The sequence below is a fragment of the Abrus precatorius genome, unplaced genomic scaffold (assembly GCF_003935025.1).
Source record: "Abrus precatorius isolate BTA unplaced genomic scaffold, Abrus_2018 Scaffold5, whole genome shotgun sequence".
NCBI classification, from domain to species: Eukaryota; Viridiplantae; Streptophyta; class Magnoliopsida; order Fabales; family Fabaceae; genus Abrus; species Abrus precatorius.
In genome coordinates, this window is record NW_020874395.1 from 19,556,695 (window position 1) to 19,628,783 (window position 72,089).

Consider the following 72,089-nt stretch of genomic DNA (forward strand, 5'->3'; position numbering starts at 1 on the left):
GAAATTGAGATTACTCATGGTGAGTTGCTTCACAAGGTCTTCCAAAGATGACTCACTCTTTTGAGGTGCAGGAGCTAGTGAAGGGGATGTGTGATGGTGCTGTTGAGATGAAGATGATGGATGGTGATGTTGTTGGGCTGAATATGGCTTGCTTTGTCCAGCCTGATGCGGTTGGAAATGGTTGTTGGATGGTTGGCTAGAGCCTTAATGCTGTGCATTTCCTCCCCACCTTAAGTTAGGATGGTTCCTCCAACCGGGATTATATCTATTGGAAGATAAATCCTAGCTTTGTTGTTGCTGCGGCTATTGAAAAGGGAATTTATTAGCATAAATATTAGCTGCGTAAGCTTGAGGATTACCTTCCGAAGATTTAGTTTCTTGCAATGTGGGGCAACTATCAGTGAAGTGATCCGTAGATGAACAAATCCCACAAAGCATTGCTGGAATGGATGGAGCTGGAGGTGTATATGAAGCAGAATTCTTTTGGATGGATGTAACTATTTTACCATAGAAGCCAACTCATCTAGCCTATGCTCCAGCTTATGTGAATCTGAAGTTTGAATTTCATTGACACTCCTCGACATGAGAGAATTTTGCCTTGTAGCAAACTGTTGAGAGTTAGCTGTCATATTTTCAATGAGGTTTCTAGCGGCAGCGGGAGTCTTGTCAACTAGGACTCCCCCACTAGCTGCGTCGATCATTCTCTTATCCATTGGGTGTAAGCCCTCATAGAAGTATTGGATTAGGAGCTGGTCACTTATCTGATGATGGGGGCAGCTAGCACAAAGTCTCTTGAAACGCTCCCAATATTCATACAAACTTTTCCTTTCCAGCTGCCTAATACCACATATTTCCTTTCTTATTGAGGCAGCTCTTGAGGCAGGGAAAAAATTTTCCAAGAACAATCTCTTGAGGGTGTCCCAACTTGTAATAGAGCCAGGTGGAAGATAATACAACCAGTCTTTAGCTAAATCCATATGAGAGAATGGAAATGCCTTCAATTTGACATGCTCCTCTGGAACACCTTGAGGTCTCATGGTGGAACATACAATGTGAAACTCCTTCAAGTGTTTGTGAGGGTCTTCACCTGCAAAACCATGGAATTTAGGTAGAAGGTGAATTAATCCAGTTTTCAAAACAAAAGGGGCGTCCACATCTGGATTTTGGATGCACAATGTTTGGTATGTGACATCCGGTGTAGCTAGCTCCTTAAGAGTCTTCTCATCACCTGCCATTGCTCCAAAACTAGAGTCAAGTGAAAATGCAGAAGAGTAAACAGAAATTGGTGTCACTGATTGCAAAGATGCAGTAGGAGATAATGATGGTTCAGAGTGATCAGAGTGATCCCTATGTGTCCTAATGTTCCTATGAAAAGTCCTATCAATCTCCTGGTCTAATGGATACAAATCCCCAGGGTTTGATCGGATCATGCACTAGATATCAACTAACTAAATTTAAAGCAAATTGAGTAAATGAAATAATAAGAACAATTTGAAATCTCTTTGCAAAATTCTGTAGAATTATGTAGCAAAAGTACAGAAAAATAGAGTAATATGCAGCAAAATGAGTGCAGAAAATTAAAAGTGAGTAATTGAAAATTTGCAGCACTCGAATGAAGGAAATGATGTAGAAAATCTTGCACAAACAATGCAAAAACAGACTACAAAATTCGTATGGCTATCAACACAATACAAAAACGAAACAAACACACTAACATGCAAAACACAAAAATAGAGCACTAATCATGTTCAATATAAGTTCAGCACCAAAAATTCCCCGGCAACGACGCCAATTTGATGAAACGAATTTTGCTACTCGTTATGCACAAAGATTGTTGTTAATCCTCATCAAATATGCAAAGAAATGAATGCAGTACTAGGGTGTTGTCCTAGGTCGTCTCCAAGGAACTTTTGGTTGGCAACATACATCGAACAAGTGTAAACATAGATTTTAAAGCAAGTAAATTGGGGGGAGGTTTGTCAATTACCAGATTTTAATTAAGAGCAAAATGTAAACTAGTGAAATTCAATCAATTAAGGAGAGTAATCCCTAGTCAATCAATGAGTTCTATCCCTATTCTTTCAAATGATTCAATAATCCCCTATTTTTCCCTTGAATTAAGTTAATCTATCAAGCGTAAATTAACTTTAGCATCCTAATTAAAATTAAGCATCTTAATGGGCTCCAATCTCTATCCCTAAGATTAAGCAATCTCAAAGATTAATCAAAATTAAGCAATTTTGGATTAGAATTTCGTTTGGGTAATTTAGGGTTCATTAAGCAATGTTCCCCTCATGTAAATTTCATTTTATTCAGAAATTGGGGTTAATAAATCCAAGGAAAGAAAGAGTAATATTGCCATTAAACCCAAGAATTCAAGAACCATATGTGTTGACTAGGAATTATAAGAGAATTTAGCCCTCCATATGGATGGGCTTCACAAATAAAAGAAAGAAATGCAGAAACGTAAGCAACATTAATGTAACTTCAATAAGAATCAAAGAGAAATTGAAAATTAAAACCTATAATGGACCCATGGCTATCACCTAAGGCTCCAAAGCTCTGTCAAGAAAAATGTCCTAATTTGGCAAAGAGAATGAAAGAAAAATAAATGTTCGAGTCCCCGTACCCTAATTCCTAAAATCTATTTATAGTGGAAGACATGTCAGCAAAGTGTCCACTTTTGCCTTTGAAAGTGTCCACTTTGGGCCTTGAAAGTATCCATGCACATATTTACGTAAGTTTGCCAATTCTCTGGAGTTGCCACTTTTCATGCTGAAAGTGGCGGCTACTTTGGATGTGCGTAGCCCCTATGAAAGGCAATAGTGACCACGTGCAAATTGCTTCCAAAAGTGGCATCCTGGAGCTTTCTGGAGTTGTCACTTTTCATGCTGAAAGTGGCTACTTTGGCTGCGCGTAGCCACTTTGAAAGACAATAGTGACCACGTGCAAAATGCTTCTCAAATGGCGTCCCTAGAGCTCTCTGGAGTTGCTACTTTGAAGGTTGAAAGTAGCTACTTTGGAACCTTGAATGCCCAGACTTGCTGTAGTTGCCACTTTTGCTCCTAAAAGTGACTACTTTGGGGGCAACTTTCATCCAAGGGCCAAGATATCTCAAAATTAACTTGGGGACTCTGCAAAATTATAAAGACAATTAAAATTACAATCTATATCTATGTAATTAAATGCAAATTAACCAAAAATTAATAAACCTATGATATTTACTCAAAATGTGATTTCTATATTATTTGCACTATCTAAGTCCATTTTTTTCTATCAAGGAGCACCAAAAAGGCAAGTAAAAATATAATAAAAAGTGGATTCATCACGGAGGCACAACTGTAGGTATTGGAGGTTCAGTCCCGAGTAGACCTCCGGAGGGTGGCAAAAGGGGGGAAATCCGACCTAACTGGCACAGCCAGCTGAGCTCCTTGTAGCCGAGTCGTGACTCACTTGCAAGACCTTAGCCAAACCTGACAAGAGCTCCACATCCTGGGGTCGTAGAGGTCCATTCCTGAACATGCCGTTGGCACTTCACATCAAACTGATGTACTACTATATCTATTTATCTCTAATCTCACTGTGCAGAGTAGGAAATGGAGTCCTCCGATCGCCATACGACTTGAATCTATCTATCTATCTATCTCTATGCTAAAAGTTGGGCAAGTCGCCAGTCACAGAGGAATGAGATCCCCATGCATCATTTGCACGCTATTGAAACATGAGTGACTATATGGGTGAGGTTGAAACCTGCATTCATGGAATTTGGTTATGAATATGAACATTGTTTATCCCTCTATTATACTAATGAATACTTGATGATAATGAATGTTGATTGTTGGATTGGTTTGTGATTGTGACGCCGCCTTCCTTGGGGTATGGCAAATTGATTGTTGTTTGTGTATGGAGAACTTACCCCTTTTATTTGTGTTGCATTGTATTGCTTTTTCTTTTATTTATATAGATGGACAGGAACAAGCTGAAGGTATGGATCCTTCCTTTTGAGGAGGATATGTGGGTGTTTGACTCTGCGGCTCAGCAGAGTATCTTCTGTGGAGTGGCTCGAGTGATTCATGGATTTGAGAGTAGAGGCTCATGGATCACTCATAGATATTGTCTTTTTTGTTCCTCCTGGTGACACTCTGTTACCCTATCCTGCCTTATCTGCTACGCCATCTCCTATGTCAATTGATCCTTGTACTCTTGTTTCTAGGCTAATTTCCACACCTGTGCCTTTTCTTTCTCTGAACCTTGTTTCTCCCCTTATGCCACCTGAGAGAGATGTCCATGTGGTGGAATCCTCTATTAGGTACACCACTATGCCATCCTATATGCATCCTGCTTACCCATCTACCCTGTTACCCACTGCTGCTACTCGTTCACCTCCTTGTACTGCTGGATGGATGGAGGAGAACGGTGGAGACTTTATTATTGCTGCTTCTTCTAGTTCTGCTTCCTTTATTTCTTCTTAGGAGTATGATCCCATTGAGGATTACTCTCCTTATGACTGATGTTTTATTTGTTTATGTATTAGGGGAATTGCTCTTAGGAAGCATAGTCTTATTATGTTATGGTTGTTGTCTTTGGATAATGTTATTTCACTTTAAGCTATGACTACTTTGCTAAACTAATCAACTGATATATTTAATATATTGAGGTACTTTTAGACTATGAAACTGTGACTTATCTTGTTCTATTATGCTATTGGGATTGAGATATGGAATTATAATTATCTATGGAATGATGAAATGTGGAAATCATATGCATGTTAACTCTCTCTCAAAAAAAGGAATCTATACCTATATTTTTGTTAGTATAAATTTTTTTTTTACCAAATCTTGGTGTTTTCTGAGCTACTATGATATAAAAGTTGGTATTAGAGTTTTTGTAATTTAGGGTCGTTACATTAAAGTGGTATCAGAGTAGTTTGGTCTAATTGGCCTTGGGCATGGCCTATGATAAATCCACATTTTATCATAATTTTTAGTATCATTTTGTTAATAAATAAGTAGTAAAGTGCTAAGTAAACTTGGAAATATCATAAAAATTGCGTCAATATTCATAATTGTGTAAATAGTTTTGAATTTTAGATTTTTAGTCCAATTCTAAACAATTTGACTTAAAATGACTTAATCCTTGTGTAGAAGCTTGAGCTGAGAATTTGAGTTGAAGATTAAAGTGAAGAAAGTAGAGAAATTGAGCTTAAAAGATGAAGAATCAAGTGTTATATGTGGGGCGTAACCACTCTGAGTACATAGAGTTAACACTTTGAAGAAGAAAATCAAATAAGACCAAAAGAGTAGCAACTGCAAGCGTTTCGCGTAGCTATACCCAAGGCCAATTCACTTATGCACAGTGCGCGTAGCCACTTCAAGCGTTCAGAGTAGCTATGCAGTAAGTGTGTAGCCACTCTAAGTGCTAAGAGTAGCTACGCGTGAGGCTTTTCCCATATATAACACTTGCGCGTAGACACTTCAACCACTTAAAATGTCTTTGCAAAAGTAATAGAATTTTAAATATCACTTCTAAGTGTCAACTTTGGACGATTTGAGTTCCTAATTCAGTTATAGAAGCTTCTAGAAGACCTTTTATGCTATAATTCTCTGAGATTAATGTGTGAAAGGAAAAAGGCAAAAAAAATATTATAAATGGAAGTTAGAGGTTTAGAAAAGGGGATTTTAGTTCATTTTTGTGATTTTTCACTTTGTAATTGTTTTAACTTTCAAGGGAAGTCAGAGAGAGATTGGGAGTGACTTTCAAGCTTCATTGCTAGAGGAATCAGTGTGAAGATTGGGTCTTAGAAGATGTTCAGCTTCTTGTCTTCTTCTTCTCTTACTTCTCTTTCTTCTATTGTAATGTTGTTTTAAACCTTTTTGGTTAGGAACCTATGGATCCAGATTTGATGTTGTGATGTAATTGTGGATTTGGATCTTGAGATTTTAATTGAATTGAGTATATGATTCTATTCTTAATGCAGTTGTGAACTAATTCTTCATTCAATTGAATTTAGAAGAATCTTCATAAATGGAAATTGAGTTTATTTCTCAGATCTGAATCATATGCCTAGGTTATTGAGATCTTAAGAATAAGTATCATGATATAGTAATCCTATAATTTCAAGAACTTGACGAAATGTGTGTGCTTCACAGTAGTGGCACTTGGGACCTCGTTCTCCTTTTCCTTTACATAAATCTGTTGTTGGTTGTAGGTGGATATACACTGTCAAAGTGGGTTTTGATGGTCAAGTGGATTGCCTTAAGGCAAAATGATATACTTAGCTCTTTGGCTTGGATTATGGTGACACATTCTCTTTAGTCGCTAAAATGACCTATGTTTGGTTGATCTTGTCCATGGCCACCATTCGCCACTAGTGTAACACTCAAACTTTTATTGCATTTTGTTTCCAAAATGGAGAAGTTTTATATTTTTAAGATTGCATTATTTCTCGCTAAAGTGAGAAATGTCTCGTTCAAGAGAGATTGTTTAATCTGAGCAGAGACGCCTTTGGAGCATTCTTGCTCAGGTGAGATAGTTCTCACTCAGGCAAGAGTGGATATAGATTTCTCAAGTATGCTCTCACTCAAGCGAGAATGGGCCATAATAAGAGCTCTTTGGAGTGTTTTTGCTCAAACGAAAGTGTCTTGATTACGAAAAAAAACATCATCAAATGTATAGAAAATTTTTATCTAATTTTTCTGCTCAAGTGAGAATGACATCGCTCAAGTGAGAAAAGATTTCCCTCAAGTGAGAATAATCTCTCTCAAGTGAAAATCCTCAAGTGAGGGGTATTTGGGAACTTTGATGTTTTTAAAACTTAGATTATAAGGTAAGTAACCATTTTCATCTCACTCTCTTTCATAGCTATAAAACACCTTTGATCTCAAAACCTCTCTTGAATATGAGTTTGGACATCTTTTTCACTTGATTTCTAGTAAGTTTCATAGAGATTATACTTCCAATATCGCTTTTATTTCACCATTTTGTTCTCCAAAGTTATTCTACTATGTGATGCTTAGAAAGATTTTGGTCATTTGAATAACATCTTCCACCAAAACTCTTACGTGAATCATCTACTAAAGGTAAAGAGAGTTTTATCCATCAATAAAAACTATACCTACGTGATGAATATAATTTTTGCTGTTACAATTTCTAAACACTAGCAAGTGCACTAGGAATTACAGTAAGTAATGAGTAATTTTAAGATCAGAGTATCGTCTCCACAGGGAATTAGGAATTCAAGTATCACTTCACAGAACAATAACTAGCTGAGTCATACGAATTTTGGAAGAGTTGTATCATGTAGAAAGTAAGAAACAAGAACAATTAAAAGGTAAGAAACTTGCAGTAAAAATAGAGAGTACGAATTTGATGTTGAGATTAGAAATGAATGAATGATAGTTAGGAATTTATTTCACAAGAATATCAATATCAATTCAATTATGCCTACGAACATTCAAGTACTTGGTTAATTGACAATCAGTTCACATCTTAATAGCCAAAGGTTAATCCCTTAACTCATTGACCCTAACAATAAACTAAACCACCCTAATCCCTTAGGTGAAGTTCAATTTCAAGTTGCATTAAGAATGAGAACCATAGGACTGCAGAATTAAATTTGCTTATCCCTAAGAAATCCCCAATTCTGGTAGTTAATTCAGATATAAGAATCAATTCCAATTTCCATTGGTAAAAGTTCCTTTATTATTAATCAATTGAATTTCCATGCAAAGATCACATAGAAAGCAGAATTAACAACTCAATTAATCCAAGAACTCAAAGTTCAGAAGAAAAAATTGAATCAATACATCAATTCAAGGTCCATTAACTCCTAACTACGAAGAATTAAGAAAACATTGTAACAGAGAAAGAGAAAGAAGAAGAAGAAGAAGAAGAAGAAGAAGAACGCAGAAGATCCATCTTCAACAATACCCAATCTGATCCCTCTTCTTGGAGCTTGATGTTCGTCCCCAATCCTCTCTCTGACTCTCTCAACGAAGAAATGAAGTGAAAAATAGAAAATGAGCAAAAGACAGGTATTTATAGAAATTCCAATTCTGTGCGTTATCACTCTTGCTAATAAGAGTGGCCATGCAGAGGCTCATGTGGTTTCTAGAAACTAGAACTATCACTTTCGTTGCTAAGAATTGCAATGTAAGAGGTCGAGTGGTTACGCCTGATCACTTTCAAGAGCAAGAGTGACCACGTACAACTTGCCTTGATACACTCCTCTCTAGAACATCCACTTTCACTGGTAAAAGAGGTAACCCAGAGCTTGCTAAATTTTTGCCTTCTCTTGAACACTCACTTTCGTTGGTAAGAGTGGTAACGCAGAGCTCGCTAAGTCTGAGATTTCTGAGAAACTCTATGGAACACTCTCTTTCGCCAGCAAGAGTGTTAACGCACAACATGTTCTTCTAAGGAACTCTCTGAAACACTCACTTTCGCTGGTAAGAGTGACCAAGCCCAGACTCCCTTCTTCTTTTAAGCTCTGGAACGATCACTTTCACAAACAATAGTGATCACACCCAGCTTGCATTCCAGAATTCTTGTGTCTTGAGTCCAGAATTGCTACTCTTCTTCTTCCTTTCCATTGATCTTCCATTTCCATGAACCTTGCTCAGATTATTCCTACAAAACAAGATTAAATTCTTAATTTCTAAAAAAAAACTCACCAATGCTAAAATAACTACAAATTGAAGTAAAACTTTCAATCATTCTATTTTTTTAAATTTTTCTGCTTTTCTCATATATTTTCCTTATCAAATGGGTTAGAACTATGTTAAAATATTAGTAAAAATATGGATTCATCACTACCCAAACTTGAATTTTTGCTTGTCCTCAAGCAAATCAAACTAAACCAAGGGTAATTCCTCCATTCTTTAAAAATCAATTTGCTAACTACTTATTTCAGAAATTTGAAATTCTAATTCTGTGTTTTCTGCAAAATTTTCAATCAAATTGTTCATCCCAATACTCATCATGATCTTCATACTGCATAATCATCATTGAGTAAGAATTGCTATCAAAGTTCATATATTTCATCAAAATTCATGTGAGCACAATTAATAAACATGATCATAGCTCACTTGGAAGTGTTTCCCTCATCACTCAACAATGTTTAGGTACTGTTTTCTCTCTAAATCATCAATTTAACTACACTCTACCATATGGTTGCCCATATTCTCAATTTCCTCTGCTTAATACAGTCAATCACACATCCAGAGGACTTTTTTCAGGTTATAACAGGGCTAAGGTCAAGGTAGGCATTGAACAAATTGGAAACAATCCATGCACTTTCAAAAGATCAGAGACATTTTGAGTGAATGACTTTAAAACTAGCATGAGTCTGCATCATTTCTCACTAACTGCCTCAATAATGCAGCATATAATTTCACTCGTGTAGTAACATTCTAAATTTTTCTTCTTTCTTGCTTTTGCTTTCATACACTATTTTTCTTTTCATTCCTTTTCTGCAGCACTGTTTTCTACAACATTTTGCTGCAATTCTTTCTTTTGAACTCACATTTTTGCTCTTTTCACAACTTTGCTGTATATTTTTCATTTTTCTGCAACTTTTTGTTATTTCTTCTGTCTTTTTGAACTCAAAACCTAGATAGCTTGCTATTTCCCACCCTAAACTTAGAACATTGCTTGTCCTCAAGCAAATAAACTGTGGATGCCACCCCAAACTTAGTTTTAAACTCAATCTTGATTAGACTCAATATGCCTCTTTTCCTTTGAATGGTAAAATTGATTTTTCATCAAGGCTTATAATAAGGTAATTTCAAGAAAAGGGATATTAAGATCAAAGGGGTGAACTAAGACATTCAATTGCGAAGGAAGGCATTTAGGCTGACTAGGCATAATCAAACATGGCCTCCATCATATATGTGAAAATTGTAAATTGCATATTCAATCAAGAAACCAGGAAAGTTCTAGAGGGTGCAGCAAAATATGTTAATCACATATGAAAAAGAAGCATGCAGCTCAAGTCTCACTAGAGATTTGTAAGTGACATGTTAATCAATGAACTTACAATTCACTTTTCAGGATTATATGCACCTAGTGGCAAGACTGCCTCATTTTGAAAATACAAGTGTGATCTTATTTTGAGAATGGGAAAAACAACCTAAAAGGAAAATTAAATTAGAATTTATAGAAATATCAATTGAAATGCAATTGTTTCACAGAAAGCAGTTCAATATCTATTTTAATATTTTTGTATTTTTCAGAGAATTTTCAGTGTATTGTGAAGCAAACACATGAATAAGAGGTAGAGAATTAATCCCTTTCATGGCAGCTTGTGCAGTGTCAGCATCCATTGTGTGTGAGTACTGTGTGATTGTGACATTTTCTACACAAAACACCAAAAATTCCATCAATTATCAGAAAAGTAAGGTAATTAAAATTTCATAATCATAAAACTAAAAGAAACTGAACTTCATTACAACTGAAAAGTATTAAAATTGTTCTAAACAACTAGTACATTTACAGAAACAAAAATTCCTAACTGTTAAAATTTACATAAACTGAAATTAAAAACAACAAAAATTAAAAATCTTAATTCTATTCTTCTGCTTCATCCTCATCCTCTGAGGTTTCTTCTTCTTCAGATTCCTCATCTTCTTTCTCCTCTTCCTCCTCCACCACTTCTTCATAAGCTGGTTGTGGGAAATGGGTCTTGTATATTGGCAGATCCTTAAACACAGAAGAGCAAAGGCATTGGGCATTTTCTGCCAAATCTAGAGTATGGTACATTTCGTCTTTGGTCATTCCCATTTTCTGACCAATATTAAGCATAACGTATTCCAACAGCATAATTCTAGCCTTTACACTGCTGTGAAGTTCATTTTGCCTTTCTGCCAACTGATTTTGTCTCTCAGCCATCAGCTTCAAAGTGTCCTTCATCATAATTAGTTTTTCCTTTCTGTATTGAGAAGGAACGGGAGATGCTGAGGTGCAGGATGTGGTGCTATATATCTCTTTCACCATAGAGACAGAGATGGGAGGCACAAACCTAATCCTTTCTTGATAGTCTCCAAACTCCACCTCTGCATCTTCACAGAGTAGTGTGATTAATGAGCGAAAGGCCAGTGAATCCCTCTTTGTCTTCAGGATGTTCAGGATGCACTCACTGATAATTTCCCCCACATCGATGTACATATCTATGACTATGGCAAAAAGAAACTCAGCACTCTTCATTGCCAATGTTGAGCTGTGCTTTACTGGCATGAAAGAATTCAGTATAAACATGCTCCACACATTGGCAAAAGGCAGTAAATTCTTCGTGATTATGCATTTTGGCTTCTTGGCCTAGTTCAACTTCCAAGTTGTGCCTCGCCTTCCAATTTTCTCTAGGATTTGCACATAGCCTATATCAGGACTCTTTCTGAATGAGTTGAACTCCAGCTGTGCAGGTTGCTTTGTAGAGTTGATGTTCAGCACCCTATTTATGTTGGCAGGGTTGAAGTCTACTTTCATTCCCTTTACCATTGTATGAAATTTAGGGAATTGATCTCCCTTAAGCTTTATAGTGTTGCCATAGAATTCTTGAGTAATCTCCCTCCAGCCCATGCCAGCTAAAGAACATAAGTCATCCCACTCTTTCTTTTGGATCTCTTCCTTGTATTCAGGATAGTTGTCTCCAGCTATTTCAAAAGCTTTGTCTGGGACAATCTTTCTCCTCAGAATATTTTCCTTGAAGAAGTTCTCATGGGCAATACTTCTAAACCTTGGGTCACATATTTCAATTGGTGAGGAAGCTTGAGTCTTCCTAGAAGGTCCAACTGGTGTATTCATTAAAGTTCTGGCCATTTTTAGTTTCTGCAAAAAAAAATAATATGTTCAAGTTAACTTCTTGCAAAACTAATTGTCTAAGTATAGAGTTTGTACTGAAGAAATTTCAATCAAACAATTTACAGAAACTCCATTCTTCTAACAACATAACATGCATTATGCTATCATGATGAGTCAACATACTATACAAAAACACAACTGTACATTATTAAGAATTGACAACCAGAATATGTTAACTCCTAATATATAAGTTCAACGTGAACAATCTCAGAGCATTTCAGGTTTACGCAGAGGGATAATCACACGTCTTAATCAATTTTCAACAAAACTTTGTAATTTCAGCATAAAATTTATTTTAGCAGAACAGGGTATGTCAAATTACAGATATACAAGCACAGATGCATAGTCTTTAACTATCGCATTCAAATGAATTTTAATTTGATATCCCTAGTTTGTAAGTTCATAATGCACACTTTCATAGAAAAATATGGTCACGCAGAGAGTTAATTTCAAATTTCAACTAATTCTCAACACAGTTTTACATCCCAAATCCTTTCCAGCATGATGTTATTTTAACAAATTAATGCAGTTAGGTCAACTCAAATTCTGTATAGACTGGGTTCATATAGTGTGCAATGTAGGTGTGAATTTCTCAGAAATTAGAGATGACAAGGGAAATCTATTCAGCAAATTATCCTCTCTATTGCTGAACCACATAAATTCAAAACACTATCCCATTACCCCAAATTTGATTATATCCCTAACTAGCAATTTCAGTAGGCTTTTTCTATTAGAGAATTGTAGAGCAAGGCAGAGGGCTAAAGAAATTTCATCAACTAATTTCAAACATTCTCATTCAACAATTTTTATTTTGAACTTTTCCACTGAAGTCTTTTTAGGTCAATTCAATTTCTGCAGCAAATTTGTTTAGATGAATGGCATAATGCAGAGTTGAATCTCCCTAAAACTATCATGAATAACAGGAAAACCTATTCAGCGTAATACCACATCAATTATAATCAGAATATATCCCCATTACCCCAAATTGATTTTTTAACACATCAAACACAACACACAAATCAGAATATGAATTCAGACAATCAATTTCAATATTTTTCAATCGAAAACAAACTCAGACAATGCTACATTACTCCAAAATGACATTTTTTCCAAACATTAAACACAAAAAACTCTAATTATAGATTTAGAGAAATGAGGGTAAGCATACTTGGTAGGAAGATGCATAAATGTGGGGGAAAAGCTTGCTACTGCTAGGTCGACAAGCAGGAAGATTGGAATCGCAAAGAATGCTCAGAGAGAAGGGGAATTTTTAGGGTAAAGGTGTGTGTGCATGTTCACTCTCATCTATATTTATAGTCACGCGTGGGCACGTGACTACTTTAAACAAGCACAGTGAATGTTACAAAATACTAAGTATCCTGCGTGGTTACTTTATTTAATTAGAGTGAGTGTTCTAGATAGTTAAGTTTTCTGGTTGAGGGGCACGTTATCACTATTGCTGGGCAAAGTGATAACGCGCAAGCAATGTTGCAACTTTTTTCACAAAAAGGAGTATCGTACATAAGAAAACTCATACTTACCTGTGCGTAGCCACTTTTACTAGGGAAAGTGAGCATTCCAGAGAGTATGTTTTCCCATTTGCCTCTGCGTGATCACTCTTATTAGTAAGAGTGAGTGTTCCAGAGGAGCGTGTTTAACTTGATGCCTCTGCGTAATCACTTTTATCAGTAAAAGTGATTGTTCTAGAGGGGAACATCAAATTTCACTCTCTGCGTAGCTCCTTCCCTGCAACATAATGACTCATTTCATTAGTCAATTGCTTTTCAAAACTCAAATAACTCACTTGTTACACTCTAAACCTTCAAATACACATTCACAACATCAAACCTCTAATCAATTATCATATTCACTTTAGAAAACCAGATGCAGCAGAATTCTAATTGCAGAAATTGTAGAAATTGTAAAACATGAATATGCAAAATTCTAAAACAATACAAAAAGCTTAAAATGAGTTAGAAATGTGAGTTGCCTCTCACAAAGAGCTTCTTTAATGTCACTAGCTTGAAACCTATTGATCTTTAATTCTAAGAGATGATTTTGCAGATAACGGTTCTTGCTCTATCCTTACACGTTTCCCCTTTTTGTTACCAACTTGCAGCTCTTCATTTAATTCAGAACTTGGTTGAAATAACAATGGAGGAACTTCTAGCAGCTTGATATACTCATTAAGTTTCTTTCCCTCCTTTTCATTGTCTTGATATGTTACTACAGCAAGGATTTCTCTTGTAACAGAATCATCCTTCTATTTTTCCTGCTTGAAATTCTGCACTACTTGAAGAAATTGATGCTTTTTGTGTTTAGCTTCATCTATTGGCTTAGGTACATCTTCAAACAACTACTTTTTAGTTTTTTCTGGTTATGTCTTGCTGTTGTCCTTTGGTTCTTCTTTCTTTAAAATCGTTAACTCCTCTTCCTTGCAATCCTTTTGTTTCTTATCTTGAATCTTATTTCCTTCAGATTCATCTAATGCCTCCTTTTTCTCAATAGTTTTAGGACTTGAAATTTCCACTTCACTCTTTGTACAGACAACTTGGCTTTGCTCTATTGGATTTACAATGGTATTGTTAGGTAATTTTTCATCATTCCTGTTTAACAATTGCTCTGAAATTTGTCCTATGTGCTTCTCCATCTTCTTCATGGATTCATCTTGATTCTTAAAACTTGACTGAGTAAATTCCATGAATTAGAGCAAAGTTTCTTCAAGTTCATTCATTCTTTTTGGAAAAGTCTGTGAAGGTTGCAGTCGTCCTTGAGGTTGAGAATATGATATTTGAAAATAAGGTTGTGAAGATTGAGGACTAGAAAATGGTGTTGTTGCAGCAAGCATTTCTTGATTCCAATCATAATATGGCTGACTCATGTTAGCTTGATGTTGATATATATGATGAAAGGTAGATTCAGGTCTTTGAAAATTTTCTCCATAATTGATTTCTTCTTGAAAGTCTAGTGAATCCACATCATAGGTTTCATTCACATAGTTTTCATCGAAAGAATCACAAACTAAGGGGTTAGTTTGGACAACTTCAACTCAAAAATTAGTAATTAAAGCTTCAAAAGCATCTGCTTCACAAGCTTCTGCTCTTGCAACTTAGCTGTGGTGAAAATTCTGATACATGCTGGTTGCCATCAAACAATAGAGCAACTTATTTTTCTAGTTTTTCCTTGCATATATAAATCAAAATCAAAATGAAACAAAATTAGACTACAAATCAATATTCAGAAATGCACAACAAAGATTATGCAGAAAAATATCAGCAAAAGCATATAAAATTCAAGTCTAAACATTTGTAAATTTATGCAAAAATTCTCTGCTATTATTCTATACTTATCTAATTAAAGGCAAAACAGAGTAATTTCTATGTAACACTAAATTGAAGAGAAAAATTCATAAATCAAGAACTCAATCTAGCAATTTTTCTGTTACTAATGATATTGAAACTCAAAATTCTTCGGCAACGGCATCAAAAACTTGTTACAATTTCTAAACACTAGCAAGTGCACTAGGAATTGCAGCAAGTAATGAGTAATTTTAAGATCAGAGTATCGTCTCCACAAAAAATTAGGAATTCAAGTATTACTTCACAGAACAATAACTAGTTGAGTCATACGAATTTGGAAGAGTTGTAACATGTAGAAAGTAAGAAACAAGAACAATTAAAAGGTAAGAAAGTTGTAGTAAAAACAGAGTAAGATTTTGATGTTGAGATTAGAAATGAATGAATGATAGTTAGGAATTTATTTCACAAGAATATCAATATCAATTCAATTATGCCTTTGAACATTCAAGTACTTGGTTAATTGACAATCAGTTTCACATATTAATAGCCAAAGGTTAATCCCTTAACTCATTGACCCTAACAGTAAACTAAACCACCCTAATCCCTTAGATGAAGTTCAATTTCAAGTTGCATTAAGAATGAGAACCATAGGACTGCAGAATTAAGTTTGCTTATTGATCAATTGGATTTTTGTGACCTTATTTCCTCTCATTCCTAGCTCATTAATCCTCTTTTGTGCCTAATTGGTTTAAATTGGATAATTTTATGACGTTTGAATTTTATTTGGGCTTTATTTAATTTTTCCAATATTTGGCAAATTCTGATACTATTTTGGTTTCTGGACCATATCTTGAGTTGTAAAACTCATTTCATTGTGATTCTTTATTTGTAGGAAAGCTTAGAGAAAGGCGCATAATTCTTATGTAGAGGTCAGAAACCAATTCTGATGATAAGAAGCTGAAACTGAGTGTGGAAAAATTTGGAACGCTACAGTCGCCGTTTCTGACCTTGGTGCAATATTTGGGCCATATATCAGTCCACAGATGTCTGTTTAAGCCCATTCCAATTGCGTTTTGAAGCTAACATCTAGGGCTACAATTTATCTTCAGATCACAAATCGAAACAGACAGATCTTCATGGCCAAAAATTCCACACAATATCTTCTCAGATTCAGCATGGATGCTGAGCAGCAATTACAAGCATAACTTTCCCTCCAGAATTCGAATTTGAACAAACAAGGATTCCAAAGACAGCTATTGAGTAGAGGATTAATGTAATTGAATAATTATTAACTAGGTTTTATGTTTTGACCCTTAGGAATCCAGTGATAGAGTAGTCGTAGTTCTTCTAAATTCTTGGATTAGAGTTTTTAAATTCTTGTTAACTTTTTATTCTAATTAGCATTATTTTATAAATCAAACCCCATCTAAAATTATAATCGTATAACATTATCATCATTGGAAGACGACTCAGATTGCACCTCATACTACATAATTTTTATGCAATTCAATTTTTAATAATTTGTCCGAGCGTGACACTCGCGATCAAATTTTGGCGCCATTGCTGGGGATGATGATGTTATTTGATTATGTAATTTTGTGTTAGTGTGATTGCATTGCATATTCTGTGTTGTGTTTTATATCTAATTAGGATTATGCATAATTAGCATTTTTCATCGAATTAGGATTTTGCATAATTAGTGTTTTTCATCGAATTAGGATTCTACATAATTAGCATTTTTCATCGAATTAGGATTCTGCATAATTAGCATTTTTCATTTAGCGTAATTGTGTATATGCATTCTGTTTTAGTAGCCTTTGAATAGCATAGTAGGTAGTCATCTATCCTTGCTTAGTATTACATCATTCAATTCTCTACATTTTGTGTTGTGTTTTTGCACTTTTGCATTCTGCATTCATCGAAAAAAGTACACGGCCATGTACATCGCTGTCCAAAAATTCTGAAAAAAAAAAAAAAACTCACACAGAAATGTACATGGCATGTACACGGCCGTGTATCTAAACGTGTAGATCCCTGTCCAAACTTAAAAGTGGCATAACTTTTTGCATACAGCTCCGATTTCTTATTGTAATATATGCATTTCATCTAGCTCGAAGAGATCTATGCAATGGCAAAAGGTTGGAGACCGGTTGGTGGATTTTGAAAAGAAAAATAAATTATTTCTTTTCATTCGTATTTAGATATTATGGCTCAGAGAACTTTTTATATGGCTGATCATAGAAGACTAGAGAACAAGCTAGATGATTTAGTTTCTTTGATCGAGCAGTTGACATTGTCACAAATGGCTATAATGTTGTGTGAAATTTGTACTTCACGTGAACATCATACTGATTTCTTTCCTACATTGTATGAGCCTGCACGTTGGATGAGTCATCCAAACTTGGGATGGGAGAATTTTACGCAGCAACAATATCAACCCCCACCACAAAATGTTGCACCTTCCAAGAATGAGCCTTCCTTGGAAGAGTTGATAAGGGAGATGGCAATTAATGATCTGAATTTCCAAATAAAAACAGAAGCATTCATTCAAAACTTGAAAAATCAGATTGGGCAGCTGGCAACAATAGTAAACGAGCTGAAGTCTCAAGGTCCTCTGCACAACCAGTTGTTGAACCAGAGAATGTTACTTTGAGTTCAAGAAAGACCATTCAAGACTCGCAAGAGCAGCAACCAATAGATGAAGATCTTAATGCTACTGCTCCAGCAAGTGATTGCAGCCCAGCAAGTGTAGAATTTTCTCCTACTGCTAATGCCACTTCTACCGAGGCAGAAGAAAATTTTGAGCAATTTGTTCCTCTTACATTTCATTCGATTTTATATGATAATTTGTTGAATGATTTAGTTGATGATAATTTGGCTGAGTTTTCTGAATTTTCAGATTGTATTAATTATCCTAATCTAGCCAATTATCCTAATTCTTTTACTTGCAATGCATGTAATGATTCTGTAAAATGTAGCATCTGTGTTGAGATTGATACATATGTTTATGGTGATTTTGATGTAGCTATTACAGATTCTGAAAAAGTAAATCATGATGCATACACGACAGATTCAGCTCCAATTTTTACAATGCCTCCTTCTCTAAAGTTGCCCCCTGCATCTGAGTTAAAGCCATTTCCTGAGCAGTTGAAATATAAATATTACATCATTGTATATTCAAGGGAGCAGCCTAGGTACAGCAGCAAGACACGATGTTCTGCACATCAAGGAAAAGAAGAGCATGAAGAGAAGCTTATTAAGTTCATGAAGCAGCTGGAAATTCCTCCGCGGCTATTTCTTCCATGTTCCCAAATAAATGAAGTGCTGCAAATTTATGAGAAAAAGGAGGAATATCTAGGGATACAACTCACAATTTTATTTTATTTTTTCTTTTAGAAGTTTTCAATTTATTTTTTGCATTCAATAATGTTCTTGCATTTGAGTTTCTCGCCTCAAGTTCTTTTCTGGTAAGCTTCATTCTAGGTGGCTTGATCCTTATATCGTGACTAAGATTTTTTCCTATGGTGCTGTGCAGATTTTGGAGCCTGGAACGGATAAAGTACTCATAGTGAATGGCCACCGCTTGAAGCCATTTCATGAGGACGTACCCTTAGAGACCACTGAGGAGGTTCGCTTACTAGCGGCCACTTATGCTTGATTAGGGAGTTCCCCTCTTCCTTTCCTTACTATATTTTACTTACATTTCCATTATACATTACATTGAGGACAATGTAAAATTGAAGTGTGGGAGGGAGAATGATAGGTTATTGATAAAAAATAAATAAATAAATATTTTTTATTTTTTTAGCATTGTTTTTGTTTTGTTTTCCTTTGTTGAATTGGAAGTTGTTTAGTTAAGACATTAGTCATTAAGGAGGATAGAGTTCCTACATGATTTCATTTTTGCTTCTTCCTCTTGATATTTGTGAATTGGGTGATTGATTTTGATTTGTATGATTGAGTATGTTAGACTTTACCTTTGTGAGCTTTTGAACCTTATTTTTGGATGGTTGAAATTCATGCCATTCTTTTCTTTCTTGTGTATTGTCCCTCTTATATTTTGTCATTCTAGAACTTGTTTTAATTCTTCTTTAAGGCTACAATTTTCATATGCAATTATGAACATGATAGAGGCATTTCTTTCAAATTTGTACCTACTTGGTCATATAGCTTACCTTGCATTTTGCCCTTTGTTTAGCCCCTTTGAGCCTTATTGACCATTCTTTGGCTTCTAGCACATTATAAGCTTTAAGTAGAAAATCATGTTATACCTAACCTTAGGGAATAGGGAGTGCATTGGTTTCATTAATGTTATTGCATTTCAAGTATGGGGGTTTGGAAAGAATGCAAGAAGAGAAAAAAAAATGAAGAAAAAGAAAAAAAGAGAGAAAAAAATAAATAATAATAATAAAAATTTACAAAGAAAATGAGAATTTTTTATAAAGGGAAAAGAAAGTCCAAGGAAAGTAAATGTGTGTTATGGCTTGATTTGTCTAAGGACCAATGTTATTCTTATTCTCTTCGTTGTATCTTGTCATATCCTCATATTTTCCTAACCCTTACATTAGCCCCATTACAACCATTGAATAAAGCCCTCTTGATTTGTGTTTGCATATGATTGTAAGTAGTGGGGAAGTAGAAGATTAACAAGCTTATGGTAATGCATTGTCTTTTGAGGTGACTTAAGTGAAACACTTCGAACCATACACTTGAGAGTTGAGTTATATACCCCATCTTGTGAGATCTTTCATGCTTGATCTATACACTTTGAATGATATTGCTTGGCTTGCATTTTTGAGAGGTTGGGAGTTGGATGTTTGATTGTTATAGAACTCTTGATACTTTATTTGATCTTGTGTCTCTAAGTTTAGCACTTCTAAGGATTCATTGGAGAATTTATTTATTTTGATTATTCTATGATTTTTTAGGTTACTTGTTTATATTTTCTTGATTGTGTCTTATATGAGGACATGCAAGAGCTAAGTGTAGGGCAATTTGATCAATTGGATTTTTATAACCTTATTTCCTCTCATTCCTAGCTCATTAATCCTCTTTTGTGCCTAATTGGTTTGAATTGGATCATTTTATGATGTTTGAATTTTATTTGGGCTTTATTTAATTTTTCCAGTATTTGGCAAATTCTGATACTGTATTGGTTTCTGGACCATATCTTGAGTTGTAGAACTTATTTCATTGTGATTCTTGATTTGTAGGAAAGCTTAGAGAAAGTCGCACAATTCCTATGAAGAGGTCAGAAATCAATTCTGATGATAAGAAGCTAAAACTGAGCCTGGAAAAATTTGGAACGCTATAATCGCGGTTTCTGACCTTGGTGCAGTATTTGGGCCATATATCAGTCCACAGATGTCCGTTTAAGTCCATTCTAGTTGCGTTTTGAAGCTAACATCTAGGGCTACAATTTATCTTCATATTACAAATCGAAACGGACAGATCTTCACGGCCAAAAGTGCCACACAATATCTTCTCGGATTCAACATGGATGCTGAGCAGCAATTACAAGCATAACTTTCCCTCCAGAATTCGAATTTGAACAAATAAGGATTCCAAAGACAGCTATTGAGTAGAGGATTAATGTAATTGAATAATTATTAATTAGGTTTTACGTTTTGACCCTTAGGAGCCTGTATTTAAATTAAGGCAGCAGGTTACGACGGGGACGTTAGGTTAGATTATGTTTATGTTTTAGGGTTTTTTGTTTTCTTCTTCTTTTTCTCTTCCATTTTTACTTTTCATTTTCCTCCACTAATGGAGGCTTAGACTTTCATCTAGTCCAAAGATTGAAAAAGGATTGAGACACTTTTGAGGATCGGTTTCACAATTTATTCAACAACAAATTCGGTTTCATCTCTTCCTTCTTTCTCCTTTTGCTAATTATGATTTCGAATTGAAGTTCTTCGTTTGGATTGATAATTGTGCAGTTGTTTGATTATATATTATTCGGTTGATGTATGTAATTAATTCTTGAGGGAGTGTGAATTAGATTTTCAGGTTTGAGATCTAAGATTAATGGTATTGGTGAATTAAATTAACACAAATCGATTAGGTTCTAGAGGTTTCTGAACTTTGAGCGAATTGTGTGTTAATCGAATGCATGAGGGTTCTTGTGTGAATGCTTAATTTGAATTGAGGTTTCATTCGAATTTAATGTTAATCACTAATTTATTGGTTGATGCATCTTCTTGGAATCCGGTGATAGAGTGGTCGTAGTTCTTCTAAATTCTTGGATTAGAGTTTTTAAATTTTTGTTAACTTTTTATTCTAATCAGCATTATTTTATAAATCAAACCCCATCTAAATTTATAATCGTATAACATTATCATCATTGGAAGACGACTCGGATTGCACCTCATACTACATAATGTTTATGTAATTCGATTTTTAATAATTTGTCCGAGCGTGACACTCGGGCTCACTTATCCCTAAGAAATCCCCAATTCTGGTAGTTAATTCAGATCTGAGAATCAATTCCAATTTCCATTGGTAAAAGTTCCTTTGTTATTAATCAATTGAATTTCCATTCAAAGATCACATAGAAAGCAGAATTAACAACTCAATTAATCCAAGAACTCAAAGTTCAGAAGAAAAAATTGAATTAATATATCAATTCAAGGTCCATAAACTCCTAACAACGAAGAATTAAGCAAACATTGTAACAGAGAAAGAGAAAGAAGAAGAAGAAGAAGGAGAAGAACGCAGAAGATCCATCTTCAACAATACCCAATCCGATCCCTCTTCTTGGAGCTTAATGTTCATCCCCAATCCTCTCTCTGACTCTCTCTCAACAAAGAAATGAAGTGAAAAATAGAAAATGAGCAAAAGACCTCGAGTTCTTAGCTTTAAACGGGTATTTATAGAAATCTCGATTCTGTGCATTATATCACTCTTGCTGATAAGAGTGGCCACGCAGAGGCTCATCTGGTTTCTAGAAACTAAAATTATCACTTTCCCTGCTAAGAGTTGCAACGCAGGAGGTCGAGTGGTTGCGCGTGGTCACTTTCGAGAGCAAGAGTGACCATGCACAACTTGCCTTGATACACTCCTCTCTGGAACATCCACTTTCACTAGTAAAAGTGGTAACCCAGAGCTTGCTGAATTTTTGCCTTCTCTGGAACACTCACTTTCGCTGGTAAGAGTGGTAATGCAGAGCTCGCTAAGTCTGAGATTTCTGAGAAACTCTCTGAAGCACTCACTTTCGCCAACAAGAGTGTTAATGCACAACATGTTCTTCTGAGGAACTCTCTGGAACACTCACTTTCGTTGGTAAGAGTGACCACGCCCAGCTTGCATTCCAGAATTCTTATGTCTTGAGTCCAAAATTACTACTCTTCTTCTTCCTTTTCATTGATCTTCCATTTCTATGAACCTTGCTCAGATTATTCTTACAAAATAAGATTAAATTCTTAATTTCTAAGCAAAAAATCTCACCAATGCTAAAATAACTATAAATTGAGATAAAACTTTCAATCATTCTATTTTTCTGAGTTTTTTTGCTTTTCTCATATATTTTCCTTATCAAATGGGTTAGAACTATGCTAAAATATTAGTAAAAAAATGGATTCATCAATTTTCATATATACTTTTTGCTTTTGTAAGTGTTTACATGCTATTTAATTTAGAAATTCTATTTTTTAAAATAGATTCTTTAAGTTGATGAACTATATAATACATGTTTTATTATATATTAAATGACTGAAATATGATTTATTAAAATATGCATTTTGAGTTGAGTCCAAAGCTAGGTATCTGACATGCGGCATAACTTGTTTAATGTATGATGAGAGTGGTGAGATTCCACTATGATGAGTCAAATGATGAGGAATAAATGATAAAAAAATTAGTGCGAATAGTTACAGAGATATATTGAGAGTATAGGAAATGGGGACTTCTAAAAATTTGGAGAAAATGCAAGTTATGAATGCTTTTAGACATGGTTGTGCATAAATTAATGAAAGTGAAAACATCACATGGCCTCACACTCATTTTTTTACCAAACTTCTGACTATACTTATGCTAAAGGATTGAGCATTGCATATGTTGTATCTGTGTTACAACGGCTAACCATCGACTATCCATACATATGTAAGACCTCCAGGATCCAAGAGTCATGATTAATTGTGTTAAGGGCTCAAGAAATATTATAAAGTATTGAAAGAATACAATCACATTGGGCAAAGAATTGTACGTGAAAGAAGGATATATTGCATTGTGTGATTTTAGTGTATGCGTGATGATATTGCTGATATATTTATTATTGTGTTTTGTTTGTTATAAAATTTATAAATTGATTATTTTAACTCTTTTAGTGATTCATCTTTACTTACATTTTTAGGAAATAAAAATGACCACCCCTCAAAGACCAATTAAGCTGATTGAGTGGAATTTTGAAAGTAGATTAAATAATATATTTAAGAATGAGAGAGAGTTTGTTATTATAAATTTGTTATAGATAGTGAAAGTAAATTCAGTGAAATTTTTACTATAGAAATCATAACAAAATACGATATTCTTTTTTATTTTCCTACTAGTAGTAAGATCTATTATACTCTTTGCTTATATGTATATAAAAGTACTTTTGGAATACCAATCGTGGTAAACTACGTATATATCTTCCATCAATTTTTAAGTGACACATTTAGAAAGTTCTCTACGTATAAATATGAAAATTCTCATTTCTTATCTATATATGACAAAATGATATCCTTTAGGAGGAGATACCTTTAGGTGTTTTGTATATATATTGGAATATATTTTTAAAGTATGCTTCTAAAAAATTGAAAATAAGAAAAGATATTGATGATTTAGACGAAGCGGAGACAAATTGTATAACTTTTTCTCCCATTTTATCTTTCACATTTATCCACGTTCTAATGAATCATCATATAAGCTATGCTATATGTTATGACAAACAACGGTATTCAATTTCTTCTCTTATTGTTCCTTTTTCTTACGCAGAGTCAAAACTATCACATAAATAAAGATTCAATTTATTTAGATTAGTTTCATCATATTTAATCTATATAATGATAATTAATAAGAGTGTAATTGGTCTTTAATTTTTTCTTGCATGCAACTTGTAAAATGAACATCCCCAATACGTTTATCATTTTCTCTTTAGTTCACTAAACTAAGAGGTGGTGAACTAGAACACATTATTTCAACAAAAAGAAGTTGTAGAAAAAGGTGAAAAAGAACTAAAAAAATGTTAATAAGAACTAAAAACAAAAATGCAAATAAATGTAAGGACTTAAACAAAAATGCGGATAAGGATCCAGCACTCCTTAGATGTAGGACTAAAAATAAAAATCAAATAAATGTAAGAATCACTTTAATATTTAAGCCTACATTTCATTTGTTTTGTGTAATATCTGTTAGAGGGAAGAACCAAATTTAGTTATTTTAACAATTTTAGGATTAAAACCATAAAAAATAGTTTACAAAAACTAAAATAAAATATAAATAAATGTAGAGACTACTTTTTAATTTAAGCCCTTAATATTTATAAATCTACACTTCACTTAAATCGGAATATACATTACAAAAGTCCATTATATTCTGACAACACTATGGAAAATACTAAATCTCCCCTTAAATTACACAACTAAAATGATTTTTTTACGACACTCACGACACATTACTGAATGTCTAAAATGGATTGATAAAAATATTTAACATGTGTTTTCGCTAGTGACGGAAAATTTGATTGCGAATAAAAATTACTGGTTAGAGAATTTGATTTAGATAAAATAAAAGGCATCACAATTTAAGAGAAGTGGAGAACACGTAAAGAATGGAGGGTATAAGAAGCAAGCATAAACAGCAAGAATAAAATAAAATAAAAATTAAGGCACATATAAAAGAGGAGCAAACAGGGACAAGAGAACAGAGAGAGCATGCAGAGAAATGGCAAGAAGGAACCAGAAAGTTCAGATTGAGAAGAGTCTTTGAAAGAGGTTATTGCCGTGTGCTTTCAAGTTCTAATCAAGTAAGTTTTCACATCACCTTTTAGACTACTTTTAACGTGTATTTTCATGCTGCTATATATTGTGTTCTTTACTGTTTTTCTTGTGGGCTTAGCAAGATTGATTCTACTATTTTTGAATTCATGTTCTGAACTTCTCTGCTGTATCAGGCATTGGAATTTTATCAAGTTCACTTAACCCGCACCACACTACAGTAGTCCCTATTAGTTATTGCATTCGAATTTCTCTGCTGCTCTTGACTTTTATAAAAGACCCTGGTCCAAAGCGTTGCCTCTAACCATAACCAAACACTATTCCAAAGACAAAAAAAAAAAAAAAAAAAAAAAGAAACAACATATTTCATTAAATTTTATAATTTTAAGTTGATAAGTTGTTGCAAATAAATTATAATATAAAAGTAAATATTATTTAATATATAGTATAAAAAACTTAATTTCTATTCATATAAAAATCGACGAAATTCAAACTCATGATAGGTTGGATACCGTATCATAAAAATGAGGTAAAAAGTAAAATTTATTCTTGGCAAAATGTTGAGAACTGTTTTTTTTTTTTTTTTTCATTTCTATGTTCGTCCAGTTTCTTTTTAATTATCATGCGTTTCCCTGAAGTGATTGTAGCCTAAAGCATACATAAGAAAATACAGTGTATTTTACTTTTCTATGCTAGTTTTACATTAATTTTATGTGTTTTATATCCTAATGCGGCACACCTTATAATTTTTAAAATTTATTACATCGAACATATATCATATTATATTAATGTCATATTTGCTTCATTATTCTATAAGGTGGGAAATTTAGATGAAATTTGCAAATATTTCATTGGATCTAACTATATCATATTGGTTATCTATTACTATCAGTCACCAAGCTTGAAAAAATTTAACGAAATGGGAGGACAACGAAGTGATTCACTGAGTGAACAAAATTTGGTGACAAAATTGAGTAAGATGCTTGAAGGACTGGTTCTTCCAGAAGACTCTGGACTCAATGAACAATGTATTTATAAAGTACCTCAAACATTGCGTGTAAGTAATCCAAAAGCCTACACACCTCGAATTGTTTCCATTGGTCCTTTTCACAAAAAACGTGACTTTGGTAGAGAAGACAAAATTTTGAAGCCAATGGAAGAGCTTAAATTGAAATATCTCAAAGGATTTCTAATTCGAACCAAGTTACATTTGAATAATTTTATTGTCAAACTTAAGGAGTTGGAACACAAAATTCAAAGCTGCTATGCAGGACCTATTGACTTTAATAGCGATGATTTCTTACAAATGATTCTAATTGATGCTTGCTTCATAATTGAGCATTTTCTTAGATTTTATCAAGAAAATGGTTGGAAGGAGAAGGACCCTTTGTTGCAAAAACATTGGCTGCTAATTGATATTGAGCATGACTTGATATTACTAGAAAATCAACTTCCTTTCTTTGTTCTTGAAGACATTTACAACCTTGCTGGTATGCAAAATGAATTTCCCTCTTTTCTTGAGATTAGTTTCTACTATTTTAGTGAATTCAACCGACAAAACATAAATCCTGGAAGAGTGTGTCCAAGAGTGAGTCCGAAACACTTCACTGATCTTCTAAGAACTTTTTTAATACCATCATCATTTGATCTTGGGGCACCAAGAAAATCAGCTGTAATTAAACATCTTTACAGTGCAAGCCAACTATTAGAGGCAGGTATTAAGCTCGAGGCTAGCCCAAGCAATTGCTTAGTTGACTTAAACTATTATGAGGGTGTATTGACAATGCCAACCTTTGGTGTACACGATGACACAGAAATATACTTTAGGAACATACTGGCATTTGAGCATTGTCACGTTCTACATTCACCCATCATTATTCAGTACATAAAGATTCTAGATTTTCTTATCAATACTGGAAAAGATGTGGACATACTAGTTGATAAGAAAATTATTATGAATTGGATGGGTGACGCTAATGCAGTAGCTACAATGGTTAACAGTCTAGGCTCAAATGTTTTCATGCCATGTTTCAATTCCAAGTATTTCTCTCTCTGCAATGACTTAAATAATTTCTATGAAAATCCTCTCAACAAATACAAGGCTATTTTTGTACATGAGTACTTCAACACTCCTTGGAAAATAGCATCTACCATTGCTGCAATTGTGCTACTTTTGCTTACCTTGATTCAGACTATATGTTCAGTCGTCCAACTATTTTAAGGTAAAGTGATTATGTAGTATACCAATTTTTATTAACTTCATTGCTATATCACTTGTAATACTTTTTTATCACCAATTAGTAGCTTTCTTACTGTCAGAATCATTAATTTCACAAAGGTAAAAAGGAAGAAAAGATAAAAGAAAAAAAGAGAGATAAAACTAGTTGAGGAGAAGACTTGGATCTTGGCACTTGTATCTTAGGGACATAGGTGGCCAAAATTATCACATATTGTCACAATGTATTTTTGTACGAGAAAAGTCAAAGTTAAAGTTAAGAATGGCTCAACAATTTAACTACCATCGTTACAAGACGAGTTTAATTTAATCCTAGTAGTAGTTGTTTGGTTTTAAAGAAGACAAGGGGTCAAAAAGGAAAAGTTTTTTTTAGGAGATGGACAAATTATAAATTGAGAAATAGTTATATATGAATCTTGTTATATATGAATCTTAGAGGGCGAAACTCATAACTCCGCCGCTTAATTCTGGGTAGAGATTTTTTATTTTTTATTTTTTGCATGAATGAGATTAAAAAAAAAAAAACCATATGTGGGTGTGGATTTTAATTTTTTATATGTGATGCAATTCTATAAATGATTAGGTCGTGTAGTGTTACAGAAACAATTGCTAAGACCCGAAGCCATTTAAAGCCCTAAATTTTTTTAATACCTTTAATTAACTTTACTTATTTTAAATTTAAGTTGCTAAATTTTTATAAATATCAAATTAGACTTTAGTTGTACATTTTGCCTACGCCCAAAAATTTCTTAACACGGGTCTTCTAATGATATGGATGATTACCTGCTTAATATTTTTCCTATACTTGGTGTGTAAAAATTGAATTACTGGACAAATGTACCCATTGTCAGAGTAATATTATGAAGAATAGAGTACTAAGTATCGTATTCACAGAGACTGTTATTAAGAATTTCTTCCTTAATTGCATAATTGTTAATAAATATGAAAAATAAATTTTGTTGATGAAATTGCTAAAAGTAAGAGAATAATAAATTAAAAGGAACAGATATTCTTATGAAAATAAATTATAGAAAATTATGGCTAAAGGTATTCAAGGGAAATAGGCAAGTATATAGACTGTAAATCCTCCTAAGTGTCCAAATAACTGAAATTCTTCTTCAACTACTTAGTTTCAAACCATTATCGCTGCAGGAAATTCTAAATTAAATCAATACCTTTCTCAAGGATAATGATTCCTAACCCTCAGTTGATCAATCGGAATCTCTTCCTTAATTAATACCCATAGGTTGCATTAAGTTCATTACGAATTCCATAATTAGGGTTAATCCTAATACAGAAAACTCACGTCTTTCTATCTCTAGAAATACATTCAAGTCTTTTTAATTGAGCAATGTTAATTTCATGCAGGAATTTTACTCAAATTCAAACAAGAAAACAAGATAGAAGAAAATTGATACTACTCAATTAAACCTAAGAGAAAAGAACATGAAATAGCATTAGAAGAATTCCAGAAAATTTAGTCAATTAGGATTCATTACGTCTAGATACTCAAAGGAAAATTAGAACCTAAACATCTTCAAACTAAAATTACAAAAGAGATGAAATAAAGTGCTTAATCCCATCCTCCAGCCGTCTCTGAGTCTTTCTTCCCTTCAAAACCGTTTCTCTTAGGTTTCTGTGCCAAGTTTCCTTTTATATGAGTGGCCCAAGGGCTCATCTTCTCGCAGAAATTTAAATTAAGACGCACGTTAAAAGTACACGGCCATGTACTTTAGCCGTGTAAATCTCTGGTTTCTAAAAGACGCCATTTAAAGCTTTCCATAAAAGTACACGCTCATGTACACGGCCATGTACTTTGGCCGTGTACATCTCTGGTCTCTAATAATTACACTTCACAGCTTTCTTGAAAAGTACACGCCCATGTACACGGTCATGTACTTTGGCCGTGTACATCTCTGGTTTTGATGATACACTTCAATTGACGCGACCAGTGAGATACACGCTCATATACATGGGCATGTACTTGCCCGTGTATATCTCTGGCTTCATTATGTGTTTTAATTCCAAATATCTTTTGAAGCTTTCACTTCTTGATTCTTTTTCCTGAAATATAAATAAAATAAAATTAATAATAGTAAATTTTATCAATGAATAGCTTAAAACTCTCAATTATCATTCATGAATTACAATGTAGGATCAAGTATAGAAAGCATTTATCAAATTTTCCCGAACTTGAACGATTGCTTGTCCCCAAGCAAAGAAATGGATCAATTTTACATTTGACAACAAAGAATCAAATTCCTGAAATTTTTTTTTATTCTTGTTATTTTTATTTTATTTTTCAAATTTTTTAGAGAGACAGTAATTCTTAAACATCAAATTATGCCTTCTTTTGCTCTCAACCTTTGTAACTTCAGACAAAACTGAATGAGGACCTCTCTACCATTGGCTCTTAAAATTCACTTCAAAACTTTGAATCCTTCCACAAGGTGTTGTTTAATTCTCTTCACTTTGAGCCATGATCGACTAACAGGGTGCATTTTATGCTCCATCCCAGTTAGCACAAGGTATTAATGGAAATTCCACCCCTTGCTTTCCACATCGGTACCTCAAACAATTTCGGGGTTCTAGGATGTGGTATCCGGACATTGCCTGCAATCCACATTCAACTAGATATGCTTCTATGGCATGCTCCTTTTTTTCATTTTTGAGCAGAGCCCCCAATTTTTTTTTTCAGATTTTCCTGGTTTTATTAATTTCAAACACTTTTAAACAATTTGGCATAGATTCAAGGTCCTCAATTCAGAAAAGTCTAATGATACTTCAATCGAGAAACAATTAAAAACACAATTCGAATAACCAAAATAACTGTGTGTGATGTTTATTTATTTATTATATTTTCAGGAATATCATCTCTAATGCAACAGTAAAATTGACTCAATATTGCTCGAGAATAAAACAACAATTCAGTTCAAACATCTATAATTATCCACCCCACATTATAAGATTTGCATTGTCCTCAATCAAATATAAGAATTAAAGTGCAACTAAAACTTCCCTGAAAAGTAAATAAATAAGCAAAGAGTCGCGGGAAGCAAAGCTAATCTGGAATTCAATTGGAGAGGAAACCTGATTAAAATTGATTTATAAGGAGATTTAACTCAGTTCATAATGACAAGAGGAGTAGAACGATCAAAATAATGCGATAAAGAAATAGAAGCAATAAACAGACAAAAGCAATTTAAATCCTAAAAATAACATAAGTAAAAAAATTCAACAACTAAGACTCCTAATTGCAGACTAAACTGCGCATCATCTGAGTCTTCATCATCTATACTAAGAAAGTGGTCAGAAGGAGATGGGGTTCATGCTGGGGAAAGGACGCTTATTCAAAAATATAAATAAATGAGCAAATAAATAACTAAATTAAAATAAACTAAACCTACCTAACCTAAACTATTCAATGTAATTCAACATTCAACATGGAGGAGTTTAAACTCCTCATTTGCAAAAGTTTGCAGTTGACCCCCCTGGTACAGTTTCAGCCTATGTTCATTCACGTTAAAATTTCCTTTTTCTGGATGTGTTAATTCAATTATACCACAAGGAAATACCTTATGCACAGTAAACGGTCCAGACCAACGGGATTTGAGTTTACCTGGGAATAATTTGAAGCGAGAGTTATACAACAGTATTACTAAATCACCTTTTTGAAATAGTTTACCTTCCTTGATTTTTTTATGATGGTAGACCTTCAATTTTTCATCTGGTGGTTCATTAATGGATGGGTTAGGTTGCTTCTCTGATTTCCACTCCAAAACTTAGAAGTCTCTCTTTCTCCATAATGGCTTAGTGGCTTCTAAATGACACCACTGTTCTTGAGTTACCAAGCTCATATCATCTTTTCCTCTATTATGAACTAAGCTTCTTTTCAATGAGTTTGAAATCAAGAATTCCTGTGCACAATCAGAAACATAATCTTCAATTACATTAATAAAGTAGCAAGAATCATCTTGTTTCAAGACTTTTTTATTACATCAGGAATTTTGAAAGTGACTCTTTCATCTCCAACCCTCAAAATTAACTTTCCATCCCTCACATCAATTATAGCCCTTGCAGTAGCTAAAAATGGACGACCTAAGATCAAGGGGACATCAGTGTCCTCGTCCATATCAAGAATCACAAAATCAACAGGAAAAATAAATTTGTTCACTTTTACAAGCACATCCTCAATGATACCCCTAGGATATTTAATTGACCTATCAGCTAGTTGAATACTCATCCTAGTTGACCTAGGTTCCCCTAAACCCAATTTCTTAAAAACAGAATATGACATCAAATTAATGCTAACACCTAAATCAGCTAAAGCCCTATCAACTATCAATCTACCAATGAGACAAGAAAGAGTAAAACTTCCTGGATCCTTCAATTTTTTGAGCATCTTGTTTTGCAGAATTGCTGAGCATTCTTCATTCAGAGTTACTGTGGCCAACTCCTCCAATTTCTTCTTGTTGGATAGTAGATCCTTCAGAAATTTGGTGTACTTGGACATCTGTGCCAAGGTATCAACAAACGGTAAATTAATATGAAGTTGACGAAATAATGACAGAAATTTACCAAATTATTCATCATCCTTGTCTTTCTTCAATCTTGCTGGGTAGGGAAGTGGGGGTATGAATTCATTCACTACAAGGGGTTTTTCCACAGTCTCCTCTTGACATTTATCCTCCTCTTCAACTGCATCTTTTTCTCTTTCTTGCTTCTCCTTCTCTTGTAATGTTCTGTCAGTCCTTAATGTTACTGCATTGACCTATTCCCTAGGATTAGTCTCAGTATGGCCAGACAAGCTTCCTTGAGGTCTTTCTGAGAGGAGTCTAGAAATTTGACCCAACTGAATTTCTAGATTATGGATAGAGGCTTGTTGATTTCTTAGTGCTGTCTCAGTGGATTGAAACCGAGGATCTGAAGTTTGAATGAATTTGGTCATCAACTCCTCAAGGTTTGACTTCTTTTCAGCTGGGGGTAGTGGTGGATGTGAAGCTTGTTGAAATCCTGTGAGTGTGTTGTTCCGCATTGATTGTTGGTTGTTGTTCCATGGTTGGTTTGCATAGTTCCTCCAGCCCAGATTATTCATGCCATTATAATTTTGGTAAGGTGGTATGTTTCCTATCACATTGGCATGTTCTTCCTGAGTAGCTCGACACTCATGATTAGGGTGGCCTCCTCCGCAAATATCACATCTCATTACCGGAGCAACTTGATGGTTAACAGATAGACCATCAATCGTCTTCCCTAAGGCTTCCACTTGCATTGCCAAGGATGTTACTACATCAAGACTATAGATCCCCACAGAATTCGCAGGTTTGGATCGAGTTGAGCTCCATTGATAGTTGTTCATTTCCATTTCTTCGAACAGTTATTGTGCAGCCCTTGGTGTCTTGCTATTCAAAGTTCCCCCAGCTGCAGCATCTATCATTTGTCTTGTGGCAGGGTTTAACCCATTGTAGAAGGTTTGCACTTGAAGCCAGGTAGGAATCCCATGATGTAGGAACTTCCACAGCAATTCCTTAAACCTCTCCCACGTATCGTATAACGTCTCTATCTCCAACTGATAGAAGGAAGAGATATCATTCCTCATCTTGGCACTTTTAGCGGGAGGAAAATATTTCGCCAAGAATTTTTCTGCCATAGCCTCCCATGAAGTAATAAATCCTCGTGGGAGAAAATGGGAATAGCCTCAAGCGGATTGCATCATCAGTAGCTCCATTGATCTTTAAATCAATACCTTTCTCAAGGATAATGATTCCTAACCGTCAGTTGATCAATCGGAATCTCTTCCTTAATTAATACCCCTAGGTTGCATTAAGTTCATTATGAATTTCATAATTAGGGTTAATCCTAATATAGAAAACTCACGTCTTTCTATCTCTAGAAATACATTCAAGTCTTTTTAATTGAGCAATGTTAATTTCATGGATGAATTTTACTCAAATTCAAACAAGAAAACAAGGTAGAAAAAAATTGATACTACTCAATTAAACCTAAGAGAAAAGAACATGAAATAGCATTAGAAGAATTCCAGAAAATTTGGTCAATTAGGATTCATTACGTTTAGATACTCAAAGGAAAATTAGAACCTAAACATCTTCAAACTAAAATTACAAAAGAGATGAAATAAAATGCTTAATCCCATCCTCCAGCCGTCTCTGAGTCTTTCTTCCTTTCAAAACCATCTCTCTTAGGTTTCTGTGCCAAGTTTCCTTTTATATGAGTGGCCCAAGGGCTCATCTTCTCGCAGAAATTTAAATTCTGACGCACGTTAAAAGTACATGGCCATGTACTTTGATCGCCCTTCAAAGCTTTCCATAAAAGTACACGCTCATATACACGACCATGTACTTTAGCCGTGTACATCTCTGGTCTCTAATAATTGCACTTCACAACTTTCTTGAAAAGTACACGGCCATGTACACGGCCATGTACTTTGGCCATGTACATCTCTGGTTTTGATGATACACTTCAATTGACGCGACCAGTGAGATACACGCTCATATACACGGGCATGTACTTGCCCATGTATATCTCTGACTTCATTATGTGTTTTAATTCCCAATATCTTTTGAAGCTTTCACTTCTTGATTCATTTTCCTGAAATATAAATAAAATAAAATTAATAATAGTAAATTTTATCAATGAATAGCTTAAAACTCTCAATTATCATTCATGAATTACAATGTAGGATCAAGTATAGAAAGCATTTATCAATACTATACAGGATACACGACAGAATTTTGCATAATTTCATGGAGTGATTCAAATCGCTTTAATAAATCACTATTCAAAATAAGAGTGTAGTTGATATATAACTGTTTTCCAAAGTATGAGTATGAATTGAAAATTTAAAATTTAAAATTTTTGTCTTTGAGAGTTTTCTATTACAAACTAAAATTAATTTATTGTTACATTTAATTTAAATTTGTATATCTAATGTTCAAATTTTTTTATTTTTTATCACAAATCAAAATTGATTATTTGTCTTTCATGTTAAAACTTGAGTTTGTATGTTGTGTAAACCAAACAGTCTACATATGCATGAACACTCTCTAAAATATTTTTTTTCACAAATTAAAATTTTAAAATGCCTAGCAATTTTCTATTTTATAAATGAAACAGACTTAGCTTGTAACACCGTTATTTTGTTATTTATTATTATTACAATTTATATTGGTTATTTGTGCATATTGTTTGAAATTAAGAGGGTTGTTTAATTGATGTGAGTTGTAGGATATCTCGTTGTAGCAAGACAAATCATCTAGAATCAGTCTCGCTAGAGCCCTCTCTTTGTAGCGAGAAGTAGATAGGGATAACCCAACAACATTCTCTCTGTATCTAGAATTTCTCACTGTAGAAAGGATCTATTGCTATAGCTAGAATGACAGCCAGCAAAGGAAGAATAATGTCAGATGTTTTTGCTGTAGCGAGAAAGTCATGAGTTTGAGAGATATTTAAAGAACTTTCGTCCTAAAAACTTGATTTTCAACCAAATCATCTTTCCCTCTCCATCCTCTTCATTCTCTCCCTTTCCCTTCCTAAAAAAAACCTCTAATAACTCTGGATCTTCCTCGGATCTGAGCTTAAACGTTTATTTCACTCAAATCTAAGAAGAAATTTAGTCCTTGGATAGTAATTTTGGTCGAGACATAAGGTTTCTCTCTAGAGCACACGAAGAACTTAGTTCTTAAGATCCATTGTAAGGTAAGGTGTAATGTCCCAAATTTTTGTAATATTAATTATTGTTATTTATATAAATCTAAATGCATATATATGTATATATATACGTGCGTTGATTCACTTGATAATGATGGTTATGTGTATTAAGTATATCGAGGTATGTATTTTTAGATATATGCTGTGAATATATATGTGTATGCATGATTGGATAGGGCTGATATATATGTGTATGCATGATTGGATAGGGCTGAAATGGACTAAGTGCCTAAGTGCAGGGCGTAATACTGGGCTGTTCTCGCTACAGCGAGAGGATTTTCGTTGTAACGAGAGGGCCCTGGGAGGAAGGACTGAAACTGTCACCTTTTCGCTGTAGCGAGAGAGTGACAGTTTGGGGTGCATTTCTGGGTGCAGTCTCGCTGTAGTGAGAGGGTCTCACTGTAGCGAGATTTTGCAGAAACCAGGATGCAATTTTGTCTGAAATTTTCGCTGTGCTGACAGAGGGCGTCGCTGCAGCGAGAATTTCTCGCTGTAGCGAGAGTGTCACGATCTGAGGGGTTTTAAAAGCGGGTTTAGGGATTTGAGATTCATTTCTCAAATTTTCTCCCAAATCTCTTCAATCCTCTTGACCCAAAGCCCTATTCCACTGATTAATTGTCTCCAAAGTCATTCGGGAGCTTGATTGAAGGTTGAATCTGTGTGGGGAATGCTTGGAGGTGAGTTTTAATGGTTAGGGTTCCGTTTCTCATCCCTTTTTCTCATTTTTTGGGTTTCCTTAGGTTCTCATGGGGTTTCTCCATGTGTTTAGGATGAAATCCGTGAAGGGGAGCACTTCTTGGTGGATTAAGCGTGTGGGTCTTCGATCCGAGGTAAGGGGAGACTCTATCCTACTCTTTTGTGCACGAATTCGTGTTATTTTGCTGAATATTGTGTTGTGGCTAAGTTAGTGGGTAGGAAATTGCTAAGAAATGTAATATAGGCCATGTGCCGTGATATGTGAACATTATATGTGTTGACCCGAAGTTGATGGATGTGAATTGTATGTAAATGTTGTGTGATAGAATGAGGGCATGTATACTGAGTGTTGTGAATGGGTATGGGCACTTGTGCCATATATTTGAATGAATATTTTGAGAATGTGGGCCCAAGGGCCGTGTGATATGAACGATAATTGTAGGCTGTGTGCCGTATGTAAGCATGATTACTGCATGCATGAATGGAGTATGTGTGTATGGGCATGTTAGCGCCGTTGTAATGTGCTATGAATGGTTCAGCGATACACTGAGGGTGTGGAAGATGAGGACAATTTAGAAATACCTTGGAGAAGAGGGAGTGGTGGTAACATTAACTGTGGAGCGGGTGCACCACGGGCTACACACTCTATTCCTGACTAGACCTCTGACCACTATCTTTGCTGAGCGACTCATGACTGCCCATGTGGTATCCGTGAGGTGGGGGTAAGCGGTGACCATTCATAGTGAAAATCTGTGATCACAGTGCCACCATGGATGTGGTTAGCGTGCATGCACATGAGATTATTCTTAATTGTATTTTTGAATTTGAAATGTTGTTGGTGCCGTGAGTGCATTGATATTGAATGATAATGTTGTTTGTGTTTGTTTCTGCATAAATGTATTGAATTTGATTTAGAGGTGAGACTCTATAGCCAGTTGTGTGTTTTGGTAGTGTAGAGTACTCACCATTACGTTCATTTTTTAGGTAACCAAGACGATCAGCATCGGACTCAGTGAAAGGGGTGGATGGAACTGCTATAGGACTAGGATATAAATTTGAAAATAATGTATTTAAAAAGGGTCCTATAGTAGTGCTTGATGAAGATTGTAACCCTTTTTTCTTATTTTAAATTATTTGATGAAACCATGGGTTGAGAACTTTATTTGAAATGGAACTTTTACTATCCTGAAATTGCAAAATTATTATTTAATGAATATTGAAAATAAGGTGTTACAATTTTGGTATCAGAGCAGTTCATCCAAACCGGACTGGGTATCAGGTTGAAACATCTAAGATAAGTGTTGATTGTTTTGTTTGCCTAAATTATAATGTATAAATTGATCTAATATGCTGGAATGTGATTGCTAACTTGTTGTAGCTAGATTAAATATGTCTGGTAGTGGTAGAGGTAGAGGTAGAGGAGCTAGAGGCACCAATGACCTCATGGAACGTATGGCTCAGATTCTAGAAGCCATGGTGCACAATGAAGGCGAAAAGCTGGCTGAGTATAGAGGGTTATCTGCCTTCACTAGGCATGATCCTCCTAGGTTTAAGGGTGGATTCAATCTCGAAGGAGCCTAACGGTGGGTGACTGATGTGGAGAAGATCTTCAATGCAATGGGATGTCGTGAGGAGAACAAGGTTGCCTATGCCACCTATTTGCTGTGTGGGGAGGTTGAGGACTGGTGGAGGTTTGTCGGTCAGACCTCGCCACAAGAAAATGGCTATATCCAATGGGAAACATTCAAGACCATTTTCCTAGGGAACTACTTTCCCCGAGATATGAGGAAGCAGAAAACTAGGGAGTTCCTTAAGCTGAAGCAAGAAAACATGACTATGGGAGAATACACGGCTAAGTTCCAAGAACTGATGAAGTACTGGCCTCATTATCAGCATGGTGATGGAGAGGAAGATCTATGTGCTCAGTTTGAGCATGGATTGAGGCCAGACATTCGAGCTGCAGTCAGTGTGTTTCAACTGACGGACTTGCCCACCCTGGTGGGCAAAAGCAGAATCTTTGAAGCCAACTCAAGGGGGAAGACAGTGGACACTAGGGGAACTAGTCCGGTGAGGCAAGATAGAAGACCCCTTAGGTTCTCAAGGGGACTGTACTCTGGTTCAAACAACTCTCAGTCTCGAGGGATTTCTTCTCAAGAGAGGAGTAGTGGGAGTGGCTTTGGAACGAGTTCTTTTAGGGGACCGCTTAAATGCTTCAGGTGTGGAGGGCCACACATGGTGAAGGACTGCCCATAGTCGAGGATAACTTGCAGTAACTGTGGGAAGTCGGGGCACGTTGCCAACGAGTGCTAGGCCGCCAAGAAAAGCGGTAGTGCAAGTGCAGCTCAGAGGCCGGAATCAAGAGGAAGTACGGGGTAGAAGCCGAGCATCCCCGGGAGAGTCTTTGCTATGAGTGGGGTAAAGGCTTCACAGTCAGAGGAGCTAATCCGAGGTAAATGCATTATTAAGGGTCGATTGCTTGATGTGTTGTGTGATTCGGGTGCTACGCACTCTTTTATATCTGTGGACTGTATGAAGAGCCTGAATTTGTATGTGATTGAACTGCCTTGTAATGTTGTGGTGACTACCCCTACAGGTAAGCCGATTGTGACGTCATGGGTGTGTTTGGGGTGCGCAATGATGGTACACAGTAGGGAGTTTGAGGTGGACTTAATTTGTTTACCCCTTTCTTAACTGGATGTAATTCTGGGAATGGATTGGCTTGCTGCCAACCATGTGCTACTGGACTGTAAGGAGAAGACTTTGATCTTCGGTGCGACAATGGCCGAGGTTTCAAGGCTTATGAGCCAGGGAGCATGGGAGAACACGGTAAACGCCAAGGCTTTCATAGTTATGTTCTCAATGGAAGCCAAAAGTGTGGAGGAGCTGGAGTATATTCCGGTGGTGAAAGACTTCTTGGAGATTTTCCCCGAAGATGTTTCTGAGCTACCGCTTGAGAGGGAAATAGAGTTTGCTATTGACCTCATTCCGGGGGCAAGCCCGATTTCTGTAGCACCTTATAGGATGTCACCAGTGGAATTGGCAGAGGTCAAGAACCAAGTAGAAGACCTATTGCAGAAACAGTTTGTGAGACCGAGTATGTCACCGTGGGGAGCACCAGTGCTCTTGGTTAAGAAGAAAGATGGAAGCATGAGAATGTATGTGGATTACCAGCAGCTGAATAAGGTAACAGTCAAGAACAAGTACCCACTTCTGAGGATCGATGATTTGATGGACCAACTAAGGTAGCAGTGTTTTCGAAGACTGATTTAAGATCGGGATACCATCAAATCCAAGAAAAGGATGCATATATACCTAAGACGGCGTTCAGGACGCGGTATGGCCACTATGAGTATTTGGTGATGCCGTTTGGGTTGACCAATGCATCTGCGGTGTTCATGGACTACATCAACAGGATCTTCCACGAGTTTTTGGATAAGTTTGTGGTGGTGTTCATCGACGACATCATAATTTATTCAAAGACTTAGGAAAAGCATGTCGAGCACTTGAGAATTGTCCTGCAAATTCTGAGGGAGAGACAGCTGTATGCAAAATTCTCCAAATGTGAATTCTGGTTGTCGAAAATCCAGTTTCTGAGGCATGTGGTGTCGAAGGAAGGAATCATGGTAGACCTTGCAAAAGTGAAAGTAGTGGCTGAGTGGTCGAGACTGACAAATATAACCGAGATTCACAGTTTTCTAGGATTAGCGGGCTATTATAGGAAATTCATTGAGGAATTCTCTAAGATAGCATTACCCTTAACGAAGTTGACCCGCAAGGGAAAGGAGTTCAAGTGGACCAACGGGTGTGAAGCTAGTTTCTTGAAGCTGAAGATAAGGCTGACTTCGTCGCCAGTGTTAGCACTGCTTAACCCAGAGCGGAAGTTTAATGTGTATTATGATGCATCCGGGCAAGGACTTGCTTGTGTTTTGATGTAAGACGGGCGAGTGATTGCTTATGTCTCAAGACAGTTGAGCCCGTATGAAGTTAACTATCTGACACATGATCTAGAGTTAGCCGCAGTGGTGTTTGCACTTAAGGTATGGAGACATTACCTGTATGGGGCGAGGTTTGAGGTGTTACATAAGGGGAGTTACTCCTAAACCCTAGGTTCTACCCAAATGTGTTTATTAATCTTGAGAGAAAGGGGTTATCTTGTTTTCAAAAGTAAGTCCATAAATTTTTCTTGAAACTATATAAGTTGAAATGAATTTTTGGTATAAAAGAGGTTTTGATCCGTTTAAAATCACTTGAAACAAAGTTTATCTTAAATAGTCACGAGTAAGAATGAGTTACTATATTTTTAATAAGTGTTGAATGGTGAAAAGGTGGAATATGTTGAAATTTAGGCTATAAAATTCTATTAAGACCAAGAGAATGTGATATTTGGCAGTATATTCTAAATTGCACAATTTGGGCTAAGTTCAAGGGTGTTCGACACTCAACATATTGTATGGAATTGTGTGATAATATGCTACTGTTTTGTGAATATGTGCTGAAATGACAGAACATGATGAATGTATTAGAATTGTGATGATATGTGTCTCTCTTGTGATTATATACGTAATTGAGAATCTTTGAAAAAGTATAAAATTGATTATGTGAAGAAAAGAAATTGTGAAATTAAAAATGATGAATGAGATCAAGTATGTGAATTGGAGATTTTATATATTATCAAAAGAAAGGGGAATTGTATGATATGAAAAAGTGATGAATATGTGTGGAGAAAAGAAAAAGAGATATCAATACATGTGTCACAAGTACACCAATTGGTGCGATTATGATATATGCGTTGTAATACACCAACAGGTGAGATTATAACACACATGTTATAGTACATCGATTAGTGTGTTTGCAACATATGTATTAGAGTAGTATAACTTGATGTGTCACTGTTGAGATACTGTATGGATAGTTTAAGGATACACTGAGGGTATAGGGTCTGGAGTTGACTATGGAAATATAAGAGAAATAAGAGTGGTAAATGCGGTTCATTGATGTGTACACGATGTAAAAGTGATATGCATTGACAGGCCTCATACTCATTTCTTAACCGAACTCCTAACTATATCTTTGCTTGGAATGTTGTGAACGCACGCGTTGTAAACGTGTGTGATTTAGCTGACCGTCGACTATCCATGCTGCATAAGCCCTTTGTAACTGAGGAGAGTGCGTTGAGAGTGATTTAGGAGCCCGAGAGTACCATTAATTAATGAGATGTTCAGACTTGAGATGGATAAAGTGGCATGAAGTTATGAATTAGATGATGATGACTAATTAAGTGTGAAATAATATGCATGGGTGACTTTTATTTTGATTAAATAATGAATGATGTATATGAATAATTTTTTTTAGTTAAAACTGTTAAGAATGAAATATGTCTATTTGTTATATGTTGTATTATAAATGTTTCTGCATTATATTTTATTATTTTATCAAATGAGAAGTTTAGTGGGGCGAGTGATACTCACTCTTAAAACATTTTTAGGTAAAGAAGAAGTAGATGAAGGTAGATCTATTCTAGTATCATACTTGTACGGGATTGTGAAGGAAGAAGACTGCTCTGTTAAGATTAATGTAAATTGAGAAATGTAATTATGTTACTGAGTTTCCATTTAGAGTTTACAATATTTTAATAAATCCGTTTGTACATATGATTGAAATTGTACTTAAAATACAGAATAGTTATTTGTTTTAAAATTTAATATGTATCCAGTTTTATTTAGAAATTTCAAGTTCCTAGGAACAGTTTATTAGTACTATGAATAAAATTTATATGAATATGGTTTTAAAATTTGTGAACTTTATTAGTTTATATTTTCATGCTTATGCAACTTTCCAAAAATATTTGGATCTTATAAATTTTCAATAAGTTTTATTCAAAGTATTATGTATATTACTATGGGAATTAGTTGAATTTGGTAGGGATGTTACATAGCTCACATCTTACGAATCTCTTCGTCTTCTCTGTGCTAACAAAGTTAGTCTTTTTCACATTTGTAGATTCTGTCTTTCTTTTTCGTCTTCTTTATGCTAATAACGTTGGTCTCTTTCACATTTGTAGGTACTTAATTTCTCACAGTTTTCTCTATTTTTTTTCTTTTTTTCTCCAATAACAGTGAAGCATTTTACTAATTTGTTCTTATTTTCTCTACTTACTAGTGTTTGGTTCATGCACATGTGAATTATTTGGTTAACATAACATATAAACTCAAGTTTCAACGCACGAGACAAGGAATTAGTTATAATTTGTGATAAAAATGAAGAAATTTCAAATGACATATAAATTCAAATTTAAATTTAACAATAAATTAATTTTCACAAATTTTTTTTTTCAAATTTTAGATTCGCGCTTCATATACGTTCATACTCATACTTTGGAGAACAATTATATGAACCGCTCTCTTAGTAACATTCACTTTGGATAATGGTACTTATTAGGGTAGTTTGAACCGCTCTTTAAAATGATGTGGAATCGCTCTCTAGTGTCTTTTTTGTTGCATTAAGGTGTGAAAAATACTAATTTTGTCAATACAGATTTACTCTCTTAGTTGGTTAGCGAATTCTAAAGTGAAATATGGATATCATGCAAATATACAAAAAGATATACTGGAATTCTCTTATTTTTATTTTGGATGAAATGATCAAACTGAAAATAAAAAAACGCATCAAGACTTGTGCTTTTACCTTTTATGTACGTTGAAAAGGCTACAAGATAGTATTATATGGAAAAGATCTTTTCATTTTTAATGTTGTGATGTTATAACACCTTTAATTTTATGGCCTTTGTATGGAAGAAAATAGGAATTTTGATGCAAGGTATCTCATTGTAGCGAGAAAGAACGTCCAAAAATAGGCTTTCTAATGCTCTCTCGCTATAGCCAGAATCTCTCGTTGTAGCAAAGAGCTCTTGTTGTAGCTAGAATGACAGACAATAAAGAAATATTTTATCTAATTTTTTGCTGCAGCGAGTGAAGGGCTCGTTGTAGCAAGAATCTTTCACCATAACGAGAGTTAGCTCGCTATAGCGAGAATATCATGAGTTAAGGGGTATTTAAGGGCCTTCAACTTAGAAAACTTGGATTACAATCCAAAATCTCGACTTTCCCTCTGCTCTTTTTGATCTCTCACCCTCTCTTCTCAGAAATCCTCCTCAAAACTTCAATCTTCCTTCAAACCTGGGCTTGGGAGCTCAACCATTAAGATATAAGAAACCTTAACCCTTAAGGCGATGTTCTCTACCGAGATGTTGTAACTCTCCCTTAGACCTCTAGGGAAACTCAATCTAAGAGACCCATTTCTGTAACATCCTAAAATCAAAATCTGTACAATGTATATTTTATTCTTAATTTTAAAATAAAACATCAGTTTCGGAATATAATGAACTTATTATAGCAAATTAATAAAATTTTCTTTTTAAGTTTTCATATATAAATGAAAATTTCAAACTTTACATTACTAATATAACAACAATAATGAATATTGTAGAGTAAATAAATATCACAACTAAAAGTTAATATTCTTCATGGGAAATGTAACGCCTAGATTTTGTGATAATATTTTACTGTATTAATATAAATGTATAAATTGATGTATTGAGTGTACATTTGATTGTGTAATGATTTGAATGTAATTATGGCTATGAAGATGCATGAAGATGTGGTTAAAAGATGATGTGGACTTGTGCTTCAGCACGATTGTTGATGGTTGACGTGTGTTTTTGGGCTAGAGTTGTGTGCGTATATAGGTTAAGTGTGTAGTATAGAGCTGTTCTCATTGCCGCAAGAGGAATCTTGCTGTAACGAGAGAGCCCTAGAAGGAAGGCATGAAACTATTGCCTTCTTGCTGTAGTGAGAAAGCGACATTGAGGGGTGCGTTTCTGGGTGCAGTCTCAATGTAGCGAGATTATGCAAAAATTAGGATGCAGTTTCCTTTGAGATTTTTGCTGTAGCGACAAGGGACGTTGCTGCAGCGAGAGTGTCATGACTAAAGGGGTATTTGAAGGGTCTAGGGTTTAGGAAACATATTCCCACTCTTCTCAATTCATCTCCCTTTCGATTCTCTCTATTTCCAAGCCATTCTTACCAATTAAACTACCTCGAAAGCTAGATTATAGCGATAGGGCACTAGGAGAGAAGGATGAAACTGTCACCTTGTCGCTTTAGCGAGAGGTCTCTCGCTGTAGTGACAAAGCCACAGTTTGGGTTGCATTTCTGGGTGCAGTCTCGCTGTAGCGAGAGGGTCTCACCATAGCGAGATTCTGCAGAAACCAAGGTGCAGTTTCGTCTGAGATTTTTGCTGTAGTGAGAGTGTGTCGCTGTAGCGAGAGTGTCACGACCAGAGGGGTTTTAAAAGGGGTTTAGGGATTGGGATTTCATATCCCTATTTCCCTTCCAAATCTCTTCAATTCTCTCGATCCAAAACCCTATTCTACTAATTAAATTGCCTCCAAAGCCGTTCGAGAGCTAGATTGAAGGTTGAATCCGTGTGGAAAACGCTTGGAGGTGAGTTTTAATGGTTAGATTTTTTTTTATCCCCTTTCTTTGTTTTCTCAGTTTCGTTGGGTTCTTATGCAGTTTCTCCATGTGTTTAGGACAAAATCCGTGTGGGGGAGCGTTTCTTGGTGGATTTAGCGTGTGGGTCTTTGATCCGAGGTAAGGCGAGATTCTACCCTATCTCAATGTGTTGTGATTCTTGTGTATTTTGTTGATTATTGCAATATGGCTGAGATAGAGGATAGGGATTATGTGTTTGATGGGATTTGATGTGCAATGTGATGTGTGTTGGAATAGTTAGACCCCGTAGGGGTAATTGTGTGTGATGGAATGCCATTGATTGGTGAATTAACATTATTGTGAATAAATGAGGACTATGTGTCGTGTATTGTTGATAAAATATGGACTGTATGCTGTGTAATATGAATGAATATTGTAATGTGTATGAATGGGGCGTGATTAACCCAGTGTGATATGCTATGAATGGTTCAGCGATACACTGGAGGTGTGGAAGATGAGGACGGTAGAAATACCTTGGGAAAGAGAGTGTGGTGGTGTCACCGACTGTGGGACTGGGTGCACCACGGGCCGCACACTTTCTTCTCGACTAGGTCTCTGACCACTACCTTTGCTGAGCGACCCGTGACTGCCCACGTGGTATCTGTGAGGTGGGGGTAACCGGCGACCATTCATAGTCAAAATCTGTGATCATAGTGCCACAGTGAGCATGGCTGCATGCAGTGACCACACGCGTCTATGAATGTTTTGGTGTTATGAGTGCATCGGTTATGAATGGAAATGTTATGCTTGATAATGCTCTCTGTGATTATATTGTGTGAAGTGTATTAGAAATAATGTGAATTATGTGCAAAGTGAGACTCTATACTTGTTTGTGTGTTTGGTAGTGTAGAGTACTCACCCTTACATTCATTTTCAGGTAATCAAGACGATCAGCACCAGACTCAGTGAAAGGTTTGATGGAACTGCTATAAGGCTTACAATGTTATTTTGAGATTGTTGTATTAGAAATGGTCCTGTAGTATTTATTTGATATAAATTTGTAACCCTTTCCCTATTTCAAAATATTTTATGAAACTTTTATTATTCCGAATTTGTGAAATTATTATCTATTCGAAATTAAAATTTAGGTGTTACATTTTAGGAATGAAATTTGTGTGGGGAATGTTTTCTACCGTTAGATTGTGTTGGGTCTTCAATTTGAGGTAAAAGAGACTCTACCCTATCTCATTTTGTTAGATTTCATTTATTTTGCTATGTGTGACCATGTGATTGAGATAGGATCTTGAAATATGTATGTTTTGATAGAAATTCCATTTTAGATATGACGAAATGAACATTGAATGATGAATGGTTCAGCAATACATTGGAGGTGTGGAAGATAGGGACGGTAGAAATACCTTGGGGAAGAGAGAGTGGTGATGACACCAACAGTGAGCGTGGGTACACCACCGGCCACACACTCTCCTCCTGACTAGACCTTTGACCAACATCTTTGCCGAGCGACTCGTGACCGTCCACGTGGTATCCGTGAGGCGGGATTAATCGACGACCATCCATGGTGTGAAACTATGATCACAGTGCCACAGTGAGCGTGGCGACGTGCAGTGAGCGCATGTGTGTGAATGTTATTTGTGTTGTGAGTGCACCATTGTGATTGAAATGAAATGCTTGCAAGTGTTGCTTGTGATTGACTATAATTAAGTAGGATACGTGAGAAATATATGTAGAGTGCATAAGGTGAGTCTCTATGTTTGTGTGTGTTGGATAGTGTAGAGTACTCACCCTTACATTTATTTTTCAGGTAACCAAGACGATCAGTGAAGGAATGGATGATACTACTATAGGGCTTAGATTTTATTTTGAAAATATGAGATCCTGTAACAGTTACTTGGTCAAAATTTGTAAACCCTTATTATTTTGAAATACTTTGTCAAAGCTATGCGTGGGAAAGTCTATTTGAAATAAAAATTTTATTATTCTCATTTGTGAAATTTATTATTTTCAAATTAAATTTAAAGTGTTACAGGAAACCTAAATATACATTACATGTGTCAACATAAAATTACAACCGTTTGTCAAAATATATAGGACTTAGAACAATATTTACATTACCAAATATTTACATCAAATAAGCAAATATAAGTCCTAGAGCAGTTTTTCCCATAACCAAACACTAAAGACCAATCTTAGTTATCAACCTTATGCCAGCTCTCTATCTCGGCTAAATCTTCTGAATCCAGATCCTCGTTTGATCCCAGGTAGCGATCGCCAGAATTAGCTCTGACCTCTACCAGTGACACGGTCAAATGTCCTTCCGAGATAGTCGTGGTTGTGATAAGTGAATAGATAGGTGAGGGCTACTGGAGTCCTAACTGTACCTCTATACATACATACATACATACATATATATATAGGGTCTGATGTATTCTACTCCAAGGAAAATCAAATAGGATACTACAAAATAAATCTATTTCTAACATAACAAAAGTCCTAGGTTCATTTTCAACAAGAACAATAAAATTAAAATAACATAGTCTTTGATATTCATTAAATACATTATTTAACCTATTATGTAGTAATATATCTATTAGTCTAACTCTTCCCTGAGGCTCCGTCATCCTTAGTTCCTGAAAATATTAGTAAGGATGAGCGTCTATTCTATCCTTCACAAAATATTTATCATAGAATCATACTTTATAATGTAAATAGAATACATTCAATCTCACATATTCATATTACAAGCATATTCACATCACACATAATTCGATTATTCATTATCCATTATCCGTTCTCTTATTCTAAATACACACTCCTAATGCACTGTGATCATAGATATCGATGCCTCTAGCATTTTTTGAGGTCTTACTCAACTAGGTAAATAATCGCCAGTTAGCCCATGCACACGGATACAACATGTACAATAATCGGGCCCCTTAGCAAAGTCATAGTTAAGAGTCTAGTTAGGAAACAAGTGCGAGGCCATATAACACATTCGCTCACAGAAAGAGTGTGTACACATACGCGAATGTCGCTCATCACCCTACCTTTCCCTCATATTTTCATCGACTCTGAACTCTATATCCCTAATGTATCTCTGTAACGATTACACTAGATCCAATCCATATCCGACTCTTAGGTCATTCTCAGAGTTATTCTCTTTGTCATTCATAAGATCGTGCTTAGTATAGCACTTCCAGACTAATTCAATTCTACTCGTACACTTATTGATATAATTACAACTATTAAATCCTTTTATATTAATATAATTCCAACATATCATTTTACTGAAATATATTCATAAAATCTCATAATGACCACCCAGCAAGTTCAGTAACATTTCACATCAAGTATTCATCACATATTGCATATACCAATCATTTAGTCTAACAACCAATCAATCCAAACAATCAAACAAACATCTTCTCATTCATTATTCACACAATAAATGTCTCAACTACATATTCTCATAAGAGGTTCATGTAACAATGCTCTATGAGCACAAAATAAATATTGTAATATAATGATAAAATAGAGCCCTCCTTACCTCAAAGATGCTTTCACAAAGAAATAATGAGAAGGATCAACAATCAACTATGGAAGTTCTCCTAAATACCAAGAGATATCCACAAGGAACAAAAACAAGAAAAACAATCGGAGAAAATCAAGTTTAATCCGAAGAAACTTACTTAGAGTCACTTAGTGTAACATCCTTCTTTTAATATATAAATAATTTGCATTTATAACTTATATTGTTAAAACATGATTAGGAAAAAAATTGATAAAAACTTGTATATTTGGAATAAATGGTACAATATGAAAATACGAATTAATAAACTTTACGAATTTACAATATTTCTCCTTAGAAGATTTCCACTATCAATAAATAAAATACATAAGTGATTTTATTACATTAAATCAAATTTATCTGAGCAGTTTCTTTCCCACAATCCCTGCCAAGTATGACCCTAGAACGGATCAACCATCTCTGTTTCTTCTCTTTCATTACCTGAAAATAATCAGTAAGGGTGAGTACTTCCGCCCCACTAAGTTCCTTTTAATATAAATTAATTACCAGTAATTAGAGTTATAACCTAATATCCTATTCTAATTCATTATTAACAGGGTATAGTCCATATTTACATTCATCACATCCAAATACATACAATCATACAATCATCCATCAGGGCACATACCACAATTCACTCATCATACGTGCATTTCTATATTGACCTATATGTTATTATACATTTGTCATATCATTTCAATTCATATGTCACAATACATATGTCCCAGTGACACCCGTCGATGTACTACAACACACGTATCATAACAACATAAATCGATCTGCTACGATATATATATATATATATGTATATATATATATATATAATAATCATACATATTCTATATCATATCCCATCTATAACACTTTTCATCATAATCGCCCCTGGGATCTCTTGAGGACTTTCTAGCATAGATAGCTGCTCGTTGGCCACAACATCACGGATACACATATGCTGCCCTGGCCCTTTTTAGCAAAGGTATAGTCAGGAGCTTCGTCGGGAGATGGGGGTGTGGCCTGTGAATGTTTATTTTCAATAGTTTATTGTGCACCCTTTTCATTGTTAACATTCACCATCCTCATTTCCCTAAGATTTCAAAAATTTTCTCCTTAACTCTATACCCCCAGTGTATCGCTGTACTATCTATACTCATTCTCTTTCTCATTCTCAACATTTCTCATTTCACATTCTTTATATCAATCAGCATGTTATAATTCATGAGTCACAATTTATATAAATTCATGGATTACAATATATATGATAATACACCTTTTCAATGTGCTATAATTTATATCATAATCACTTCGTTTCAAGTTACGTGGACTCATGCATTATAATCACGCCTCATATTTTTTCTCAATCATATTCTCATTTCTCATTCATACATCACATGCTTTCACTTTCATTCAACACTTCATTCATTTCTATAATTCTACTTATATTGCATACATTTCAATCATCACTTTATACCTATACATATTGTATTATACCAGTTCAACATATAAAGTGGTCATACAAAGTCATATCACGCAACCAACACAATACATCAAACTTATCACAGAGACTACCACACAATGTCGCACCATAGATGCAATACAAAGCGCTGAAGGTCGGACACCTTCAGACTCAACCCAACTCGTACTATCTCAAGGTAGTCTCCTAACCTAGAGTTCATTATTGTATATTTTCTATTACTTAATCCATATACATTCTCTAAGAACTCGATTTCATTTCTTTTGTCCTTTTGATATAGCAACTATAGATCTTAATGCAAATACCACTGTTGTCAATTCTAATCATATACTAGATGTTTTCTTTCACATGGTCATACATGCCTAATGCATAAAAAATTTTCCTCCCATCATTCTAACTTTTAAATAAAACTTACTCCCATTAAGCCAACTCAACTAGTGATGTCATCCGTCAAGAAATCAGAAGAAACACATCACCCTATTGAAGAAATTTAGAAAATTAAGCCAAAGGCACAAAAAGCATGAAGTTGAAGAAAAGACAGCTTCTGGAGGTCTCTCACTGCAGTAATAATTCCTAATTTTAGAAGGGTGGTTTTGTGCTCCTCTCACTACAGCAAAATTTTTTACTGTAGCGAGAATGTTATCTCTCATTGCAACGAGAAACAAGTAGAACAACCTAATTTTGCCTTTATTTCTTGCTACAGCAAGAGGGTGTCACTGTAACAAGAGAAGCTTCTTCTAGACCTCTCGCTGTAGCAAGAGAAGCTTCATCTAGAATGGTATAAAACATGACTTTTGTGTTTTTGAAAGAGGTTACTGTTGTCACGCCCCAAATTTTGAAAAATTAATTATTGTTACTTATATAAATCTAAATGCATATATATATGTATGTATGTGTGGATGTATGATTCACTGGATTGAACTGGTTGGGCTGAAAATGGGCTAAGTGCTTAAGTGCAAGGTGTAAATACTGGGCTGTCCTCACTACAACAAGAGGATTCTCGCTGTAGCGAGAGGGCCCTAAGAGGAAGGACCAAAACTGTTGCCTTTTCGCTGTAGCGAGAGACATCTCGCTGTAGCGACAGAGTGAAAGTTTGGAGTGCATTTTTGGGTGCAGTCTCGCTGTAGCGAAAGGGTCTCGTTGTAGCAAGATTCTGTAGAAACCAAGGTGTAGTTTCGTCTTAGATTTTCGCTGTGGCAACAGAGGGCGTGGCTACAGCGAGAGATGCCTCGCTGCAGCGAGAATTTCTTGTTGTAGAGAGAGTGATGCGATCTGAGGGGTTTTAAAAGAGGATTTAGGGTTTGAGAAGTTATTTCTCAAAATCCTTTCGAAACCCTCGACCTAGAACCCTTTTTTACCGATTAATTGCCTCCAAAGCCGTTCGAGAGCTTGATTGAAGGTTGAATCTGTGTGGGGAATGCTTGGAGGTGAGTTTTAATGATTAGAGTTTCTGTTTTATTCCCTTTTTCTGTTTTTACAGTTTCCTTAAGTTCTCATGGAGTTTCTCCATGTGTTTAGGATGAAATCCGTGAGGGGGGACACTTCTTGGTGGATTTAGCGTGTGGGTCTGCAATCCTAGGTAAGGGGCGACTCTATCCTACTCTATTATGTGTGATTTGCTGTTAATTGTTGAATATTGTGATGTAATTGAGTTAGAGGGTAGAAAATTATTGAGAAATGTGATGAGGTCCATATGCCGTGAGATGTGAATATTGTGTGTTTACCCGAAATTGATGAATGTAAATTGTATGCTAGATGTTGCATGATAGAATGAATATTGTGAACAAATGTGGGCCTGAGGGCCATGTAATAAAGATGAATGTAACGCCCCGAGTTTTGTATTATTATTAATTAATCGTATATTTATATATATATATATATATATATATATATTGTGTGTGTTTGTATATTGATGGTGGCTGGTGTAAATGTGAAAAAGTGTGGGTGTGGAGATGTGTGCGTATATGTGCATATAAGCCTGTATGAGTTGGGTGTTGGCTGAAATAGGACTGGGAGGAAACAGGTTAAGTGGGCATTCTCGCTGTAGCAAGATGTCATTGGTAGAAAAGCATTCGACTGTCGCCTTCTCGCTGTAGCGAGAGATGTCTCGCTGTAGCGACAGAGCGACGATTTAGGGTGCATTTCTGGGTACAGTCTCGTTGTAGCGAGGTTCTGCAGAAACCAGAATGCAGTTTTCTCTGGTTTTTTCGCTGTAGCGAGAGTGTCGCGACCAGAGGGGTATTTGAAGGGTTAGGGTTCGAGGAGAGGGTTATTTTTCATGATTTCCCTCTCTCTCCTCTATGGTTCTCTCTACCTAAGCCTATTCTGACCGTTTGGGACCCCTCCAAGACCGATTGGAAGCTAGATTAAGGATTGGGGAAGTGTTTGGAGCTCTTGGAGGTAAGTTCTATGGTTAGGGTTTCAGTTTTCATCCCTCTCTTCATTTTCTGAGGTTTTCCCTAAGTTTCCTTGGGATTTCTATGTGCTTTAGGGATGAAATCTGTGTGGGGAGGCGATTCCATCAACATTTCATGTCGGGCCTTCGTTATTGAGGTAAGGGGAGGACTTTACTGTAGTTGTTTTGTTAGATATAAGTTGATTTGGATGAATATGGTAATGTGGTAAGAAATAGGAAGTGAAATTATGTGTTTTTGATGAATTATACGCACTAGGCTGAGTCTAGAGGTGCCTGACCTCCGGCACGTTGTATGTTTTGTGTGAATTAGTGTGGTAAAATTGTGAATGAATAGATTGTAGTGTAGAATGATTGAATGTCGTGTGGATTATGGATGTTGGATGTGCCATTGAGTGATGTAATTGTGTTAGTTGCCTTTGATTTAAATTCGAATAATGTGAATGGTTGAAAATGAGTGTGGATGGCATGTTGAATGAATGATAATGTGTTTGGGTGTTGGAATTATGAATGGTTCAGAGATACACTGGGAGTGTGGAAGATGGGGGCGGTAGTAATACCTTGGAGAAGACAGGGTGGTGGTGACACCAACAGTGAGCGTGGGTGCACCACAGGCCACACACTCTCCTCCTGACTCGGCCTCTAACTAACACCTTTGCCTGGAGGGCTCAATATCGCAAATGTTGTATCCATGGAGTGGGAGCTATTAGGGCGACCATCAATAGCATAACTGAGTAAGTCCCTGAGGTTGAAGGCGTCAGGAATATGTGATCACAATGCCACAGTGAGCGTGGCTACATGCAGTGAGCGCACGTATGTTTGTGTAAATGCATAAGTTTGTAATTGGTTATTAGTGCAGTGAGTGCAGCTGCTTGTGATTGTTGTGTGTGCCTTGAGTAAGATAGTTCAGGTGAGTCTTACGCCTATTTGTGTGCTTATGCTATAGTATAAAGACTCACCTTACGCTTATTTTTCAGGTAACTAAGACGATCAGCACTGGGCCCCTTGAAGGAAGGATGGATGATACTGCTATAGGACTTAGAAATTTATTTTGAAAGCTTTAATGTATATTTGAGTCTTGTAGCAAGCTATGAAACGAACTTGTAATCATCTTCTATGAAGAATCATTTTGTGAAATTGAGTTTTTGAACTACTGCTTGAATGAAAATTTCTATTTTGTTAATATTTTTACGAAATTCATTTTATTTAGAAATTATAATTATAAGGTGTTACAATGATTATTGGCTATGTGCCATGTAATATGAAGTGAATGTGGGCCTAGTGCCGTGTATTCAAATGCAAGGTGGGTTAGGTGCCGTGTGTAAGCGTGATTATTGCATGCGTGAATAGAATATGTGTGAATGGGCGTGTTAGCGCCATTCTAATGTGTTGTGAATGGTTCAACGATACACTGGGGGTGTGGAAGATGAGGACGGTAGAGATACCTTGGGGAAGAAGGAGTGGTGGTGACACCGACTGTGGAATGGGTGCATCACAGGCCACTCTCTCTCTTCCTGACTAGACCTCTGACGACTACTTTTGTTGAGCGACCCGTGACTGCCCACGTGGTATCCGTGAGGCGGGGGTAACCGGCGACCATTCATGGTGTAAATTTGTGATCACAGTGCCACAGTGAATGTGGCTGGCGTGCATATGCACGGGTTTATGAATTATACTTATAGATGTGAAATGTTGTTGATGCTATGAGTGCATCGGTGTTAAATTTACATGAGTTGTGTGATAATGCTGCCTGTGATTGTATTTGTTTAATGTATTGGAAATGTGCTAGAGGTGAGACTCTATGTTGACTGTTTGTTTTTGGGTAGTGTAAAGTACTCACCCTTACATTCATTTTTCAGGTAATCAAGACAATTAGCACTAGACTCAGTGAAGGAGTGGATGGAACTGCTATAGGACTTAGGATATTATTTTGAAAACTGTTGCATTTGAATAAGTCCTGTAGCAACTGTTTGATGTAATTTGTAATCCCCTTTCTTTATTTGAAATGTTTGATGAAACTCAGTGACCACAAGAGCCTAAAGTATCCGTTTGATCAGAGGGAATTGAACATGAGGTAGAGGAGGTGGATGGAATTCCTCAAGGACTACGACTTCACATTGTTTTACCATCCTGGCAAGGCAAATGTGGTAGCTGATGCCTTGAGCCGGAAATCGTTGCACGTGGTAGTAATGATGGTGAAAGAAATGGAGTTAATTGAGGAATTTCGGGACATGAATTTGGCCATGGAAGTAAGGTTGGGGAGTCTATATCTCAGGACGACAATGATTCACAATGATCTTCTGGTGTACGTCCGAGATTCTCAGCAAGGAGATGCTTTCCTGTAAGACGTGATGAGGCAAAAGGGTGAAGGTAAGAACTTGGAGTTCCACTATGATAAGAACGGAGTGATTAAGTTTCAGAACCGAGTATGTATTCCCCAAGTAGACGAACTAAACGATTAATACTTGAGGAGGCGAATAAGAGCAGAATGAGTTTCCATCCTGGTGTAACTAAAATGTATCAGAACCTTCGGAAGAGTTTTTGATGGAATGGAATGAAGAGAGATGTGGCCGAATACGTAGCTAAATGTTTAACTTGCCAGAAAGTGAAGGTAGAACACCAGAGTCCACCTGGATTGATGCAACTGTTGGTGATCCCTGAGTGGAAATGGGATAGCATTTCTATGGATTTCCTTTTTGGATTGCCAGGAACCAAGAATAACCATGACGCTATTTGGGTGATAGTGGACAGGTTGACTAAAGCCGCACTGTTTGATGCAGAACTGTACGTGAGGGAGATAGTCAGGCTGCATGGAGTGCCGACTAGTATAGTGTCGGATAGAGACCCGAGATTTACCTCAAGATTTTGGGAGAGCCTACAGAGGGTGATGGGCACTAAGTTGAAGCTCAGTTTGGCGTATCATCTGCAAACTGACGGCCAAGCCGAGCGGACTATCCAGTCTCTAGAAGACTTGTTAAGAGCTTGTATGCTCGAGCAACAAGGGACTTGGGAGGAATATTTACCATTAGTGGAGTTCACGTATAATAACAGTTATCATGCTAGTATTAGGATGGCACCGTTCAAGGCTTTGTATGGGCGAAGGTGCAAGACTCCATTATGTAGAAACAGATTGAACAGATCAAAAGGATCAAAGAGAAAATGAAGGTTGCACAGGATAGGCAAAAGAGCTACTACGATAAGAGGAGGAAACCCTTGGAGTTTCAGGTGGGTGACCACGTATTTTTGAAGATCTCACCTGTGACGGGAGTTGGGAGAGCTCTGAAATCTCAGAAGCTATCTCCTAAATTTATTAGGCCATTTGAAGTGCTGACTAGGATTAGTCCTGCAGCATACTAGATAGCATTGCCTCTGAACCTCTCAAATCTACATCCGGTGTTCCACGTGTCACAACTCAGGCAGTATGTGTTGGATCCTTCTCACGTGATTAACATCGACCCGATTCAAGTGAGGGAGGATTTGTCGTATGAGGTATACCCAGTGAGTATTGCAGATCATCGTATTAAGCAATTGAGGGGCAAGGAAATCTCATTGGTGAAGGTGATATGGAACTCAAGTGACGAAGGAGATGCCACATAGGAGACGGAGAGCCGAATGAGAGAGTTATATCCACACTTGTTTATGTAGTTTGGTTGAATTTTGGGGATGAAATTCCTTAAAGGAGGGGAGAGTTGTAATGCCCCAAGTTTTGTATTATTAATTAATCGTGTATTTATATATATCTTTATATTTTTATTTTGTTGTGTGATGATTGATTTGATGGTGATATGGGTGTAAGGATGTGCCTTAGTTTAATAGGAATGTGTGTGTGAATACTGATATATGCAAATGTATGTATATGTACATGTGTGTGTGATTGGAATTTGGATTGAAAGACATAGGTTAAGTCCTGGTGCAGGGCATTGTCGTTGTGGTGAGAGGTCCTTGGGAGGAAGGTATACGACTGTCGCCTTCTCGCTGTAGCGAGAGACGTCTCGCTGTAGCGACAGAGCGATAGTTTAGGGTGCATTTCTGGGTGCAGTCTCGCTGTAGCGAGAAGGTCTTGCTGTAGCGAGATTCTGCAGAAACCAGAGTGTAGTTTTCTCTGATTTTTTCATTGTAGCGAGAGGGCGTGTCGCTGCAGCGAGGTCCCCTCGCTGTAGCGAGCATGTCGCAACCAGAAGGGTATTTGAAGGGGATAGGGCTCGAAGAGTGGGGCATTTTCATGATTTTTCCCTTCCTTCTTCCACGATTCTCTCCACCCAGCCTATTCCGACTATTTGGGACCCCTCCAAGACCGATTGGAAGCTAGATTGAGGATTGGGGAAGTGTTTGGAGCTCTTGAAGGTAAGTTCTATGGTTAGGGTTTCATTTTTCGTCCCTCTCCTTCATTTTCTGAGGTTTTCCCTAAGTTTCCTTGGGATTTCTATGTGTTTTAGGGACAAAATTCGTGTGGGGAGACGATTCCATCAACATTTCGTGTCGGGTCTTCATTTTTGAGGTAAGGGGAGTACTTTAGTTATCTTTGTTAGGAATGAGTTTATTTGAATGAATATAATAATGTTTAGAAATAGGAGATGAGGTTATGTGTATTGATGAATTGTATGAATTGGGTTGAGTCCGGAGGTGTCCGACCTCCGGCATATTGTGTGAAATTGAGTCTTGTGCTTGTGTTGGTTGCCATTGGATGCAAGGAAATGATGTGTGTATGATAGAAATGTGATTGTGAATAAGTTGAGCATGATGTGTGACGATTGTGATGAAATGGTTGGTTGTAATATGAATGAAATTGTGTCGACATGCTCTTGATTGTAATTTGAATAATGTGAATGGTTGAAAATGAGTGTGGATGGTATATTGAATGAATAATGATGTGTTTGGGTGTTGGAACTATGAATGGTTCAAAGATACACTGGGGGTGTAGAAGATAGGGGCGGTAGTAATACCTTGGGGAAGAGAGGGTGGTGGTGACACTAACAGTGAGCGTCAGTGCACCACAGGCCACACACTCTCCTCCTGACTCGGCCTCTGACTAACACCTTTGCCTGGGGGGCTCAATACCGCACATGTTGTATCCGTGGAGCGGGAGCTATTCGGGCGACCATCCATAGCATAACTGAGTAAGTCCCTAAGGTTGAGGGCATCAGGAATCTATGATCACAGTGTCACAGTGAGCGTGGCTATGTGCAGTGAGCGCACGGGTGTTGTGTAAATATATGTATTTGTAATTAGTTGTCGGTGCAATGAGCACATCTGCCTGTGATTGTTGTGTGTGTCTTGAGTGAGATAGTTCAGGTGAGTCTTATGCTTATTTGTGTGTTTATGCTAGAGTAGAGGACTCATCCTTATGCTTATTTTTCAGGTAACCAAGACGATCAGCACTAGGCCCCTGAAGGAAGGATGGATGACACTGCTATAGGACTTAGAAGTTTGTTTTAAAAATTTAATGTAAATTTGAGTCCTGTAGCAAGCTATGAAACGAACTTGTAATCATTTCCTATTCAGAACCATTTTACGAAATTGAGTTTTTGAACTACTGTTTGAATGAAAACTTCTATTTTGTTAACATTTTTATGAAATTCATTTTATTTAGAAATTATAATTATAAGGTGTTACAATTTGGTATCAGAGCAGTTCATCCAATCGGACTGGGGTAACGGGCTGAAGCGTCTAAGATAAGTGTTAATTGTTTTGATTACCTGATTTATAAGTGTTGTAATTAATCTGATATATTGGAATGTGTTTGCTGATTATGAATAGCTAGAAAGAGCATGGCTAATAGAGGTAGAGGTAGAGGTAGAGGAGCTCGGGACACCGAGGATCCTATGGAACTCATAGCTCAAATGTTGGAGGCCTTGGTGCACAACCAAGGTGGAGAACCGGTAGAGTACAGAGGGTTGTCTGCCTTTACTAGGCATGACCCTCCAAAGTTTGAAGGGGGATTTAATCTGAAGGAGCCCAAAGGTGGGTGGCGGATGTGGAGAAAGTATTAAGTGCTATAGGGTGTCATGAGGAGCACAAAGTCTCCTACACCACCTACTTGTTGTGTGGAGAGGCTGAAGATTAGTGGAGATTTGCTAACCAAACCTTACCACAAGAAGATGGCTACATACAGTGGGAGGCCTTCAAGACCGTTTTCTTGGGGAACTACTTTCCTCGGGACCTGAAGAAGTAGAAAGCCAGATTGTTCCTTGAACTGAGACAAGGGAGCATGATTGTAAGGGAGTATGCTGTAAAGTTTCAAGAGTTAATGAAGTATTGGCCCCAGTACCAGCACGGGGATGGAGAAGAAGACCTATGTTCTCTGTTTGAGCATAGGCTGAGGCCAGACATTAGGGCTGCGGTCAGTGTATTCCAACTGACAGACTTACCCATCTTGGTGAGTAAGAGCAGAATTTTTGAGGCCAACTCAGAGGGCAAGACTATGGACACTAGGGGGAGTGGTTCAATGAGGCATGATAGAAGACCCCCAAGATTTTCGAAGGGACCGTATTCAGGCTTAAGCAAGTCTCACTCTAGAGAAAGTTCATCCCAAGAGAAGAGTAGCAGTGGGAGTGGTTCTGGCACTAGCTCATTCAAAGGGCCGATGAAGTGTTTCCGATGTAGAGGGCCACACATGCTGAGGGATTGTCCACATCCAAAAACGAACTGCAGGAATTGTGGGAAGTTGGGGCATACCGCGAATGTGTGCTGGTCTCCAGAGGAAGTACTGGGCTGAGCACTGGGCCGAAGCCGAGCATACCGGGGAGAGTCTTTGCTATGAGCGGGGCAGAGGCATCACAGTTAGAGGAGCTGATTTGAGGTAAATGTGTTATTAAGGGCAGACTACTTGATGTATTGTTTGACTCAGGTGCTGCGCACTCCTTTATTTCTTTGGAATGTGTAAAGAATCTAAACTTGTGTGTGACGGAACTGCCGTGTAAAGTTAAGATGACTATCCCTATGGGTAAGTCGGTTGTGACGTCGTGGGTATGCTTGGGATGTGCAACCATGGTGCATGGTAGGGAGTTTGAGGTAGACTTGATTTGTTTGCCTCTTTCTCAATTAGATGTAATTTTGGGGATGGATTGGCTAGCCGCCAACCATGTGTTATTGGACTGTAGAGAAAAGATGTTGATCTTTGGTGCATCAATGTTAGAAGTTCTGAGACTTTTGAGCCATGGAATATGGGAAAATGCAGTGAAGGCCAAGGCCTTCATGGTCATGTTTTCATTGGAGGTCGAGAGTGCAGTGGAACTGGAGTGTATACCGGTAGTGAGAGAGTTCTTGGAAGTGTTTCCAGAAGATGTTTCTGAGTTACCGCCCAAAAGAGAGATAGAGTTTACTATTGATCTCATTCCGGGAGCAAGTCCAATTTCTGTGGCACCTTATAGGATGTCACCGGTGGAGCTAGCAGAAGTTAAGAAGCAAGTGGAGGACTTATTACAGAAGAGGTTTGTCCGATCAAGTGTGTCACCATAGGGAGCGCCAGTGTTATTAGTAAAGAAGAAGGACGGCAGTATGAGAATGTGTGTGGACTACCGACAACTAAACAAGGTCACAATTAAGAACAAGTACCCATTGCCGAGGATTGACGATTTGATGGATCAGTCGAGGGGAGCTGCAGTGTTCTCGAAGATTGACTTGAGATTGGGATACCACCAGATTCGAGTGAAGAATGAGGATGTTCCTAAGACGGCATTCAGGACGCGGTATGGTCACTATGAGTACTTGGTGATGCCGTTTGGAGTGACTAATGCGCCTGCGGTGTTCATGGACTACATGAACCAAATATTCCATGAGTTTTTGGATAAATTTGTGGTGGTATTCGTCAACAACATCCTAATTTATTCTAAGACTCAGGAAGAGCATGCTGAACACCTAAGGACTGTTTTGCAAATTCTGAAGGAGAGACAGTTGTTGTTCACAATCTAACACTAGCAAGTGCACTAGGATTGCAGCAAGTAATGAGTAAAATTAAGATCCAAATATCGTCTCCACAGGGAATTTAGATTTCAAGTACCACTTCATAGAATTATAACCATTTGAGCTATACGAACTTGGAAGAAGAGTTGTAACATATAATAACAGCAAACCAGAACAATTAGGAGTAAAAGAAACTTGCAGAAACAGAACAATGAACAAACAATTATGTGATAACAGAGAGAGAAACCATAGCTAGGGAATTGCTTCACTAAAACTCCAATGTTTAATCAATAAAGTTCTAAATTAGCAAGCAATTGGAAATAATGACAATCAGTTTCACGTTATATTGTTCAGAGGTTAATTCCTTAACTCAGTAAACCTAACATTCAATTAAACCATTCTAATTCTTTAGATCTGATTCAATTCAATATTGCTTTAAGTGTAAGAAACTAGAAGATTGCAAGATCAAAGCCTCTTATCCCTAAGAAAACTATAATCTCGGTGATTGATTCAGATCTGAAGAATAAATTCAATTTCCATTGACAAGAGTTCCTCTGAAATTAGTTAATCAAATTTCCATTCAATTAATACGTAAAGTGCAGAATCAACCACTCAATCTATTCCAAAGCTTGAAATTCAGATCCAAATCAATTCAACATGTTCCTTTCAGATCTACAATTCCTAACTATGAAGAAATTACACAGCCATGACAGCAGAGAAAGAAAAAGAAAGAGAAGAAGAGAAGAAGAAACTCAGAATCGCCATGGAAGCTTGCTTCACTCCAATTCCTCTTCGTGAAGCTCCTCTCTCTCACTTCCTCTAACGAAAATCTAACTAACAAAACTGAAAATAAACAGAATTTCCTAATTCTAGAACGTTTCTGATATTTATAAAATTGTCCAGATTTGCGCGTCATCACTTTTATGAGAAATAGTAGCTACGTAGAAGGTTTATGGTTGCGCGTTAACACTTTTATGAGAAAAAGTGGCCACGCGAAACTTTCCTGATATTGAGAGCTCTCTGGAACTATCACTCTTGCTGCAACGCAGAGCTCAAGTGGTTGCGCATGATCACTCTTATGAATAAAAGTGATTACGCGTAACTCGCCAAGTTGAAGGCTCTCTGGAACGCTCACTTTCGATGATAATAATGGTTACGCGGAGCTTTCCTGATATTTTGCCTCTTTGGAACGCTCACTTTTAATGATAAAAGTGGTAACGCTCAGGCTTCACTTCTTCTTTGAGCTCTGGAGTGATCACTTTTACTGACAATAGTGATCACGCCCAGTCTGCATTTCCTTATTCTTGTGTTTTGGAGTCCAGACTTGCTACTTTCCTCTTCCTTGTCATCAAGCCTCCATTTTCATGATCCTTGCTCAAATTGTTCCTTCAAAAACAAGATTAAAAACTTAATTCTTAAGCAAAAATTTCACAATTACTAAGATAACTACAAATTTAAACAAAACTGAAATTCCTTCTCTTTTTCTAAGTTTTTCTGCTTTCTTCATATCTTTTTCTTATCAAATGTGTTAGAATTATGCTAAAATATTAGTAAAGATATGGATTCATCAACAGTTGTACGCAAAGTTTTCCAAGTGCGAATTTTGGTTAACAGAGATTCAGTTTCTGGGGCATGTAATGTCAAAGGAAGGAATAAGAGTGGATCCTGCAAAGGTGGAAACAGTAGTCGATTGGCCAAGACCGACGAATGCAACTGAGGTCCATAGTTTTAGAGGTTGGCAGGCTATTACAGGAAGTTTATTGAGTGGTTTTCTAAGATAGCTCTGCCTCTAACGAAGCTAACCCATAAAGGGAAGGAGTTTAAGTGGACCATGGGGTGTGAGGCTAGCTTCTTGGAGTTGAAGATAAGGTTGACTTCAGCATCGGTGTTAGCTCTACTCGACCTGGAGCAGAAGTTTGATGTGTATTGTGATGCATCCAGGCATGGACTTGGGTGTGTCTTGATGCAGGACAGGCGAGTTGTTGCCTATGTCTCAAGACAGTTATGTCCGCACGAAGTCAACTATCCAACTCATGACTTGGAGTTAGCTGCGGTGGTGTTTGCCCTCAAGGTGTGGAGACACTACCTTTATGGAGTGAGGTTCGAGGTGTTTAGTGACCACAAGAGCCTGAAGTATCTATTTGATCAGAGGGAATTGAACATGAGGTAGAGGAGGTAGATGGAATTTCTCAAGGACTACGACTTCATATTGTCTTACCATCCTGGCAAGGCAAATGTGGTAGCCGATGCGTTGAGCCGAAAATTGTTGCATGTGGCAGTAATGATGGTGAAAGAAATGAAGTTAATTGAGGAATTTTGGGACATGAATTTGGCCATGGAAGTAAGGTTGGGGAGTCTATATCTCAGGACGACAATGATTCACAATGATCTTCTGGTGTACGTCCGAGATTCTCAGCAAGGAGATGCTTTCCTGTAAGACGTGATGAGGCAAAAGGGTGAAGGTAAGAACTTGGAGTTCCACTATGATAAGAACGGAGTGATTAAGTTTCAGAACCGAGTGATAAGAACGGACGTAACATTGTGACGCAATTTTGGACCTGAAGATGCTCGAACTGGGCTTTTCTCCCAACAGAGAAGTTGTAGATCTCTGTCTTATCTTTCCAGGGATACCAATTTTGTTCAATTCTGAGTTGTGTAGCTCTAGATATGGTCTTTACAAGAAACTGTGTCAAAATAAGAAATTATGGCAGGAATTAAGAAATATTTATTTAAATTCTAAATTACTTACTAACACAAATCTAAACTAACATATCAAAATAATGCACTAATGAAGCTCAATTAAGCCAAAAACATGGAAAGAAAGATGTACTAAAATATGACTATCAAATACCCCCACACTTAATCCTTTGCACTCTGGGGCAAAACTTTCTAATGAATTTCCAATGCAAAGAATAAAGAAAGAGAACAAATATTTCTAGAATCAAGGCAACAAACAATCAATGAGACACAAATGACATTAAAAGTAAGCAAGAAGGCAAGTTAAAATAAAGAAAGATTCGAAAATGATAGAACCTCACAGGATAGTGTATAGCTCTCAACTCTCAAATATTTTCGGCTAGTATTTACTCTCAACACAACATGAAAACTAGCACAATCAAGCTTTGACAAGCTTCTAATTTCCACAACTTGAAACACATGCTATTATAGATCAAAAGGACTTTTATTTAGCTTGTAATGTGGCCAAGGTAAAGGTTAGATGAAAAAGACATTTAGGCTTAAACAACAAAAGAGAAAAGAGGAGCAATGGGGAATAAGTTTAAATAAGCAAAAAGATTACCCCTAGAAAAATCTCCTAACCCCAATGGTTTTCCACATATTTATATATATATATATATATATATATATATATATACACTTTTTTTTTTCTTTTGCTTGCTTCTTCTTTTCCTTATTTTTTTTTTAAATAAATACCAAACAACTCAATATCCACAATATAGAAGTATTTCCTAGAGGCACCCCCACACTTATTAAAGACCCATTCCCAAAACAATTCCAAAGCTCCCATAATCCCTAAGGTTATGGAACATCATGATTTTTCACGATATGGCTTATAATGAGCTAAAATCAAGGAAAGGTTATAAAGGCCCAAAGGGGGTAAACAAGAGGAATCAATGCAAGGCAAGTCAATTTAGCAAAGTAGCTACAATTTGAAGAAAGGCCTAAATCATATCAATAATGCATGTGACAAGAAGCTTCAAAAAGATACAAGGCAAAACCAAAGGTAATCTAGCAACATGAGTGAAATCACACAAGAAAGAAGTAAAATATGCTCAAAATTCTCACAAGGTTCATATTCTATCATTAATGAATCAAACTCAAAATTTTCAAGCAACTTGCTCAACTAAAAATGTAAAAATGACTCATATCAAGTATTGCAACCTATCAACTAAAAATGGTGTAACAACTTTCACAATTCCTAAATCTAGAAATTAAAAAGAAAGGATGAAAACCCCAACAAAACATCATCAAAACAGAAAAATAGAAGCACAAAAACAGCAAAAATTCAATACATAAAACTGTAGAATTTGAAAAACAGCAGAAAACAAAAACAGTAAACAGAAAACTGCAGAAAACGAAAAATAGAAAATGAAAACTGCAAAAAATGAAAAACAGCAGCAGAAAATGAAAAACAGATAATAGAAAAATAGCAGAAAACAAAAATAGCAAACAGAAAACTGCAAAAAATGAAAACAGCAACACAATTTTTCATGCAACTGCCCCCACACTTAAAAGTTACATTGTCCTCAATACAGCCAAACAACAAAGACAATTTCAAAGAATACAGAATGGGGAAAGAACTCCCTCAAGGTTCAAGAGTTGGTGCTTCCAAGGACATGCTTTCTACAATTTCCTCCTCCAACTTTGGACTTTGATGAAATTCCTTGAGTTGATGTCCATTGACCTTGAAAATGCTACTGATGACTTCATTCTTAATTTCAACTGCACCATGGGAAAACACATTAGTAACAACAAAAGGACCATCCCGTCTAGATCTAAGTTTACCGGCTATAAGTTTTCGGCGGGAATTGAACAAAAGTAATCGTTGGCCCACTTTGAACTCCTTTCTCAAAATATGTCTATCATGAAAGCGTTTGACCTTTTCCTTGTATATTTTTGAGTTCTCATAGGCTTCCAAATGAAGCTCCTCAAGTTGTTGTAATTGAAGCTTCCTTTCCATACCCGTTTGTTCAAACTCCAAGTTACAATGTCTTACTGCCCAATATGCTCTATGCTCAATCTCAACAGGCAGATGACATGCTTTACCAAACACAATCCTGTAAGGAGACATCCCAATCGATGTCCGGTAAGCCGTCCTATGGGCCCAAAGAGCATCCTCCAAAAATTTGCTCCAATCTTTTCTATTGGGGTGTACTATCTTCTGCAAAAACTGCTTGATTTCCCTGTTAAAAACCTTGGCCTGCCCATTAGTTTGGGGATGATAAGTTGTAGACACTCGATGCACAACCCCCATACTTATGAAGCAAAGCCTGCATGCTTCTATTGCAGAAATGGCTTTCCCTATCACTGATAATGGCTTTAGGCACACCAAACCTGCAAAAAATGTTAGATCTAACAAAATCCACAACAACTTTAGAATCATTAGTTTTGGTGACCTTAGCTTCCACCCATTTGGAAACATAATCTACAACTAATAAAATAAATGTGTAACCAAAAGATACAGGAAATGGACCCATAAAATCGATACCCCAAACATCAAAAACCTCACAGAAAATGATCGCCTGCTGGGGCATCTCATGTCTCTGTGTAATGGCTATCCCTACTCTCTCACACTACTCATAGGTGCTGGAGATTTGATGTGCATCTCTGAAAATGGTAGGCCAGTAAAACCTACTCTCCAACACCTTCCTAGTTGTCCTATATGATCCATAATGTCCTCCAACAGGTGAACTATGATAAAATTGAAGCATAGAATGGATCTCCTGATCTGGAATGCATCTTCGAATCACTTGGTCGCTGCAAAATCTCCACAGATAAGGGTCATCCCAAACATAATATTTAGCCTCACTTTTTAGTTTAGCTATTTGTGCTTTAGACGCATCTGTAGAAAAGACACCTGAAACTAGGTAATTCACAATATCAGCAAATCAAGGAGTAATATCATGTAACTGCATCAACTGCTCCTCAGGAAAATCATCTTTAATCAGAAAGGGATCAACATTCCCCCCTTCAATCCTACTCAAGTGATCTGCTACCAAATTCTCTGCACCACTCCTATCTCTAATCTCAATATCAAACTCCTGAAGGAGAAGCATACATCTGATCAATCTGGGTTTAGCATCGGGCTTCTTTAATAGGAATTTTAAAGCTGCATGGTCAGAATATACAATAATCCTAGAGCCTAGCAAATATGAACGAAATTTATCTAAAGTAAATACAATAACTAGAAGCTCTTTTTTAGTAGTGGTGTAATTAACTTAAGCTGCATCCAATGTGCGAGAAGCATAAGCTATTACATGAGAAAGCCTCCCAACCCGCTGAGCTAGAACAGCTCCAAGTGAAAAGTTGGATGCGTCACACATGAGCTCGAAAGGAAGCTCCCAATCAGGTGGCTGAACAATAGGTGTGGTGGTAAGTCGACGCTTCAGCTCCTGAAAAGCTAGCTGACAAGGCTGATCGAAAACAAACTCTACCTCTTTCTCCAGAAGCTTGGACAATGGCAGTGCAATCTTGCTGAAGTCCTGTATAAATCTCCTGTAAAAACCTGCATGTCCAAGGAAGGAACGAACTTCTCGCACAGAAGTGGGGTAAGGTAGAGAAGCAATGATATCAATTTTAACCTTATCAACCTGAATACCCTGACTGGAGACTAAGTGACCCAAGACTATACCCTCTGTGACCAAAAAATGACACTTCTCAAAATTTAACACAAGGTTAGTTTGGATGCACCTATGTAACACCTTAGATAAATTCTCTAGGCATATATCAAATGAAGAACCATAGACAGTAAAATCATCCATAAACACCTCCATGCAACTCTCCAAAAGGTCAGAAAATATACTCACCATACACCTCTGAAAGGTGCCTAGAGCGTTGCACAAACCAAATGGCATCCTGGTGTAAGCAAATGTGCCAAATGGGCAGGTGAATATGGTCTTGTGTTGATCCTCTGGTGCAATATGAACCTGCATGTATCCAGAAAATCTATCTAGAAAGCAGTAATGGGATTTACCTGCCAGCCTCTCCAAAACCTGATCGATGAATGGAAGAGGGAAATGATCCTTGCGAGTAGCCTGGTTGAGTCTTTTGTAATCTACACAAACTTTCCAACTGTTTTGAACTCTGGTTGGAACCAACTCATCATTCTGTTTCTTCACCACAATCATCCCAGTCTTCTTTGGGACCACCTGCACAGGACTAACCCACTTACTGTCAGAAATGGAATAAATAATACCTGCTGCCAGTAGCTTTATGACCTCCTTCTTCACAACATCTAGAATAGTAGGATTGAGTTATCTCTGTGGCTGTCTCACAGGTTGAAACTCATCCTCCAATAAAATTCGGTGCATACAAAGAGCAGAACTAATTCCAGGAAGGTCAGCAATAGTCCAACCAGTGGCCTTCCTATGCTCTCTCAAAACCTGCAATAATTTCTCCTCTTGATCAAAGTTGAGATCACGAGCTATAATGATAGGAAGTCGCTGGTTGTCCTCTAAGTAAGCATACTTCAAATATGCAGGCAAAGGCTTAAGCTCTACTGATGGAGGTGGAGATAGGTCAACTGCTAGTGTTGAAACATCTACTGGTGTAACTATATCTGCTGCACCTGCAACATCAACACTACAAACAACACACATAGATGAATCATCACAAGAACAGGATGGGTTAGTGAAAACTGCAAAATCAGCAAACAAATCATCTAAATTTTTGCAATCATCAACAAGTAAATCAATAACATCCAAACTGAAAAATAGAATGATTCTCTGTTGGGTGTCTCATTGCTTCAAAAATGTTGAAATGCACCAAATTGTCACCAAACTCTATAGAAAGGGTTCCTACATGCACGTCTATCTCGGTTCCCGCGGTCCTCAAAAATGGTCTCCCAAGGATTAATGTAGCATTGCTGGGTAGGTCATCCTCTATCTCTAGAATGTAAAAATCAGCAGGAAAAAGAAGGTCCTCAACCTTGACAAGAACATCTTCCACGACACCAAGTGGCTGCACAGTGCTTTTGTTGGCTAGCTGGACTATAATTCCTGTAGGAATCAAATCTCCAATCTGTAATGATCTAAAAACAAATACAGGCATGACATTAATTGAAGCACCTAAATCCAGCATAGCATTTGTAAAAACTTCCTCTCCAATAGTACAAGGAATGGTGAAAGTTCCTAGATCTTTGCACTTCTGTAGTAACTCAGGTAGAATGATCGCCGACACATTCTTATTCTGGAGAAGTGCAGAACCATTTCTCCCCATACTCACTCGTTCATTACCCTTCAGCTTCCTCTTGTTAGTACGCAATTCCTTTAGAAACTTTGCATATTTTGGAACTTGCCAGATCGCATCAAGGAGAGAAATATTTACTTCTATTCTGCCGAACATGTCCAGCAACTCATTATCTGACTCTGGTTTTTTTCTTGATGCTACTGGTCTGTTCGGGAAGGGCAGTGGAACATGTTTCTTAGTGGCTGCATCACTATTATTTTCAGAATCTGGTGCTACAGCAGCAACTGCTGGTAATTCTTTTCCACTTCACAGTGTAATAGCACTCACATTTCCTTTGGATTCATGACTGTTTGAGAAGGCAGATTACTGGAACCTTGAGACTGAATCTGACTCAATTGAGTTGCTAGCTGTCCAACTTGAATCTTTAAATCCTGGACAGTTGCTTGCATGTTATGTTGAAACTGCAGGTTATTTGTAGCCATTTGTTGCATCATCTCCTGGAATGATGGCTTACTCCTTTATGCAGGAGGGGGTGGTGGAGGTGGCTGTTGCCTGAATGGAGGCTGATATTTGCCTACAGCAGGTTGAAATGAAGGTTGTTGGCTTTGTTGTTGCTGTTGCTGTTGCCCCCCCATTTCAGGTTTGGATGATCTCTCCAACCTGGATTATATGTCTGGGAGTATGGGTTATAATTCTGATGCTGCTGATTTGGAGCTCTATATTGCTGCTGTTGGTTTGTGTAGATTCCAGAAACATTCGCATCTGTCTCTTGCAATGTAGGGCATGAATCCGTAGGGTGCTCAGTGGAAGTACATATGCCACAGACTCTTGCTGGTTGCTCACTTACTGCACTTACTTGTTGTTGACCAATTGCCAAATGCCTCACCATGGTGGTCAACTCGTTGATTTTGTTTTCCAGCCTCTGATTTTACACCATAAACAGCACTAGTACCAGGACCAAGTGCTATCTCATTCACTCCCTTAGCAGCTCCTCTGAATCCGAATTGTTGAGTGTTGGCTGCCATGTTTGTAATAAGTTGCCTTGCAGCGTGTGGTGTCTTATCCATCAATGCTCCTCCACTTGCCGCATCTATCATACTCCTGTCCATCAAAGTTAGTCCCTTATAAAAATATTGAATTAGTAATTGGTCACTTATTTGGTGGTGAGGACAGGTAGCACACAGCTTGTTGAATCTCTCCAGTAGTCATACAAAGTCTCCCCATTCAGTTGCCTTATACCACAAATCTCTTTCCTTATTGCTGCAGTTCTGGAGGCAGGGAAGAATTTTTCCAGAAATAACCTCTTCATTTGATTCCATGTAGTGATTGTTAAAGGTAGGAAGTAAAGCCAATCTTTTGCAACACCATCCAGAGAGAAAGGAAACGCCTTCATCTTGACATGGTCTTCAGGCACTCCTTGAGGTCTCATGGTGGAACACACCACATGGAACTCTTTTAAATGCTTATGAGGATCTTCACCTGCAAGTCCATGAAACTTTGGCAACAAATGGATAAGTCTAGATTTAAGCTCATAGGAAGTTGTTTCATCTTCAGGATATTGGACACACCATGACTGATACACAACATTAGGTGTGGCCAATTCCTTCAAAGTTAGCTCAGGGTTATCAGTCATATTCTCAATTTCAATCTCAAATTCACTAACAATAGGATTAACAGTTTCAGAAATACCAAGTACACTACCACTGTTTTTGCTAGCTCTTATCCTACGAAGTGTTCTTTCTATCTCAGGATCAGGTTGATTCACTACACTAGGGTTGGCCCTGGTCATGTAAGGTTAGAACCAACAAGAAAAACAAGTACTCAATGAATACACAAAGTAGGTTTATAAAGCAAGTACCATCCAAATGTAAGATATGAATAAAGTGGGACCATGATAAATCTTTTTTTCGTATAGGAAAACACCACAAAAATTTTCAGATTTTTTTGAATTGATTTACTATGGAAACTAGAAGCCTAAAATTGAGAAAAATAGGTCAATAAATGCTAAAAACTAAAAAACTTTTAGAAAAAATGCGATTTTTGAAAATTGGGGCAGCCTCAACTGGTGGAGCGGGTTACAGTGGATAGAAAATTTTTTTCTACCCGAAAGTCATGTGTGGTGGGTTAAATTCTGACATTCCTAGCAAAAGTTATGACACTTTTAAGTTTCACAAAAATTCTCTTGGCCACCACAATGTATCTCTTTTTCTATTAATTATTTTTACAATCTACCAACTCTAAACACTAATAGACACTAAAAGAAATATGGCACAAAAATTCAGATCGAAATTCAATCTCTAGGTATTTTTTTGAAATTTTTCAAAATCTGATGAATAGTGTATGAATAGTGCATGAACAATAAAATCTGATATCAAAATATGCAGCAACTATGTTTTCTATTCCTACTAGTCCTCTATTTTTTTCGCATACAGCCACAACAATTGAACCACAAGGGAACCAATCACAATCACACACTCAATTGCAATGAAATAATGGAATAGACAATCAAAGGAACACGACTAAACATTAAAACACGAATTGATCAACACACACATACGAATTGAAATGCAAACGAACACAGAAAACATAGAAAACACAGAAACACAGAATACTTAGTTTCAAAGTTTGTAAATGAACACAAACACAATACGCAGAACGGAATAGACGAACAAAATGTACTATGAAATAAAAACACAGATGAAATGTAGCACAAACACAGAAACACTGAATCAGTTAGTACACATGATGAAATAAAAACAAATTGACTTATGTCCCCGGCAACGGCGCCATTTTGATAACCACATCGCAATGGTATCAAACAAACTAGATTTTCTTAAAAATTTTCCAATAGAAGGAGTAAACCTAGGTCATCTCACAAGGACATAAGATACATTATGTTTCTGGTTCCATCATGTAATTTCAGATTAGCTTAGGGAAGAATTATTTTGAATTAAATTGTAAACAACAGAAAAGAAAAGAACAAAGAATAATTATAACAAACGAAATATGAAATTCAATTAAATCAAGATCTCAATAACTACAACGCAATTCTCATTGTTACACGAATACAATTCCAACGAATTTCCAATCAACACTAATTCAATATGACATTAATAACCCAAAATCTAAATCTAGATTATGAATTCCATCAAAACAAGAACTGCAATCGCAAATCCAATGCTCTAACAAAATTTAGAACAATTAATTTATTGAATTAGGTGAATTCATTTATTTCAAATCTGAAATTCTCATTCTCTGTTTAGAATGCAAACAAAAAATCAATATCATGAAAAACGTAATTATCCTAATTAGAAAAGAGGAGGAAGAGCGAGAATTCGATAGAACCTAACCCGAAACTTGAATGCAATGTTGTTCTTGAAACCTTGAACCAATTGATGGATTAGCCTTGCTTCATGATCATGCTTACTTCGGCCAAAACTAGAAAATATGAAAAGATGGAAGGTAGAGAAAGACGAAAATAAAGGAAAGAATTTAAAATAAAGACTTTTTGAATTCTGAAAAATTGCGGGAAAAGAAAAATAAGGATTTGTACATGGAGTCATAACCTCTATTTAAAGACAAAATAATTGGGCTTAATTAAGGCCCAACTCCCTAATGAGTTTCCTAAACACTTAACTAAGTAAAAGACAAAATAATTGGGCTTAATTAAGACCCAACTCCCTAATGAGTCTCCTAAACACCTAACTAAGTAAAATCAACAATACAATCAAATTCTGAAAATTTCAGTGCAAGGACGCAACATTGTGACGCAATTTTGGACCTGAAGATGATCGAACTGGGATTTTCTCCCAACAGAGAAGTTGTAGATCTCTATCTTATCTTCCCAGCGACACCAATTTTGTCCAATTCCGAGTTTGTAGCTCTAGATATGGTCTTTGCAAGAAATTGTATCAAAATAAGAAATTATGGCAGGAATTAAGAAAGATTTATATTTAAATCCTAAATTACTTACTAACACAAATCTAAACTAACACATCAAAATAATGCACTAATGAAGCTCAATTAAACCAAAAACATGGAAATAAAGATGTACTAAAATAAGACTATCATTAGGCTTCAACCTGATCTCTTAGTCTTTAAAGAAGCAGCATGTTTTATCTCATTCAAGTACAAAAGGCTAGGAGTAAGAATTGCAAAATTGTTTAGATCTTCTACAAAAACTTCACATCATACAACAAAACCACCTATAATATATTGTGACAATCTTAGCGTAGTTCTTTTAACAACAAATCTTATATCCCATTCTCTCACTAAACATTACCAAATAGATTTGTTCTTTGTCTAATATAAGGTTCACTCCAAAAGTAAGTTCATCATATACCATCATCCAAACGAATCTTTGATATACAAACTCAAAGTGCAAAATTTTTACCGATAAATTTATTGGTCAGGGGATGTAAAGGTAATTAAATTTCACAAAACAAACTTTAATCTATTGTAGTTAGTTTCAGTTATTAGTTGTTCACATGCATTGTAAAGTGTGTGTGTG

The 72,089-nt window shown here is 36.5% G+C and overlaps 4 protein-coding genes and 2 non-coding genes across 6 annotated transcripts; 5 read left to right on the top strand and 1 right to left on the bottom strand.

Annotated features, from left to right (window-relative positions):
• Positions 1-759: 759 nt before the first annotated feature.
• On the top strand, positions 760-864 carry LOC113868238. The gene has a single exon (XR_003505261.1). It is a non-coding gene; the product is annotated as a small nucleolar RNA R71 (small nucleolar RNA).
• A 25,184-nt stretch (positions 865-26,048) lies between these two features.
• Positions 26,049-27,350, top strand: LOC113866880 (UPF0481 protein At3g47200-like). Its single transcript, XM_027501677.1, has one exon. It carries the CDS (start codon positions 26,049-26,051, stop codon positions 27,348-27,350), a length of 1,302 nt encoding a protein of 433 aa, XP_027357478.1.
• Positions 27,351-31,147: 3,797 nt separating this feature from the next.
• LOC113866881 lies at positions 31,148-31,878 on the bottom strand. Its single transcript, XM_027501679.1, has 2 exons — positions 31,363-31,878; positions 31,148-31,282 (listed from the first exon to the last, which is right to left on the bottom strand). The coding sequence occupies exons 1-2, from the start codon at positions 31,876-31,878 to the stop codon at positions 31,148-31,150; spliced, it is 651 nt and encodes a 216-aa protein (XP_027357480.1).
• Positions 31,879-32,860: 982 nt separating this feature from the next.
• On the top strand, positions 32,861-32,967 carry LOC113868251. The gene has a single exon (XR_003505272.1). It is a non-coding gene; the product is annotated as a small nucleolar RNA R71 (small nucleolar RNA).
• Positions 32,968-37,406: 4,439 nt separating this feature from the next.
• LOC113866882 lies at positions 37,407-38,042 on the top strand. The gene has a single exon (XM_027501680.1). It carries the CDS (start codon positions 37,407-37,409, stop codon positions 38,040-38,042), a length of 636 nt encoding a protein of 211 aa, XP_027357481.1.
• Positions 38,043-58,678: 20,636 nt separating this feature from the next.
• On the top strand, positions 58,679-59,209 carry LOC113866883. Its single transcript, XM_027501681.1, has one exon. The coding sequence runs from the start codon at positions 58,679-58,681 to the stop codon at positions 59,207-59,209; it is 531 nt and encodes a 176-aa protein (XP_027357482.1).
• Positions 59,210-72,089: the final 12,880 nt, after the last annotated feature.

Bases quoted from the DNA above. Each gene is read 5' to 3' on its own strand.
- LOC113866883 (XM_027501681.1), top strand. From the start codon at position 58,679: ATGACTATCCCTATGGGTAAGTCGGTTGTGACGTCGTGGGTATGCTTG.
- LOC113866882 (XM_027501680.1), top strand. From the start codon at position 37,407: ATGGGATGTCGTGAGGAGAACAAGGTTGCCTATGCCACCTATTTGCTG.
- LOC113866881 (XM_027501679.1), bottom strand. From the start codon at position 31,878: ATGTCCAAGTACACCAAATTTCTGAAGGATCTACTATCCAACAAGAAG. The intron at 31,283-31,362 runs GTAATAAAAAAG...GATTGTGCACAG, and splicing joins TCACTTTCAAAATTCCTGAT to GAATTCTTGATTTCAAACTC.
- LOC113866880 (XM_027501677.1), top strand. From the start codon at position 26,049: ATGGGAGGACAACGAAGTGATTCACTGAGTGAACAAAATTTGGTGACA.